This window comes from Anolis sagrei, chromosome 6 (genome assembly GCF_037176765.1).
Source record: "Anolis sagrei isolate rAnoSag1 chromosome 6, rAnoSag1.mat, whole genome shotgun sequence".
Taxonomy (NCBI): Eukaryota; Metazoa; Chordata; class Lepidosauria; order Squamata; family Dactyloidae; genus Anolis; species Anolis sagrei.
In genome coordinates, this window is record NC_090026.1 from 29022606 (window position 1) to 29085692 (window position 63087).

The 63087-nt window shown below is 42.1% G+C and overlaps 1 long non-coding RNA gene across 1 annotated transcript; it reads right to left on the reverse strand.

The window, feature by feature from the left end:
* Positions 1-40738: 40738 nt before the first annotated feature.
* Positions 40739-55002, reverse strand: LOC132779433 (uncharacterized). Its single transcript, XR_010910084.1, has 2 exons — positions 54778-55002; positions 40739-41126 (listed from the first exon to the last, which is right to left on the reverse strand). It is a non-coding gene; the product is annotated as an uncharacterized lncRNA (long non-coding RNA).
* Positions 55003-63087: the final 8085 nt, after the last annotated feature.

A 63087-nucleotide genomic window follows, 5' to 3' on the forward strand; every position in this document is an offset into this window, starting at 1 on the left:
ATACAGGTTCAGTTTTCTTTGACCAAATTAAATGCTATGCTTATTTTTTGCCTGTGGGTGGTGCTGGCTTGTTGGGGTTTTTAATATATATATATATATATATATATATATATATATATATATCCCTTATCCCAGTGTTTCTCAACCTGGGGGTCAGGAAAATGAACAAAATTTGGCCACCAGTAATAAAAGAAACCTATAAAAACAGGACAGTAAATAAAGAGCAACACCTAGAAAACAGGGGAATTCCAGACAGGAACAATCAGGGCCAGCTAACACCTCCCAACAAGGGATTCCCCCCAGGCAGGAAGCATCCAGGCTTTGAAGATGCCATTCAATGCTAATCAAGCCGGCCAATTGCAACATTCACACTTGCCTCAAACAGACAAGAGTTCTTTTCCCACCCTGGACATTCCACAGACATAAATCTCACTTGCCTAGTTCCAACAGACCTCACAACCTCTGAGGATGTCTGCCATAGATGTGGGTGAAATGTCAGGAGAGAATGTTGTGGTTAAATTATTTTTGTTGCTATTTCACAACTGTAATTTTGCTACTGTTGTGAATATTAATGTAAATATCTGATCTGCAGGATGTATTTTCATTCACTGGACCAAATTTGGTATAAATACCCGATACGCCTAAATTTGAATACTGGTGGGGTTGGGAGGGGTGTGTGAGATTTTGTCATTTCGGAGTTGTAGTTGCTGGGCTTTATAGTTCACCTACAATCAAAGAGCATTCTGAACTTCACCAATAATGGAATTGAACCAAACCTGGCACACAGAACTCCCATGACTTACAGAAAATACTGGAAAGGTTTGATGGGCATTGACCCTGAGTTTTGGAGTTGTAGTTCACCTACATCCAGAGAAAACTGTGGACTCAAACAATGATGGATCTGGAACAAACTTGGCACAAATACTTAACATGCCCAAATGTGAACACTGGTGGAGTTTGGGGAAAATAGACCTTGACATTTGGGAGTTGTAGTTGCTGGGATTTATAGTTTAGCTATAATCAAAGAGCATTCTGAACCCCACCAATGATAGAACTGGGCCAGACTTCCCACACAGAACTCCATGATTAACAGAGAATATTGTGTTTTCTGATGATCTCTGGTGACTCCTCTGACACCCCCTCACAACCCCCCCCCCTCCCGGGGTCCTGACTCCCAGGTTGAGAAACGCTGGATTAAATAGAGGCAAAGCAACAAAGAAACCATTCAAGATTCAGGGTTTGAAAAAATATATATATTTACTTTCAGTATTGTCTCAGAACATTGTATGCACAAAAGATCCCACACGACTTTTGATCCAATACCGCTCCCTCACCCTACCCAAATGTCATGAGCGGGTAAAGTCAATTTCTCTTTAGCACGAGTGCTATGCCACAATGCTGAGATGTTCCAGAGTCCTCTTGGAGATTTCTCATCATGTTTTTCCTTGGATAATTGTAGCATCTTTGTTCTGAATTCTGCTCCAGTGCAAGGCAAGTACTTGGTCCAACTGTTGCACACATCACTTTACGGAATAAGAACAGGGAGCAGTACAGAACAAAGGGTGAATATCACACCAATGTCTGGTTACTGATCCATTCTGAAGACCGTATCCCCAGAACATGGAACGCTAAATGTTGGAGGTAAAACCCACTCCCATCTCAAGTCTAACACAATGGATCGACTTGCCAAGTCCTTGTTTCTGGAGCAGAGCTTCCTGAGTGCTGGAAGCCACCAGCCTGTTCATCTCATCCTTGCAGGTGACCAGAGCCTGGTTCTGTTGGTGCCCATCTTTCCCCTGTCATCAAAGGATCTTCTAGGTGGGAGTGGGCACACCATGCCCAGCTGACCGGCGTTTCCTGCGCCCGTAGCCCATCGGATCTGTTGTGCCTTTGTTGTTCTTATGGGATTCATCTTTCTGGCTGTTGCCTCCATAACGATAGAGCAGATTGGCAAGGTTCTGGATCTGACAGGTGCCAAGGTGGCAGCCTCGCACAGAAGGTGAAGCGCGCCGAACTCGGTGACCAGGGACAGAGCTGTGGGTTGAGGAAAATCATGGTGAGGAATTTTGGAAACACGGGTAGAAATGTAAAATCCAGTGCAAAAGGAAACGTCTCCTTAATATTTTTGGGAGAAAGTGGGATCTAAAGCCTGAACAAATACCTAGGCAATAGTTGAGATTTGGACTAAAATTATCATGCATCCAAGAGATAGTTTTTGCATGATTAAGACACTGCTGTGCTTCTCTCTAAATCAGCTTGGAGTGGCTAAGGCCCCTTCTACACTGCCATATAAAATCCAGATTTGTGTGTGTGTCAGGAGCGACTTGAGAAACTGCAAGTCGCTTCTGGTGTGAGAGAATTGGCCCTCTGCAAGGAGGTTGTGCAGGGGAGGCCCAAATGTTTTACCATTCTGTGGGAGGTTTCTCTCACATCCCCACATGAGAAGCTGGAGGTGACAGATGTGGGCTCACCCCACTCCCCGGATTCGAACCACTGACTTTTTGGTCAGCAGTCCTGCCACCACAAGGATTTAACCCATTACACTGCTGGGGGCTCCTGATTGTCTGCTTTAAACTGTATTATATGGTAGTGTAGAGTCATATAATCCAGTTCAAGGTAGATAATGTGGATGATTTGCTTTGATAATCTGGATGATATGGCAGCATAGAAGGGGTCTAAATGTTCTGTAATAATAGCAAGTTATTAGAATAATAACTTGCAATAATAGAAGTGGTTCCCAATCTTTTTTTGACCAGTGACCACTTTGACCAGGGACCACTTTCACCAGTATCAATAGGGGTACAAATCACTTTTTGGTCAACTTTAGATTTGGTTTTGTTATTTGGGATACTGATTCAGAAAATTACATTGGATAGACCACATCAGCTCTAGTTTCTGGTACAGAACATCCAGTAGTCTCCATCTGCTCGCCCACAGAAAACCATATTCAATAATCTAGAACTGGTGTGGTAGGAGTAATCTTTTGTGGGTAGTCAGCCTCTCCCCTCCCAACATCCCAGTTCCCTCAGCACTATAAGAGAGTCTTGTGAGACCAGTCAACCTCACTGCCATGTGGTTTGGAAGCAATGGTATAGTAATGGTGAGGCCATGGACCATATTTTCGTTCTTGCAGACCACTAGTGGTCCACAGAACACAGGTTAGGAATCACTGCTCTAAAAGTAGTGCCAAGCAACCTATGCCCCCCTTAGATGTTGTTGGACAACAACTTCCATCAACCCCAGCCAGCATTGTCAATGAGAAATGAAGATGACAGTTGCAGTCCAATCACAGCTGGAGGGCTTCAAGTGAAACTGTTTGGTCTTGTGGTTTGTAAGGGATGCGGAGTTGTCCATAATGATTGACTAAAAACATTTCTGGACTACAAATAATCCCAGTATCCTCTAATGCAGTGGTTCTCAACCTGTGGGTCCCCAGATGTTTTGGCCTTCAACTCCCAGAAGTCCTAACAGCCGATAAACTGGCTGGGATTTCTGGGAGTTGTAGTCCCAAACACCTGGGGACGCACAGGTTGGGAACTACTGCTCTAATTCCAATCCCCGGGCACCCTCTTCAATGCTATTGATTCCTCACCCATAATGGCACTTACTTCCTAAACAGGTTTGGCTGGTTTCTTGCATCCTCCAGCTGTTCCCAAATGATGGATTTTTCACCTGCCTCTAGTCCAGGCTTCTGGGGGGTTCTTCCATTATTTGCTCCTCCGTGAAGCTTTAGGAGCTTATCCAGAAAGGAGGCAAAAGGAGGGGGTTGCCGTCTGTGAGAGAAAACATGCGAGAGAAGGGTTACAACTTTAGGAATACCATATAATTAAGGAGGCAAGAGAAGGATTCCTCATGATCTCTTTAACCACAGCCCTCCCTAAATCCATGCCTCACCTGTCTGGTATTCCAGATGTCCTCCAGGGCTGACAGGAAGCAGCCATCATCAAACACAGCATCACAAGAACACTTCTTGCATCCATTATCCTGACCTTTTAAGGGGAAAAAGAACCAAGATTAATTGGAGAAACAACTCTGTCTGGTTTAACCGGCGCTCGCTATCAAGAGCCATCAGCAGAGCATCTGAAGTAATAGCAAAAGTGTTTCTGAACATGTGAAAACTAGTTTTCCCTTTTCGACTGACAACCCCAAATAAGTCTATTCACCCACATCTTGGCAGCTGTGAGCATTGTGCATCTCTCTCCCTTCAAAACTATCAAAAGGAACAGTGATCCTTATTGGATATTTACTGCTATTGTGTTAGAAGCGGCCATTTGATGGTCACATCTTCTTGATGACGTTTCCTCCCAAAGACTTGAGGAATACCTGGGTTGTTGTTTGTTTTCCGGGCTGTATGGCCATGTTCCAGAAGCATTCTCTCCTTACATTCTGCCAGCATCCTCAAAGGTTATGAGACCTCACAATCTCTGAGGATGCCTGCCATAGATGCAGGTGAAACATCAAAAGATAATGCTTCTGGGACATGGCCATACAGCCTGGAAAACACACAACAACCCAGTGATTCTGGCCATGAAAGCTTTTGACAATGCTAGCTATTTAAGCTATCCATAGCAATATCAGACTTTGGAAATGACTCATTAGAAAATGCAAACAAATGCTTGGTAAGATAGAAGGCAGTCGGAAAAGAGGAAGACCACATTACAGATGGAGAGGTTCACTCAAGGAAGCCACAGCCTTAAGTCTTCAAGAGCTGATAACAGAGTGACTTGGCAATCCATCATTCATAGGATCGCCATGAGTTGAAGTCAACCTGATGGCACTTAACAACAAAAAGCATTGCCATTGTTTTTATGATGTTCAGGCAGAAAACTGCACAGAAAACTGCCCCAAATGACCAAAATCTTTCATGCAAGTCCTGCACCAATCTCAAAAATCTTCTACATCCCAGAAAACCCGAATCCCAAAGATACTGAGATACTCACTTGAAGGATATCCAAGAATCAAGTCCAGTCTAGTTCAGTGTGATCAAGTCGGATCTCTTTTCCTTCTCAGGAAGCAGGTGGCTCTGTCTGTCCAGCAACAGCCAAGAGTCTGTGTCAAGCTGGGATGGGAGTGGAGTTTATATGCCACTAGTCCGGAGGTGGAGCCACGGAAAGTGGGTAGGAAACCTTCGCAGCCAGACAGGATGCGGGCAGGACTTCCCTGCTTGTTTGGAGCAGAAGCAGGGTCTGTATTCTATCCCTGGTCCTGTTTATGGTTGTTTGACATGCTTTTTGTCATGCACTCGCCAAAGTCACAGTGACTCATCACAATCCCCTAGCATCCTGTTTGGCACTGCCGGGACCCCATTCCCATCATTTCTCCCCATACGTACATGAAAGGCACCCGACTCCCTGTGGACTTCTCGTTCAGACGCACAAACAAACAACATTAGCCGACACACGTACATAGCACTTCATTCACATTTCCACTTCCCTGACCCTACTGCCATTTAATCATTAGATCTCTCTCATAACACACACACCCCTCCATCATAATTTGAAAATGTACAATAGTCCCATACCACAAAAAAAGTCTTATCCCAGAATAAGATCTACCAACCTACATCACGTTTTCCTTTCTATTTTAATTCTATGCCAGTTGCCAGAAAATCAAAGGACAAGGTCGGATTCTGTATATTTTTAAACTCATTTTATGCATCTAGATACAAGGGTTGAATGAAAACTAATGCCTCCATGTTCGGTACTTGGATGGGAATATTTTAATAAATCAAACGCAGAAATTATTCATAGAATGTGCTCTTTAACTACCACTATTCACTTTTCCACATAATCACCAGACAATTGGATACATTTCTGCCAACGATGAACAAGTTTTCTGAAGCCATCACGGAAGAAGTTGACACTCTGTTTCTGAAACCCACCATGCACAGATCTTCGGATAGCCAAGCAAAGCAATAATGTGACCCACATGTTCTTGTGAAAAGCCGATTATGCTTGAAATTTCTCTCTGAGTAATGCAATAATCGTCTTGTATCAATCTGTCAACCTTTTGCTTGTGAAACTCAGTGGTTGCTGTCACAGGATGTCCAACTCTTTGTTTGTCACACAAGTCAGATGTTCCCACCTCAACATCTTTAAACTTTCTCTCCAACAATGCACAGTACTCACATCAACCCAATCACCATAAACAGCTTGCATTCGCTGGTGAATCTCCTTTGGGGTGACACCTTCTGCTGTCAAGAATTCAATGACTGCACATTGCTTAAGTCCCATTGACCGACCATCTATGCAGGGTTCCATACTTCGCACTTTAACAACACAATCATTCAATGCTAAGGCTTCCCGCCAAAATGGAACTGTAGAGAGTCTACTAAAGAAGCCAGTCTGCCGCATACCAGTACTGCCATATGTTGAGGAGTTACGAAGGTGGAGGCATTACTTTTCATTCAACCCTCCTATCTACTTTGTTGTTGTTGTATACCTTCCATTCTTTTCTGATTTATGGCAACTCTATGGCAAGCCTATCACAGGATTTTCTGAGGCCCCTTCTGCACTGCCATATAAAATCCAGATTATCTGCTTTGAACTTAATTATATGGCAGTGTAGACTCATATAATCCAGTTCAAATATAATAATATGGATTATTTGCATTGATAATCTGGATTATATGACAGTGTAGAAGAGGCTTGAGACTTGCCCAAGGTCACTTCCATAGCTGAGTGAGGATTCAAACCCTGTTCTCCAAAGTCATTGTCCAACAAGCAAGCCATTATGCCAACTGGCTCCTATGTGTACGTGTTCATTCCTTTTAATTCTCCAAAAACTCTAATGTTAGATAGATAGATAGATAGATAGATAGATAGATAGATAGATAGATAGATAGATCCCAGAACCCTTTAACATATTAGAGGTAATGCTGCAGAACACCTTTAAGACCACACCTGGTCCTTGTGCATGCCATAAATCTTGGTCCAGTTTGCCACCACGAAACCTGACATTTAGACCTTGCACACTGAGCTCGGGTTACACTGAATGAGTTACTTTTAGACTGCCACTCCCCCAATCTAAAAGAGTAACTTGTCCACATTCTGGATTGCAGGACGTGACATTAGAAAGCCTCCATCAAACCAGTTGTGGTTATTATTATTATTATTGGTCGGATTCCTGACATTCCCAAAGAGAGGATGTAATAGGGCATTGGAAGTCAGGATGTGTTGGTCCATCCTCCCCCCATTCACACACCAAACTATTCTTAGCTGTGGGAACGTGCAGATACACCAGGCTCTTTGGCCAGCTGTTTATGGCCAAGGGTTGACTCACACCTGGGACGATGGGGATTCGTTAAAACGTAAAAGCTAGGAGCAAAGAGAGAATAGGAATCATTGGCTATGCCAATGTTGCATTAAGTTTCATCAGCCAGCGCAATTGCTTTCAGTGCTTGGAGATTGTATAAATACTATCCTTGATCTCACAACCTCTAATTGTCCTTCTGGCATCCCATTTTTTCAGCTGCTTTTAAAATGCTCGATTTTCTTTTTCCTCCTCCCACATTCCCCCTCTGGCTGGATCTACTCTGCCATACAATGCAGTTTGAAACTATTATATAGTCAATGTAGACTTATATAATGTGGTTGAACTGTATTATAGGGATCTACAATTGAAGTTCCAAACTGCATTACAGGCACCCCCCCCCCCCCCCAAGTCACAAACGAGAGGTTCGGTAAGTCTGTTCTTAAGTTGAATTTGTTCATAAGTCAGAACAGATACATTTTTAACTCCAGTCTATCTATCGATAATCTTTATATATAAAATCTGTGTATGTTTGTGCTCGCAAAACTCAAAAAGTAGTTGGTCGGTTGACTTGACATTTCAACACAACATTGCATTCCAATTTACGCGTGTTTTTATAGTAAAATGAAATTTTGACACAACGTTGCATTCAAATTCACCTGTGTATTTAGCGTAAAACTAGCAGTCTGAGAATAGACAAAGTGGAATCTATGATGCCCAAAGCAACCACTCACAGCCTAACTTTCATTTTACCTCAGCAGTATAAGAAATAAAAACTGAGTGCTAGTAACCAATCGCTGCGCAGCTTTCCTTTTACCACAGCAGTAAAAGGAAACATATCACTGAGCAGCTTACATTTTACCTCAGCACTAGAAGAAATAACAATCAATCACAGCACAGCTTTCCTTTTACCTCAGCAGCATAAGAAATACCAACCAATCACAGAGCAGCTGTCATTTCACCTCAGCAGTATAAGAAATGAAAGCCAAGTTGAGATTGGTTGCTACTGGTATACCATACATTTCAACCAACATGGATGGTTGAACGACTTCAATTTCCAATACGTTTTGCATTCGCAGTGACTATCAATAAAGTGCAGGGGAGCTGCCGCCTGTTGTCTCATCCCCATTCTTAACTATGAGTCTGATGTTTGTAACTCGAGGACTGCTTGAACATGGTAGTGTTGATTAAGTCTTTGTTCTCAGTATGCTCAGTATGCTTTGCATGTCAAAGAGCATTCTTATACATGTAAACGAACAAGTGTCAGGCTATTTTTGCAGTATTCCAGTTTGTTATTTTTAAAATAGAAGTAATATTATAATTTTGAGACACTGAGTAAACTGACTCTTTTTCTAATTCAAGCAAATGTTCATAGAAGTATTGTTCGCACAAAAATAAATTGTGTATTCAGTGGGTTGGGCTGGAACTGTGCGTGCTAGAAAGGTTGTTAATATTTCTTAAATGCTTTCTAAAATATATTCTAAATATGGTATATTATAGAAAATTAACACCACTCTCCCTAAAACATATAATTAGATCATCAAACAGTCCAAGGCAGATACATTTAAACATGAGTCAGTCATGTCTGATGAAACAGCTAAAGAAATTGCAGTCATTGGGCACACTATGCTAAATAGCTTAGTGGATGGAAAAATGTAAATGAGAAGGTATATCTTAAAACAGTTTGATGGCTCTCCCTAACTCTTTTTCAACCTCAGATGTCAGAAAAAGAGGGAGGGTTTGAAGAAGAACCAAAAAGATTTAAAATCTGTCAAGAGTTAATGGTAATTTTCTCTGCAATATAGAGACTGTAGAATCAGTGCAGAAATTTTTTAAAGATATATATTGGGTCCTGTGAGTTTTCCAGGCTTTATGGCCATGTTCCAGAATCACTCTCTCCTGACGTTTCACCCACATCTATGGAAGGCATCCTCAGAGGTTGTGAGGTCTGTGTTGCTGTGAATTTCCAGGCTGTATGACCATATTCCAGAAGCATTCTCTCCTGACGTTTTGCCCACATCTATGGAAGACATCCTCAGAGGTTGTGAGGTCTGGGTTGCTGTGAGTTTTCTGGGCTGTATGGCCATATTCCAGAAGCGTTCTCTCCTGATGTTTCGCCCACATCTATGGAAGGCATCCTCAGAGGTTGTGAGGTCTGGGTTGCTGTGAGTTTTCCGGGCTGTATGGCCATATTCCAGAAGCATTCTCTTCTGACGTTTCACCCACATCTATGGCAGGCAACCTCAGAGTTAGTGAGGTCTGGGTTGCTGTGAGGTTTCCGGGCTGTATGGCCATATTCCAGAAGCATTGTCTCCTGACGTTTTGCCCACATCTATGGCAGGCATCCTTGGAGGTTGTGAGGTCTGTTAGAAACTAGGCAAGTGGGATTTATATATCTGTGGAATGTGCAGGGTGGGAGAAAGAACTCTTGACTGTTTGAGGCAGGTGTGAATGTTGCAATTGGCCGCCTTGATTAGCATTTAATGGCCTTATAGTTGCAAGGTCTGGCTGCTTAATGTCTGGGGAATCCTTTGTTGGGAGGTGATTAGCTGGCCCTGATAATTTCTTGTCTGGAATTCCCATATTTTTGAGCATTGTTATTTATTTACTCTTTTGATTTTAGAGTTTTTAAAAAATCATTTAGCCAGATTTTGTTCATTTTCATGGTCTGAGGTCTGTTGGAAACTAGGCAAGTGGGGTTTATATTCCGGCCATGAAAGCCTTCAACAACACAAGGCATAAATTCACTAAGACTTGTGTGGAGAAAAGTCAACTAATTATGGAAAAGTAATGAGTTGCTGGGGAAAGTGGAAGGCTAAAGGAAGAGGGGCCGACCAAAAGCAAGATGGATGGATGGCGTCCTTGAAGTGACTGGACTGACCTTGAAGGAGCTGGGGTGGTGACGGCCGACAGGGAGCTCTGGCGTGGGCTGGTCCATGAGGTCACGAAGAGTCGGAGACGACTGAACGAATGAACAACAACAACGAGTTACCATTATTGTTCTATGTAGTTAGTTACAGGCACAACTGCATTTTTTTTACAAATAGCTAACTATCTGATATCCTGTTTTCCAAAAGCACATACATATAATGTTTACTGTTGGCTTTAAAAAAAAAATCTTAATATTAAATATTACAGGGCTGCACACATGTGTTCTCTGTACTGCCTATAGCTTTTAATATTTAATATTAAGGTTTTGTTACCCTATAGGTACTTCTGAACCAAAACAAAGCCACAATTTCATCATAACTATACATACTCTGGTGTGACATCACCTAAAATGTGGGAAGACCCCTGAAAGATGACTGGGCATAACTGGTTAGAGCTGGAAGCTTCTCAAGGCTTCAAGACCTCCTTCCCAGGGTGGCAATGGGTTGGGGGACAGCCTAAGAGTTTGTTTTTCGTTTTGTCCTTGGCTGTTTATGATTTTTCCTCAGCAGCTGGAAGGAGCCGGAAAAAATACACACATGACGTTTGTGCATCTACAACGAAGGAACAATGGGGGGCCAGAAGTGGGTGGCAAGGAGGAAACAGCTGGGGCTCCCGGTTGGAGGGGAGATCGGGTAGCGACTATGGGTGAAAGACCAAGCAGAGAAACTTTGGTACTCTGGTAGAGAGGATCTGCTAATGTCCATGCATAGAATCATAAAGTTGAAAGAGATCATAAGGGCCATCCAGTCTAATCCCCTTCTTGTCATGCAGCAAAACACAATCAAAGCATCTCCAACAGATGTCATCCCGTCTCAGCTTAAAAACCTCCAGAGAAGCAGACTCCACCACTTTCCAAGGCTGTATATTCCATTATCAAACAGCTTATACTGTCAGGAAATTCATCCTAATGTTTAGGTGGAGATCTGGACAGTCCTGAATTAATTTGCTACAAACCAGGAAAACCTTGGTTTGTAGCGCATTAATTAGTGTATATAGTCGAGTATAAGCCTAGTTTTTCAGCCCCCTTTTTAGGCTGAAAAAGCTCCCCTCGGCTTATACTCAAGTCAAGGTTATTTATTCTTTTACTCTGTTATTAGTATTATTTTATTACATTTAATATTTTACTCTATTATTATTATATTTACATTCTTTTTCTCTATTATTCTATTTATTATTTTGCTCTATTATTATTATTATTATTACATTTACAGTATTTTACCCTATTATTATTATTACATTTATTATTTTACTCTATTATTATATTTACATTATTTTGCTCTATTATTCTATTTATTATTTTGCTCTATTATTATTACATTTACAGTATTTTACCCTATTATTACTACATTTATTATTTTACTCTATTATTACTGTTTTTATTGCATTTTCATTATTTTACTCTTATTTTTATTATATTTATTATTTTAATAATAAGTACATTTACATTGAAGGAGGTTAGAATAATGGTTTAATAAGAGTTGGACAGTCTTATCTTAAATTACAGTTTTATGTAAATATTCAGAAACATTTAGTCTATTGATGCCTCAATTAATGTAATTTTATTGTATCTATTTTTATTTTGAAATTGATCCATAGTGGATGCATTTCCCACCCTCGGCTTATACTCGAGTCAATACGTTTTCCCAGTTTTTTGCGATAAAATTAGTGCCTCGGCTTATATTCGGGTCGGCTTGTACTCAAGTATATACGGTAGATAGTGGATTTATTCCACACCTTCTTAGAAGGCGCAGGATAAACCCACTATTTCCGGTGTCTGAACTACAGTCCAGACATAATTCCCACAGTTTACCAGGCTAAACTGGTAAACCCACCCCTTCCCCCGAAGCCCCCAGAGCCCTTAGAAAAGTAATGAAAACTTACCCGGCCTCTATTACAGGCTTCGGCCAGCTCTCCTGGTGCATAGAAATGACTCCCCCCCCCCCCCCCCGCTTGCTCGCCTGGCGCGTCTTTTTTACTCACAGGGTGAGCTGGCTGAAGCCTGTAATGGAGGCCGGGTAAGTTTTCATTACTTTTCTAAGGGGTCTGGGGGGTTCGGGGGAGGGGGTAGTCCCGAGAGAACGTCTGGACACCCACCCCAGAAAGCGTGGTGTGGGTGTGGACAGGCCCCCAGGAAAATCCGTGTTTTTAAAACATGGATTCTCCTGGAATAAAGGCCTGTCTGGATCCACCCTGGAGTATTAGTTATCCTCCACAATTTGGTGTCATTTCCAAATTTCATAAGCTAATATTCCATTATCCAAGTCATTGTTAAAGATGCTGGTGACTTGGATGATGGAACAGAAGACATGCTTATCAAATCCAAAAGGTAGGAAGACCCCAACTGGGCCTGATTTCCAAAAGGCTAAGCATAAGAAGAATCTGGGGAAGAAGAGGATTAGAGGTAACTGTAACTGTAGATATCTGAGCAAATGGTCACAATGGGCCTTTTGGAGAAATTATCTTTGAAAAGGCATGACCTTGTTAGAAATCATACCCCCCCTCACACACACACACCCCTATTTATTATTATTATTATTATTATTATTATTATTATTTTGCTTTTCCTCTATCTCCTTTTGCCCTCCTTTCCCCCCTTTTTAATGTATGCAAGAAAAAACTTCAATAAAGATATTTAAAGAGCTGGGAATATTACAAGAAAAAAGAAGAAATCATAACCTTTTGAAAAAATGATGCCATAACCTTTTGGAAAATGGAAATCTCCATAACCTTTTGAAAATGGCATTCATTGCCATTTGGGAAAATCAGGAATCTTCCTGGGAAGAGTTAAAAACTTGCTTGAGCCAACCTTCTTCTTAGTGGTAAATATCCATTAGTATTCATGCAAGGCAATTAGGTTTCTCAGCGGTCAAACTCATATACCTAGATATCGCTTTGAACTGTTAGGGATAAAGATATGCCAATGCACAAAAACATAGAAGGGGGGGGGGGGGGAGAGAGAGAGAGCAGAGTTTCAGAAGTGGTCTTTCAGTTGCCCAAAAAAATCTACTCTCTCTTAAAACATCTTGGTTTAAATCATGCTCTCAAGAGACAAAAATAATCAGACTTCTTTAAAAGTAACATTGTTGGTTTACTCACACACTTCGTGTATTCAGCATATAGGTACTTTGAATATCAATCCAGTTACAAATAGGATTTGAAGTAGTGTCTCTATGTAGGTAACACAGGGCACCTTCCTTAGAATCTTAACAGTCCGTGTCTAAAACATCTCTCTGGTCTGAGAGTCTAATATAGTCAGGGCCCTTCCACACAGCCCTATATCCCAGAATATCAGGGCAGAAAATGCTACATTGTCTGAGTGTGAACTCAGATAACCCAGTTCAAAGCAGATAATGTGGGATTTTCTGCCTTGATATTCTGGGATATAGGGCTGTGTGGAAGGGCATACTGTTTTTACTGAAGTCTCTAGATTGAAAGTCGAATGGGTTCTGGCCTTCTAAATTGGAGTCTGAGTCCTGAATAGTCCCAGTTCTGATCACATGGTGCGCAGCCCCTCCCACAACAAAGAGTTAAGGACAACTTCATACCAATACACACATACACAACACAGTAAGCAATCTCAATGATATACATAACAAACAACTAGTGGAGGCTTGAAAAGGGTTGCTGTTTCCAACAGGGCCAGAGGTATCCCTCGGTGGCATCTTATTTACCAACAGGCTAAAAGCAGGAGGTCATGATGAAAACACCCTTCTTGTGGCTCAAGTTCGTCTCACTGAGTCATTGTCTCTTGACTCCTTCATTCCCCAAAGCCAAAAAACAGATAGAAGAAGCAAGTGCAAAAATACCACACTGTAAAGAAGAGAGAAACACACTGACAAATGCATGCATGGGATGAGGAAAGAGGTGACTTATCTGATCTACCTTGGTAAACATCTCAAGAAACTTAGCTTATCAAAGACGTCGGAGGAAACTACTTGCTCTGAGTCAGGAAACCATACCTTCTGTCAATTTACAGATTATAATTGGGAAATGTGTGGCCAAACAACAGCAAAGTATGATCAAGATGGTGAAAGTTATTCATTAGGCAGAACAGACAAGCTCAGATGGGTTGCAGGCATTTGCTTTCACCTGAAGCCTCTTCTACACTGCCATATACTTTTGATGAGGAGATATTGGAAAAATAGATATTTATTTATATATAAATTGTATGTACTTTACAAGCACTGAATGTATAGAAAAATCAAGTTATCTCTGTATAAGAAATCCAAGCTGACAGGACAAGCAAGCTGTGTCCAGGCACAGCAAGAGGGGGGCTGAAGAGGGGGGCATGTTATCTATACATTCCAGAGACAGACTGGTACCGAGCCCAGCATCCAACTTCTAAGTAAGGAGCCTCATGACAGGTCAAGGTAGGCTCCTTGATTGATGAATGTAAGCTATATGCTGTTCTTCAAGAAAGAAATACACAGAGACATGCCTTTTGTATGTTGGAAGAGAGAATTTGATATTCCTATGATGCTAAGGTGACGTAGAGAATGATGTCAATGTATGTAGAAGCATGTTCTTTGTTTGCCTGCGATTGGAGGGTATAAAAGGTCGTCAACACCTTTATCATTTGCTCTGGTGCTTTTGGACACAACTACTCACCAGAGTCCCAGGTGGAAATAAAATCCGTGCTTTTGAGACCTCCGGACCTCCCTTTGTCTCTTTTCCTGAAACCTTCTCCCTGCCATTTCACTTTTTACTTACTTAGGCGATCCCTCGTAGCTCGAAGACGCTTGTCTTCCAGATGAGGTGTCTTGGTGGTGAGTCCGTAGGTGGGTATGGAGCCCTATTCTTGATCCGCCATATAATCCAGATTATCAAAGCAGATACACCACATTATCTGCTTTGCACTGGATTATATGAGTCGACACTGCCATATAATCCAACTCAAAGCAGATAATCTGGATTTTTATGGCAGTGTAGAAGAAGCCCGAGGGTCCTTCCACACAGCCCTATATACCAGAATATCAAGGCAGAAAATATCTGTTTTGAATTGGGATTTTTGAGTCCACACTGCCATATATTCCAGTTCAAAGCAGATAATGTGGAATTTTATTCAGCTATGTGGAAGGGGTCTGAGTCTACTGGGAAGGGCAAGACTTTGCTCCCTTTTCTCTTCTCCTGGTTACTAATGGGGTGCAGTTCCTTTATTTTTGCACTCTGTTTGCCGTAATTGGAGTAAGTTGGAAACAAAAAAGTTTGGTTCCAGGACTCCCTGTGCACATCAAAATCTGAGGATATTCAGGTCTCATTGGATACAATGCCATAATAAAATGGTATGTCATACAAAATAGAAGGTTTACTTTTGAGGAAGGGGGATTTTGTCAAGCCATGAATGGTCGGAGGCACATTATAACAATTGCAGAATCCTTGGACACAGAGGGTCAACTACACAGAAGAAGATAGTATGGAACCAGTGGGGGGGAAATGGAATGACATGACTTCTTTAGCAGGATCTCCCTGTTGAATCAGGGCCATTGGTGGGTATGTGGATTGGGACATAAGCTTGCCTTCTGTTTCATCATCCAAGTCATTCTTAAAAGGACCTTTCTCACTGTGTGTATGTATGTTTTCATTTGGTACCCTGAATTAGTCATCCCAATTTTTCAGCTGTTCTTCAAATATCACATTTACTCTCTCCTCCTCTCACTCGCTTCCTTTGTCCTCAGTTTACCTCAGTTGCTGCTGACTAAATTCAAAATACCAAAAGGAATTTGTGCCCAGTCGTTGAGAAATGATAGGGACAGAATATTGCCTTTCCCTGAAGCAGCGTTTCTCAAACTGGGGGTCGGGACCTCTGGGGGGGGGGGTCGAGAAGGGATCTCAGAGAGGTTGGCAAAGACCATCGGAAACACAGTATTTTCTGTTGGTCATGGGGGTTCTGTGTGGGAAGTTTGGCCCAATTCTATCATTAGTGGTATTCCAAATGCTCTTTGTAGGTGAACTCTAAAACCCAACAACTACAACTCCCAAATGACAAGGTCTATTTTAACCAAACTCCAACAGTGTTCACATTTGGGCATATTGAGTATCTGTGCAAAGTTTGGTCCACATCCATCATTGTTTGAGTCCACAGTGCTCTCTGGATGTAGGTGAACTACAATTTTAAAACACAAGGTCAATGCCCACCAAACCCTTCCAGAATTTTCTGTTGATCGTGGAGGTTCTGTGTGGGAAGTTTGGCCCAATTCTATGAGGGTACAGAAAGCTCTTTGATTGTAGGTGAACTATAAATCCCAGGAACTACAACTCCCAAATGTCAATGCCTATTTTCCTCAAACTTCACCAGTGTTCACATTGGGGCATATTGAGTACCCATGCCAAGTTTGGTCCAGATCCATCATTGTTTGAGTCCACAGTTCTCTCTGGATGTAGGCGAACTACAATTCCAAAACTCAAACTCAATGCCCACCAAACCCTTCCAGTATTTTCTGTTGGTAATTGGAGTTCTGTGTGCCAAGTTTGATTCAATTCCATTGTTGGTGGAGTTCAGAATTCTCTTTGATTGCAGGTGAACTATAAATCCCAGCAACTACAACTCTCAAATAACAAAATCAATCCTCCCCTAACCCCACAAGTATTCAAATTTGGGGGTATCAGGTATTTATGCCAAATTTGGTCCGGTGAATGAAAATACATCCTGCATATCAGATATTTACATTTTGATTCATAATAGTAGCAACATTACAGTTATGAAGTAGCAACGGAAATAATGTATTGTTTAAGGCTTTCATGGCCGGAATCACTGGGTTGTTGTAGGTTTTTCCGGGCTATATGGCCATTTTTCTGGAGGCAATTTTTCTCCTGACGTTTCGCCTGCATCTATGGCAAGCATCCTCAGAGGAAATAATGTTACGGTTGGGGGTCACCACAACATAAGGAACTGTATTAAGGGGTCGCAGCATTAGGAAGGTGGAGAAACACTACTCTGAAGATTCAAGCAAAAGAAAACTGCTGCAGCTTCTCTCTTAGCCCCTTAAAAACTTTTGCCATCCTGATCACATCCCAAGGTTGTTTAGCCATATTGTCCCAGTTTGCTGGAGGTTATAAAAGGACGTTGTGACTCCCTTGGGCAAAAAAAGTATCTCTGTCTCAGCCTGACCTTCTCCTCTGAGACCTGTTCTCCAGTATCCTGGCATCTCAGACCCAGTTCATGGATTGTGATGGTGGTGGTGACACATTACGCTCCAGCATCCAAAGCGGAAGCTGTGTGCCCTTTCCGCATCCTCCATTTAGAAACCACCTGTGTATTTTGTCACCCGCAGCATTGTGGTGGCTATTTCCAGACTCCCGAGACCTTGTCTATATTTATGTTGATTCTGAATATGTCCCTTGAACTTTTAAGAATTGCATCCTTTTTGGATGGACAAAGGAAAGGAAGCGGATGAGGAAACAAAAGGCAACGTGTCAAGGGAGGCCAGATCTTTTCAGAGCAACTTCTTGTAACTCTTCAGAAGAGCAATGTGTGCATTTGTGGAGAGGGGGAATTTCATTTGGGGGTTTCAAAAAAGCTTCATTCCAAAAACTCAGATAAGGTAATGATTTCATAACACTGGCATGTGCTGATAAATTTCCTGATTGAACCTCATGTTTCCCCTAAGCAGGGAAATGTATTTTGTAATCTACTGACATGCATACCCTCTGACTCCATGGTCTTCTTGCCTTTTTAAAAAAATAATAATCTTATATTGAGTATTTGGATTACAATTAAAATAAAGATATAAAACAAAACAAAAAGAAAGAGAGAAACAAAGAAAAGAAAGAAGAAGAAGAAAGGAAAAAGGAAAAAAAGAGAAAAAAATTAAAAATAAGAAGATTGTTTTGGCTTCCTGGTGTCTTCCAGAGGTCTGATTTCTTTCCTTCTTTCCTCTTCCTCCCTTCCAATCTTCCTATCTTCCTCCTCTCCTCTCATACTCTTTTTCTTCCTTTTTCCTTTTCCTTCCTTTCTTCCTTAAATAGATCAAATTCTTTTTATTTCTTTGTTTGAAGTATTCCGTGACCTTTTCCCAATTTGTTTCTTGCATATTTATTCCTTTGCTCCTTGATATAAGAGAGGCGAGTCTATCCATATTCTTAATCTCCAATATTTTTGTTAATATCTCGTTTTCATCTGGTATTTCCTTTTCTTTCCATCTTCTAGAGTAACAAATCCTTGCTGCCGTTGTCATTAAGAACAAAAGTTTGTGTTTTTTCCTATTTCTAGATCATGCATTCCTAACAAAAACAGTTCTGCTTTCCATGGAATCTTTATCTTCAAAATTTCTTGTAGTTTTCTGTACTTCTTTCCAATACTCTTTAGCCTTGTTACAGGTCCACCACATGCAGAAATATGAATCTTCTTTTTCTTTACACTTCCAGCAGCTTGTGCTTGTGTTGTTATAACTTTTCCCTAGCTTCTTTGGGGTCATATACCAGCGATATGCTGTCTTCTCCTTTAAATTGATTGCGTGGCTATATTTTATTTTATTTTCCTCCAGATTTCCTTCCATTCTTCTTGCTTAATATTTCTTCTAATATTTTCATTCCATCTTTTTCTATAATTCTTTCCTTCCTTTGATTCCAGTTCCCAATCTAGTATTTTTTTTGTATGTCTTTGTTATTAAATTCTTTCCTTATTCCATTATATTGTCCCAAAAAAATTCTTTCTTGATTGAAACCTGTCTCCTTATCTTTTTTGTATTTTTCTTTGATTGTCCAATATTCTAACCATGAAACTTTTTGATGTACCGTATTTAATGGCTGTTGTGAATTTAGAATCATTTCTCCTCTTTCTTTTTTTAGTAGATCCTTATATTTTGGCCTTTCATGCCATCCCATGCAACATCTTTGACCAGCTTCCAGAGGTGACACCCTCAAAGGTGTTTTACTGTTTCTTTTTGTACTTCTCCCAGATTTTCAGAATTGATGACCTCTTCTTGCCTTTTTGTTACAGTTCAGCTTCAGCCTCAACCCTGGCAACTTTAAAATCTAAGGGCCCTTTGACACAGCCTTATATCCCAGAATATCAAGGCAGAAAATCCCACAATATCTGCTTTGAACTGGGTTATCTGAATCCACACGCATATAACCCAGTTCAAAGCAGATAATGTGGGATTTTATTCAGCTGTGTGGAAAGGGCCTTAATTTTTACTCCTCAGTTAAGTTTTAGCCCTGAAGGTCCCTTCCACACAGCTGAATAAAATCCTACTGTGTCACCGGGGACTCCCATACTGAACCATCAAATATAAGCAGCATTTAAACATTAAGACATGGAGTTAAAACATCTTAGTATAAACATTTTAAAAATCACATAATCCAGAATCGTGGTTCGAAGCCATTCCAATTGTTGGTTGCACACATTCCATATTTCTTTCTATTGCATTACTTTATTGACCAAAGGCTTGGCCCAATAGCCATGTCTTTGCTTTCTTTCTCAGGGCCAAGAGGGAAAGTGCTGATCTAATTTCACGGGGAGGGAGTTCCAAAACAAGGGGCTACCACTGAGAAGGCCTTATCTCACGTCCCTACCAGTCATGCCTGTGAAGGAGGTGGGAATGATATCGAGCTCTTTTGTGAGGGTCTTCCCAACGGGGGAGATCCCTGAGGACCGCGTCAAAGGGTCCTGGATTCCTTGGTGAGAGCCAGCGGGAGCCAAATCTCAGCAGAAATAGAATTAAAATCAATAAATCTCACCAAAGCGGAAGTTCAGCGACCGAGGCGTTTATTTGCAATGCAGCTGCAAAGGATGCAAATGTAGGGATAGTTCCACTACAAGCATAAGGCTCAGCAAGTTACAGACATTTTTATAGACAAAATTTCAAAGGGAAGGGATTCAAAATTCCCGCCCGCCCCTTGCCGGCTGGCTTTGCCTGATTGGCTGATGCCTGATCAGCTGGAGGGAGGCTTGGCGGTCCGCCCCGCCCCCGGGCCAATCAGCGCTCTTCTCCGCCTCCAGCGGGCCAATCGGCACACTTCTCTCGCTCCTGGGAATGGACGACTCAGGAGCGAGGAGGCGGGACGATCGCAATACAATGGGAAATGATGGGATTACAGATAGCCGACCGGTTGAAATATTAAGTATTGTCTTTGGTTGGCAAAGTGTGATAGTGGCAATTAAAGGTCTTCCTGTACATGATGAGATTTTGGGGGGGAAAGGATAACGAAATCGGCGGCGGACCTCAAGGGATCAACACTGCCTTGTGTAAATTTAATTAATTTCTTTTCTGAAATCCTCAGGAACTTCCTTATCTCACCAGACAGCTCAGAGGGCGAGACAGGGACTATTGATCATTGTGTTGTGTAGTTGGACCACTCAACAAATTCTGAGTTTCGAGGGAGACAGGAATTCCTTGCCTTGCAACAGCTTTTGGTCACTTTTGGGGGGGGGGGCAATGGGAAAGCGGGAAACAATTCATATTCCATACAGCATAGTTTCAAGCAAAGATCATACAGGAAAGAGTCCCACTCCCACCCCACATCTTCATCTTTATTTAATTTTTGAACTTTATTGTGAAAAGAGAAAAAGAAACTACAAGTCCTCAGCTCCGGCTGAAAGTTCGTGGAAACGGGGGCTGCAAATGGTCAAATTCATGCAGCAAAAGAGTTCTTTGTCAGGCAGAGGAAAGCAGATGAGTGCCGGGCCAAAAAGAGTAACAAAATCCATCACTCGGTACTTGGGAACTACAACTCTCTCAAGGGCTGGGAGTTCCTGCCCGGCCGCCTCTCCAGGGTCTCCATTGGGCATCCATGGCGAGCCCCGGGTTGCGGGGCTGGGCAGGGGCGAGCGGCGACAGGAGAACTGGGTTGTTTTGCGCTGAGCCGGCGGAGTTTGACAATCAGCTGTTTTCTGTCAAAATATATTACTCAAAACAAAACAATTATTTCCCGGGCGGAGGGGTCCAAAGTGAGGAAAGCGAGATAGCAGTTAAGTTTAGAATTGGTTCCTGAAAAATACAAAATTAAAACGGAGCCAATCCACCATTTTGTTATTTTAGTGGATACGGGGGTTTGTTAGGTTGGTTTCCGTATCCGCGGTTTTGGCGGACATGGATTCGGCGGCCCGGGAACGCCACGGGGGCATCCCCGGCAGGCTCACGGCACACCGGAGCCTGGAAAAGGGTTTATTGCATGCTTATGGAGGTTTCAGGCAAGGAATAGGATACAAAGTATCAAGCGGAAAGTTTTCAAAGTTGCAAATCTCAAGTACCTTTATTAGGGCTAAGTTACAAAGTAAAGGGAAGGGAGGGAAAGAGAGGTTTGAACGTAATATTAGCTTTGGGCTGGCTGCTGGAGCACATTCCATCTGTTGGTCCCAAATTTTGCTTTCAGGAACTGCGGAACTCTCTGCTGCGGTTCAAATTAGCTTGAAGGCGGGGGCCTCTGCCGCGGCTGGTGTCAGGATCAAGAGCAGCGCCTCCCCAGACAATCTGTATAAAATCGACATTGAACAGGATTATATAGCAATGTGGACTCAGATAAATCAGGGCCCTTCCACGCAACCCTATATCCCAGAATATCAAGGCAGAAAATCCCACAATATCTGCTTGAATTGGGTTATCTGAGTCCACACTCAGATAATGTGGAATTTTTTGCCTTGCTATTCTAGGATATAGGGCTGTGTGGAAGGGACCTCCGTTCAAAGCAGATATTGTGGATTATATGTCTTGATATTCTGGGCTAAATGGCTGTGTAGAAGTGTCTGAAATTAGTCTGAGATGGCACTAATCTTGCAATCCTAGACCACTTATGCATTGTGGCTGTTTGTGTGTGTGTGTGTGTGTGTGTCAGGAGCGACTTAAGAAACTGCAAGTCGCTTCAAAGATAATTGGCCATCTGCAAGCACGTTGCCTGGGGGATGCCCAGATGTTTTTGATGCTTTACCATCCTTGTGGGAGGTTTCTCTCATGTCCCCGCATGGGGAGGTGGAGCTGACAGAGGGAGCTCATCCGCACTTCCCTGGATTCGAACCTCTGACTTGTCGGTTTCCAGTCCTGCAGAGGGCTCTATTGTGGCTGTCAAAATAGTTTAGTCAGACTTTGCTAAATACTTTGTTTTCTTGGGAAAGAGGCATCATTCACTGTGCCACATCAGATAGCAAAATGACATGGACTTTAGTCATAAGTCAGCTGCCAGCCCCTTCTGAAGTGCCATTTGAGTTCATTTTTCCAGGTTTTGAGTGTCATGCTCCCTGTCCCACTTTGGCACAATGCACGTTTGCATGTCCCTGTTTGTAACACTTCCCAGAACAAAGAGGAAACCGCTCACAATGTCTCAAATCAGACATATCCAGTGGATAAATATTTATGCTAGGTGCAGAATTCAAGGCCTGACTCACAGGATGCTCATAGGTACACGTATATTGTGCATAACACTCTCCATTCGGGACAATAGACAATAACAAAGCTTTTTTCTCATGGAGGAAGCTGTCACAAACAAACAAGAATACATGAAAAACTCACATGCTTCAAGCACCGTAATCAGTGAAATTGTTATATTTGCATAAGATTACTGTGAATCAGTCTGAAATCTGTGAATAGTAAACATTGGATAATGAAGATATGTCAGGTGCTGCCTTTTACATGGTGGCATGTCAATTGTTAATGTTCTCCCAAGAAAGGTTTGCTTGACACAGCCATGCATGTTTTCTTATGGATTTCTAGGTTGGATTTTGGCCTCAATCATGCTTTGAGTGAATACACTGAGCAGGTCGATTATTTAAACTGGATACTTCGTAATAGTCTTTTAATCCTGTTAGTGTTTGTCTTTCTTTTAGTGATACATTTTTGTTTGAGTTTTTAACCCATTTAAGGACTTGATCACACCTCTTATCACAATTGTGTCATTTAAGCAATTTGAACCCTCAGTGGTACAATGGGTTAAACCCTTGCACCAGCAGGAGTGAAGACCGACAGGTCAGAGGTTCAAATCTGGGGAGAGCACAGATGAGCTCCCTCTGTCAGCTCCAGCTCCCCATGAGGGGACATGAGAGAAGCTTCTCACAAGGATGGCAAAGCATCCAGGTGTGCCCTGGGCAACATCCTTGCAGGCGGCCAACTCTCTCACACCAGAAGCAACTTGCAGTTTCTCAAGTAGCTCTTGACATTTTTTAAAAAGCAATTTGAAACTTGTCATTATTGGAACAATCATGTTTACAGTTTCACGCCTCGCTGCTGTTGTGCCATACTGACACTTTGTTGATGTGCACTCCTCTGGTTCGTGTTATGCACAGCCTCATGTCTTCCCTGTGTTTGCTCTGTTTAGTTGCATGCATATTGGGAGGAGGGAGAATTTTATTTATTTATTTACTAGCCGTCCCCTGCCACGCCTTGCTGTGGCCCACATGGCTGTTCTGTGTGGGAGTTTTGGCCCAATTCTATCGTTGGTGGGGTTCAGAATGCTCTGTGATTGTATGTGAACTACAAATCCCAGCAACTACAACTCCCAAATGTCAAGATTCTATTTTCCCCAAACTCCACCAGTGTTCACATTTGGGCATATTGAGTATTTGTGTAGAGTTTGGTCCAGATCCATCATGGTTTGAGTCCACAGTGCTTTCTGGATGTAGGTGAACTACAACTCCAAAACCAAAGCATACTGCCCACCAAACCCTTCCAGTATTTTCTGTTGGTCATAGGAGAACTGTGTGCCAAGTTTGGTTCAATTCCATCGTTGGTGGGGTTCAGAATGCTCTTTGATTGTACATAAATGACAAATCCCAGAAACTATAATTCCTAAATGACAAAATCAATTTTTTTGAGTGAAGAACATACATTGGACTGTTAGGACATACATTATTTCACAAGGTACAACAGAAATATTGGATTCATAGAGTGATTTTTCCCTACCAATGAAAAGAGACTATCAAAGCAGTAAGCCTCATTCTGCCATAATTGTGCTTTATCTTCCTCATGTAATAGATTTCTGAAAGCTGTGTTTCTGTGAAAAAGCTACATGTTTCTGTGAAAAGGAACAAAATAAATATTTTTAAGGAATATGGGGCATCCACTTTTGGGGGATCCACTCATGTATTCACTTTAGAGGGATTACCAGTGGATACAAGGGTTTTGGTATTTAACGTGGCCAAAATTGTCTTTGCTATCAATAATTCACCTGATTGCAATGTTATTATATATTTCCATTTGCTGTGGGAAGCCCTGGCCCTTGAGCACTCTAGCTGGAGGTCAGCTGTGACCAGCAGTACTGTGGGATTTGAAGAGGCACAAATGGAGCGAGAAAGGAAGAACCGTGCCAAGAGGAAGGCGCATCAAGTCAACCCACTTGTAATCCCTCCAAAGTGGATACATGAGTGATCCCTTCTAGGAACCCCCCACATTCGTTTTTGGCCTGAGATTTCAGGAAAAGTAGCCAATCGCTCACCACAATTTTGTGTCTGGAACCTGAGTTAGTTAACTGCAATTTGCTTAAAGATGGTTTGGCAGAATCTGGAGATTAACCTCACTGTAAGAGCCGCCGTAAACTAGCCTCCTGCGGGAGCAAACTGTGCCAGCACGTCCATGACGTCATGAGACTCCGGCTCTCTCTCCGCCCCTTTCTCCGCCTCTTTTTCCGTGCCAGAGTGGTTTTTCCTTTGCTAGGGCAGCATTGCCAGCGTACTCTCGTTGTTGAATTCTGCCAACAACGAGGGTACGCTGGCAATGCTGCCCTAGCAAAGGAAAAACCACTCTGGCACAGAGAAAGAGGCGGAGAAAGGGGCGGGGAGAGAGGCGGAGTCTCATGACATCATGGACGTGTTGGCACAGTTTGCTCCTGCAGGAGGCTAGTTTGTGACGGGTCTTAGAGAAGTTAACACAGCACAACAGGATGATCAGTCGGAGGTGTAAAAATAAAATCAGGAATTATATGATAATCCTATTTTTAAAGTGTCATATCTAAAGTAGATGTGTATGATCCCTTGGTTTTTTGATGTGATGATGTGATTCAGCATCATTAGAACCAAGAGATTGCTCACTAGAATGAAACCCCAATTAAATATATATTAGAGATTCAATCTAAAGTAACATTAGGAAGAACTTTGTGACAGTTTGCTGATTTGGAGTGTTGTATAGGTTTTGGACAGAAGTTGGATGATCATCTGTCAGGAGTGCTTTGATTGTGTGTTCTTCCATGATAGGAGGTTGGACTGGATGGCCTTTGTGCTCTTTTCCAACTCTAGGATTCGATGAGTCAATGAAAAAAAGAAGAACAAGAGAATTGCAAAGAAAGCAAAGTTGTCAACTTAGCACATCTGAGGTTCCTCTATAAATCTTTGAAGTCAGCAGAGGTCAATGGAGGTAAGGTGATATATTTTGGGAGTACTTCAGTAGTGCATTCCTGTGTGGCAGAAGGCTGGACTAGATAGTTATTGCAATCTATTCCAGCTCTGCTGTTGCATGACATCTCAAGACTGACTGTAGATTTATTGTAGAAATGCTAACAAGCTGCCTGTCTCCAACTACACTTAACCATAGGTAAAGGTAAAGGTTTTCCCCTGGCATTAAGTCCAGTCATGTCCAACTCTGGGGGTTGGTGCTCATCTCCATTTCTAAGCCGAAGAGCTGGCATTGTCCATAGACACCTCCAAGATCATGTGGCCAGCATGACTGCATGGAGCGCCGTTACCTTCCCACTGGAGCGGTACCTATTGACCTACTCACATTTGCATGTTTTTGAACTGCTAGTTTGGCAGAAGCTGGGGCTGACAACGGGAACTCACAACTCTACCCACATTTGAACCTGCGACCTTTTGATCAGCAAGTTCAGCAGTTCAGCGATTTAACCCACTGCACTACCGGGGGCTCCACACTTAACCATAATGTTTGACAATCAGTTCAAATAACTAAGAACTTCATCCTACAAGTGGGAAAAGAGAAAGGACCCATTCCCTTTTGTTCTATACCATCTTTCTCCATCTTCTGGGGTCGCCAGAAATCCCATGTCCTTTCCCCATCTTCTGTTCATCTTTCCCCGATTTAAGCAGTTTGGAGTCAGATAACACCTGACTCCTGAAGATGGAGTTTTGGCTCCATTTCCATGTGCTGTGAAAACAGAGCTCCACGGAGTTCCACTGGGAGTGACCTTATGTGACCTTATGTCATGTCATGGCCTCCATGGGACTTCCGTGGGGCTCCGCTTCTGCAGTGCATGGAAACAGAGCCAAAACTCTGTCTGATGATGTTCAAAGACAGGCATTTCAATCCACAGAGCCCAGTCCTGGCACTACTCTTGTATTGCACCATCTGTAGAGACAGAAGCTCTTGCAGTTGTAATGCACTGTGTTACTTATGCAACAAGTGACAGAGTTGGCAAGTTCATTGTACTAACTCCCTTCCCCTGCTAGCGCCAATCGACCACTCTTGTTGTATTGCTTCTTCTCTCTCTCCTTGTTCGTAACTTACCAACCTGCAAATGTGATTTCCCTGCTTCTTGGCAGGGGTCGGATTGAATGGCCCACGAGATCTCTTCCTAATCTAGGATTCTATGATTCTATGGAGGCCTTATTTGTATTTCTTGCCCTAAATAAATCCCTGACTCAAAGATTATGTCACAATCAGCGGTCTCTGGTGACCTTTTTTTCCAAATGAAATCAAACCTGAATCAAGTTCTGCCCTTCTTAGACTGTCTTGTGGCTCAAAGGAATGCAGAGTCAATAACAATACACTGAATGCTGACCACAAAGGCCACCATGATAAACATTGGTTGAAATATATTCAGTATTTTGAACTTAATGGTGTTTAATGGATTGAAGTAACAGGCTTGAATGGCTGGGTGTAGGTTTTATCTGATAGCTTTGTCAATAGTATTGGCTATGGGATGTGATCTACAGAGATCACTTTCGTTATTTATTAAATGGAACAACAAGCCTGACCAAGGCTATAAGTCAGGTCTCTTTATTGTGAGTGCCTGAAAAATCGGTTGTGGAAACAATATAGAACAATGTTTTGAATGGAACCTTCCACTGTGGATTCCTGTAGAACAGTATTTCTCACCCTTCCTAATGCCGCGACCCCTTAATACAGTTCTTCATGTTGTGATGACCCCCAACCATAGAATTATTTTCGTTGCTACTTCATAGCTGTAATTTTGCTACTGTTATGAATCGTGATATAAATATCTGATATGCAGGATGTATTTTCATTCACTGGACCAAATTTGGCACAAATATCCAATACGTCCACATTTGAATACTTGTGGGATTGGGGGGATTGATATCGTCATTTGGGAGTTGTAGTTGCTGGGATTTATAGTTAACCCACAAGCAAAGAGCATTCTGAACTCCACCAACGATGGAATTGAACCAAACTTGGCACACAGAACTCCCATGACCAACAGAAAATACTGGAAGGGTTTGGTGGACATTGACCTTGAGTTTTGGAGTTTTAGTTCACCTACATCCGGAGAGCACTGTGAACACAAACAATGATGGAGCTGGACCAAACCTGTCACGAATACTCAATACGACCAAATGTGAACACTGGTGGAGTTTGGGGAAAACAGACCTTGACATTTGGGAGTTGTAGTTGCTGGGATTTATAATTCACTTACAATCAAAGAGCATTTTAAATCCCGCCGACGATAGAATTGGGCCAAACTTCCCACACAGAACCACCATGACCAACAGAAAAGATTGTGTTTTCTGATGATCTTTGGCAATTCCTCTGACACCCCCTTGCAACCCGGCCCCCAGGTTGAGAAACACTGCTATAAGTCATGTCTCTTTATTGTGAATCTGTTGTGGAAACAATATAGAACCACGTTGGAGTCCTGTATGGATTCCTGTAGAAAAAACTATTCAAGCTTTTTCCTGATGTATGCCTCACTTGTGCTTCCTACAAACTCCGAACTTTAAATAGTTATATAGAAGAGAGAATTTCAGCAAATGTTGCTTATCATGAAACCAAATAACAAACAACACCTGCTGAAATTTCCTCATCTAAGCAACAATTGAAAATACGGGTGCTCTCCCCAGTTTTCAATCTGGCAAGCCCCACTTCTGGTTATTTTAGCTTTCAACTTCCCCAAGTCAATTGTCAGTGATTCTGAGAAATGAAATCCAAAACAGCTGGAGAGGCAAAAGTTGAGAACCACTGCCCTGTGAATATTTATTCTCATCTCCCACTGAGTTCAATAGATCTTGATTGTATGTTTTGGAACTTAGCCTTAACAGATAAGCACCTATGATTACACAAAAAGATGAAATCTCTATTGTTTCAGAACCAAAAATGGAGCCACAAATGAGGGCCATTTGGGGGAACTAAACATACTTGGATTGTACCAGGAAATTAATACTTTGCCCCTTGGTGCTTTATTACTGTAAAGGAAGAAGATACAATACGATCTGCCTCCCTCCTGCTTCGCTGTCCCATTTTGCTAGATCTGGAAAGTACCTTCATAATTGGAATGAACTTTCATGGAATTGTTTTGACTTCCAAGAAAACTCGCTAGCAATTTGGAAATGATACTTTCATAAACACTACGTAAGCTATAGACACATACATACATCCTTAGCCTGTTGCCCCTCAAAAATTAAATATTAGGGTGAACTGTGTTAAGAAAAGCTACCTAAAAGGATAAGGAAGAAAAATAACTAATCTTGCGGCAGCTAAAGAACAGCTATGAGTTCAGGTGGGCAAGAGCCATGCATACAATTGTGGTGTCTCTATTTACCAAGGTCTCGATAGCAGACACCATCGCACTAAGCAACCAGAATTTCCCAGAAGACATCACAGCCCTGTTTCACCATTGGCTCACCACAAGCTACTTCCAGTGGGACAATGAATTCTACGTACAAACAGAAAGATGGAGTAGCCCCGGGGAGCCCTCTCAGCCCAGTCATAGCAAATTTCTACATGGAACACTTTGAAAAACAAGCCCTGTAAATGACAACAAAAACATCCACTATATCAATGGTTCTCAACCTTTCTAATGCCGTGACCCCTAAATAAAATTCCTCATGTTGTGGTGACCCCCTACTATATTTTCGTTGCTACTTCATAAATAATTTTGCTACTCTTATGAATTCTAATGCAAATATCTAATATGTATTTTCATTGTTACAAATTGAACATAATTAAAGCATAGTGATTAATCACAAAAAATATTTTTGGGGGAACATGGACAATAGATTATGGGATTTGCAGTACCTTCAACCAATTCAGCTCTGACTTCCACAAACCACTGAGATCCCCCACAAATTACAGGCCTGGACCAAACTTGGCACACAAAACTCCCATGACCAACAGAAAATACAGGAGGATGTTGGGAGGAATTGACAGTGATTTACAGGAGATGTAGTTCACCTACATCCAGAAAGCACCGTGAACCCAAATGACTATGGATCTGGACCAAACTTGGCATGAAAATACACCCAAATTTGAACAATGGTGGAGTTTGGGGGAAATTGATCTTGATATTTGGAGGTTGCAGTTGCTGGGATTTATAGTTCCTCTGCCATCAAAGAGCATTCTGAACTCCAACAAAATGGAATTGAACGAGCTTGGCATACAGAACTCACATAAGCAACAGAAATTACTGGGGAGTTTTGGGGTTATTTTCCTGACATTTGGGAGTTGTTGGGAGGAATAATTCCTCTGCCATCAAAGAGCATTCTGAAGTACAACAATAGAATCGAACCAAACTTGGAATACAGAACTCACATGATCAACAGAAAAACTGGATAAGTTTGGGGAATATAAACCTTGGCATTTTGGAGCTGATGGGATATATAGTTCCTCTGCCATGAAAGAGCATTCTGAACTCATGCAACCATTGAATTGACTCAAACTTAGCACAGAGAACTCCCATGATCAACAGAAAATACTGGAGAGGCTTGGGGAATATAGACCTTGGCATTTTGGAGCTGATGGGATATATAGTTCCTCTGCCATCAAAGAGCACTCTGAACTCATGCAACCATGGAATTGACTCAAACTTGGCACAGAGAACTCCCATAATCAACAGAAAATAGAGGCTTGGGGGGAAGTCTCCAAGGATGGCATTGAGGACGGCAGGAAGAAGTTAACTCACCTTGCAGGCCTGACCAGAGGGAAGTCTTCTTCCCCCTGCCTTTGCCTCCAAAGCTCCTCCTCCTGACTACCCACAAGTCTGTGGGAAGAGCAGCAGGAAGAGCCTGCCAGGAATGCCATGTGGCTGGCTCAGGGGGTAGATAGCCATTTTGGAGGGGGTGGGCCTAGCCAAGGCAGCTTCGCGACCCCCCAAAAATGGCCAAACAACCCTCCTTTGGGTCGCAACCCCCAGGTTGAGAACCGCTCCACTATATGGTTCAGATTTGTGGATGACACCTTCACCCTTTGGAGGCATGGAGGAGGAGAACTAAACAAGTTCTTGGACCACCTTAACAGCATCCACCCAAGCATCCAATTCACCATGGAAAAAGAAAATGAGGGAAAACTACAATTTCTAGATGTCCTGATCATCCACAAACCAAATCAGCAATTGGTACACACAGTTTACAGAAAACCTACACGCATAGATAGATACTTACATAAAAACTCCAACCATCACCTAGGTCAAAAAAGAAGCACACCTAAAGCCCAGGCAGACCGTGCAAAAAGAATCTGCGAACCCCACCTCCTCCAAGGTGAACTGAACCACCTAAACTGAGCTCTACAGGCCAATTGATAATTCACTACGGACATCAGAGGAGCTGCAAGAACAAGCCACAAGAGTAAAGACAAAGATCTACTCGGGGGAAAGTGTTCCTACCATATATCAAGGGAACCACTGACCGCATTGGGAGACTGATGAAAAAACACAGCCTACTATCTACAAGCCCACTAAGAAAATCAACAAATGCTTCATTCAGCAAAGGGCAAGAAGGATCTATACCACACTGGCTCCCACATGAGAAGTTTACAGTTGTTAATTTATCAGTTCCCTGCCATCCAGCTTCCAATCTAAAAAGAAGTGGCACACAAGGAAGAGGAAATTGCAGACAGAGAAGGGTTTATGTCTAGCAGATTCTGGCTGGTGTTGTTTCTCTCCATTGGGAAGGAAGAAGAGCCTAGGTATGATGGACCTGGCCTTTTCTGCTTCTGAAGCTACAGCAATGGGAGTGGGGATGGAGAAGAGTTTTTCATCCATTGCTGGGACAAGGCACAATGGACATGGTTGTTCCCATTCAGGGTTTCAGCTTAACCAATGATGTTCCCCTTCATCCTCATCTCTTTGCCACCATGTTTATTTATTTTATTTGTCTACTGGCATACAACGTTGCATAATTATTAAGAGTGCACCAAAAAAATCAGTGCGTAACAAAACCCCACATCCTTCAAATCAGTGGTTCCCAACCTTTTTTTGACCAGGGACCGCTTTGACCAACATTAGTACCAAAAGGGTTATAAATCAGTTTTTGGTCAAATTAGATTCGGTTTGGTTATTTGGGGTACAGATTCAGAAAATTGCATTGGCTAGACCACATTGGCCCTAGTTTCTGATATAGAACATATGCCATCCATTAGTCGGCATCTGCTCGCCCACATAAAACCATATTTAATAAGCCTCGGCACTATAAGAGGGTTTTGTGAGACCAGTCACTCTTGTTGCAACTGTGTAGTAATTATGAGGCTGAGGAACATATTTTAGTTCTTGCGGGTCACTGGTGGTCCACAGACCATAGGTTGGGAACCACTGCTTCAAATGGAGAAGGGAGAATGACCTTTTGGTATATGCACTTTAAAGAATTCCTCCTAGTAGTAGTAGTAATAATAATAATCTTCATTTATACCCCACCACCATCTCCCCAGCGGGCACTTGAGGTGACTTACATGAGGCCACGCCCAACAACATATTACAATAAAATAAAATAAAATAAAAACCAAAGTACAAGCAACAACACAGTAAAATACATAAAATATATGAGTACAGTAAGCAATATAACAATACAATACAAAATCATTCACAATCACAACGACAACAAGCGGGCCGCATGTGCAAGATAAAATACTAAAACCTCAGGGTGAGATAGGAATGTAATGGGAGCAGATTATTTGTGAGGGAGAAGCTCATAAAGAAATGGGGTCATACAAAACAGGCCTTCATACAAGTGGGGAGAAGTGTACTATAGAAACAAAAACTTTGAGGGGGAGCTACAGTGTATGGTTGTATGGCTACTCTCCAAAAGCGCAACAGAAAAGCCAGGTTTTGAGATTCTTCATGAAGGTTTCTAAGGTGGGGGCTTGCCTAGTCTCACCAGGCAATGAGTTCCAGAGTCAGGGGCCACAGAGGAGAAGGCTCTCTCCCTTGTACCCACAAGATGGGCCTGTGATAATGGCAGGGGCGAAAGGAGAGCCTCCCCCGAAGATCGAAGATCGAAGATCGAAGAGCTCAGGCTGATTCATGGAGAGAGATACGGTCACGAAGGTATGTGGGTCCCAAACCGTTTAGTATCATGCTGATGCCTCCCTCTTTTGTTGTAGCCTATTGATGCTCACTACCTCCAGACAGAAGGATGTGTGCAGTATGCAAGGAAACTTTTTTTTTTTTGTTAATCTGCTGAATTCATTTTATTTTTACTTATCTACTTGCTTTATTTATATCCTGCCATTCTCTCCATAGGGACCCAAGGCAGCTAACAATGACATGACACAATCCAATGACAATAACTTCAATCAGCCCATCACCTTCACTGGGGTAACAGCACAGGACACCCACAAAAGTTGGAAACTGCATATACTGGAGAAAACACCTCTTTATGAATCTATGAATCTGCCAGAAGTTGGTCATAGAATTGCACTGGAAGACCTACAAGGTAAAGGTAAAGATTTCCCCTGACATTAAGTCTATTTGTGTCTGACTCTGGGGGGAGATGCTCATGTCCATTTCTAAGCCAAAGAGCCGGCGTTGTCCATAGACACCTCCAAAGTCATGTGGCCAGCATGACTGCATAGAGCATAGTTACCTTCCCGCCAGATCTACTCACATTTGCATGTTTTCGAACTGCTGGGTTGGCAGAAGTTGGCAGAACAACAGGAGCTCACTCCGCTCCCCAGATCCAAACCGCCAACCTTTTGGTCAGCAAGTTCTGCTGCACCACCTGGGAGGGGGGGCTAGGATGAGACATATAAATGTCTAGAAAATAATATCTCTAGTTCCTCCAGTACAACTTGGCAGAACCCACGCTGAAGAACCCAGAGATTCCTAGAGAAAACATGTTAAAAATATCCATGAATAATCAAATCCGGAAAAGTAAACATGCAAATATGGAGGGCGAACTGTATTCTATATAAAAGGCTGCCCTCCAGTGGCCTTCTGAATATTGACTGTCTTTATATTTATTTATTTATTTATTTACAGTTCTTATATTCCGCCCTTCTCACCCCGCAGGGGACTCAGGGCGGATTACAGTAAACACATATATGGCAAACATTCAATGCCAGTTTGACAAACAACATTTAACAGACAAAGGCTATTTAACTTTTTTTTCTGGCCGCCAGGGGAGCTGCTGCTTTTCATCGTCCATCAACGACACCGATGAAGTTCTTCCGCATTCCACATTCCCCGGAGTCTTCTTTCTTTATGGCCTCATAAATTAGTTAAATTTATCCTCCCACACAAGGTGGTACCTTATTTTCCTACTTGACAGATGCAACTGTCTTTCGGGTTGCAAACGTCGACAATGGGCTACACAATGGCTGGACACCCACTCCAGCCCGGGCTGGCTTCGAACTCATGACCTTTTGGTCAGAGTGATCTTAATGCAGCTGATACTCAGCCAGCTGCGCCACAATCCCGGTGCTTTTGAGAGGAATATCTGAAACAAACGTAGAAGCATGAAAGTATGTAGCGATTCCCACATTATTATTATTATTATTATTATTATTATTATTATTAATGTTTATATATACCCAACTTTTTCTCTCCATAAGGAGACTCAAAACAGCCAACCCACAGGTACAAAATGCATCATGCTGGCTTCTGAGCATCAGAAGTTGTATTTTGGGACTTTTGGTTGCTCTAATAGAGGCATCACTATAAGATCACGCTTGGATTTGTATGGTCTTTTATTAAAGATGAGTCAATCTTTGTTGCCAGCTTTTGTGATGCCTAACATTTTTCTCCTCAGGTCAATCAGTCATGTCACAGTTATAATACAATAAATAAGCCATTTTTGTTTATATCCCTTTTTTTCTGGAAAAACACAGTGAATCCCACTTTTGCAGAGAAGGTGGCATTTAATTAGAGTGATTGATGCTGAAATGTATCAATAGTATTTTAAAAAATAGGGAATGTTACATTTATACCAAATGTGTTTCATTATTTATTTCATTTCAATTCATTTCTACTTTTCTCTCAAAAATGATATCTGAAAATGCTCATACCACGATTTAAAGAGTTAAAAAGGTATACAGATGAAATTGCAAAATGTTTAATGTTAAAACAATTACAATATTAAAATGGAATTGAATTATAAATTATTTAAAAGCACATCAATAAAGTACAGTATTCTTTGCCTTTTCTCAGAGCTGATACGTTGCTGAAAGCTTATCTGCATTGGAAGCAAATTGATTTGAAAATCTGAATTATTATAATACAAGGCAGTCAAACTGGCATTGCAGTAGAACCGTCACCTTTGGTAACCATTCGTAAAACATTTCATCTTTGGAGATGTTCCCTATCGCATGGCGCCAATAGCTCCCAGTCCCACAATATTCCCATCACCTACCTTGGTCTAATGGGGGCCTTCCACCTCTGTTCTGGCAAACTGGCAATAAAGTCACATCAGAGGTTGGGATTCTTCTCCTCTCTCCACACCATTTCCAAAGCTCACTATTTCTCATTTATTTCATACTAGCTTAGATACCTGATGAAGGTACCAGGTTAGTTATTTTCTAATGACAAATATTAGGAGCCCCTGGTGGCGTAGTGGGTTAAACCACTGAGCTGCTGAACCTGCTGATTGAAATGTTGCAGGTTTGAATCTTTGGAGCGGTGTGAGCCCAGCTTCTGCCAACCTTACAGTTCGAAAAATGCAGATGTGAGTAGATCAATAAGTATTACTCCAGTGGGAAGGTAACAACACTCCATGCAGTCATGCTGGCCACATGACCTTGGAGGTGTCTATGGACAACACCGGCTCTTCAGCTTAGAAATTGAGATGAGCACCAACCCCCAGAGTCAGACACAACTGGACTTCATGTCAGGGGAAAACCTTTGCCTTTTTGTTGTTGTTCATTCGTTCAGTCGTCTCCGACTCTTCGTGACCTCATGGACCAGCCCACGCCAGAGCTCCCTGTCGGCCGTCACCACCCCCAGCTCTTTCAAGGTCAGTCCAGTCACTTCAAGGATGCCATCCATCCATCTTGCCCTTGGTCGGCCCCTCTTCCTTTTGCCTTCCACTTTCCCCAGCATAATTGTCTTCTCTAGGCTTTCCTGTCTCCTCATGATGTGGCCAAAGTACTTCAACTTTGTCTCTAGTATCTTTCCCTCCAGTGAGCAGTCGGGCTTTATTTCCTGGAGGATGGACTGGTTGGATCTTCTCGCAGTCCAAGGCACTCTCAGCACTTTCCTCCAGCACCACAGCTCAAAAGCATCGATCTTCCTTCGCTCAGCCTTCCCGAAGGTCCAGCTCTCACATCCGTAGGTGACTACAGGGAATACCATGGCTTTGACTAGGCGGATCTTTGTTGCCAGTCTGATGTCTCTACTCTTTACTATTTTATCGAGACTGGACATTGCTCTCCTCCCAAGAAGTAAGCGTCTTCTGATTTCCTGGCCACAGTCTGCATCTGCAGTAATCTTTGCACCTAGAAATACAAAGTCTGTCACGGCCTCCACGGTTTCTCCCTCTATTTTCCAGTTGTCAATCATTCTTGTTGCCATAATCTTGGTTTTTTTGACGTTTAGCTGCAACCCAGCTTTTGCGCTTTCTTCTTTCACCTTGATTAGAAGGCTCCTCAGCTCCTCCTCGCTTTCGGCCATCAGAGTGGTGTCATCTGCATATCTGAGGTTGTTAATGTTTCTTCCAGCAATTTTCACCCCAGCTTTGCATTCATCAAGCCCCGCACATCGCATGATGTGTTCTGCATACAAGTTAAAAAGGTTGGGTGAGAGGATGCAGCCTTGCCGTACGCCTTTCCCAATCTTGAACCAGTCTGTTGTTCCTTGGTCAGTTCTTACAGTTGCTTCTTGGTCCTTGTACAGATTCCTCAGGAGAGAGACAAGGTGGCTTGGTATGCCCATCCCACTAAGAACTTGCCACAATTTATTATGATCCACACAGTCAAAGGCTTTAGAATAGTCAATGAAGCAGAAGTAGATGTTTTTCTGAAACTCCCTGCTTTTCTCCATTATCCAGCGGATATTGGCAATTTGGTCTCTCGTTCCTCTACCTTTTCTAAACCCAGCTTGAACATCTGGCAACTCTCGCTCCATGTATTGCTGGAGTCTTCCTTGCAGGATCTTGAGCATTACCTTACCTTTGCCTTTACTAATGACAAATATTAAAAGTACTGTAATCATAGTTTGTTTTGGAATTTTATGAATTGGCCCATTCAAAAATACAAAAGGGATATGGATAAATTACAACTCCCATCACCATCTATCATTGCCCCCAAAGTGCATCAGTATTTAAAGTTGGTCATGTTGAGTATGTGTGCCATTTGTGGTCCAGACCCATAGTGAGTTGGGTTCATAGTGCTTTTTGATTGTGGATGAATTGCAACTCCCATCATTCAGGGTCAATCCCTCCAAACCCCTCCAGTATGTTATGCTGAACATGTTTGGTATATGTGCCAGGTTGGTCCAGTTCCATTTCCAGTAGAGTTCACAGTACTCTCTGGGTGTGGGTGAACTACAACTCCCATCATCCAGGATCAGACACCACCTGTATGTAAAGTTGGTCATGGTGGGTATGTGTTCCAAGTTAGTTCCATCTTCTGTGGGACTCACAGTGCTCTCTGCATTGCCATATGTCATTGCCCCCAAAAACTACAAAGTGGGTATGTGAGCCAAGTTTGGTCCAGCTCCATTGCTGGCGGAGTTCACAGTGCTCTCTGGATGTGGGTGAACTATAACTTCTATCGTCCAGAGTCAATTATCTCAAAACTCCTCCAATGTTTTCTGTATATCTGTGTACCAAGTTTGGACCAGATCCATCATTGGTGGGAGCCACAGGACTCTCTGGATATGTTTTACACATGCAAACATAGCCCCATACATACAAACAAACATATTTTCACTTTTATTTTACATATAGATTTATGGTTTGCCTTTTTTATTGTTTATAAATGCTGTTTTAATGCTAAAATAGTTTAAAAATAAGGAACCAGACTCGTTTAGAAAGGCGGGATTATGAACATGTACAGAAATATGATTGCAGGACCAAAAAAATTGAATCCTTGCATTAATGAAAAGGTGCAAAATTGAAGATGTTCAACCTGGTATGCATCCACAATCTACATGATTGTAACAGAATAACACGTTGGTACGATAAAGTCCTAAATCCTTAACAATACAAATGTATCAAGTTCAAACATTATTGTTATTGTGTTCCTTCAACTCCAAATTTACATTTAAAAGATATGGAGACTTTGATATATGAGTAATCCTTGTGGGTCTTAAAATTATGCTATATAAATCTATTAACGACCACAAGCACCAAATTATAAGCTCTGAAGTTGCAATTATATCCACATTTGCATGAAAGTTAGGTCCTATTCAGCTCGATCAGATCTGCATCTCAAGCACAGTCAGCCTTCCACATTCACTGAGATTAGGGACCTCCGGGAAAGTGAAAAAACACAAATAAATATATTGCTTTTTTTACTTGAGACAACACATCTCTAGGAATTTCTATAATCTCTATGGATCATGGAATTGCAATGGAGGATTTATAGTTTCCTATCAAGGAAATCTCCAGAAATTTCCAGCTCCTTCAGCAGTGAACTGGAGGACCTAGAGTCCTAAAGCGAATATTTAAATCAAACCTTTAAAAGTCAAATCTACAAATATGAAGGGATAACCACATATAGTTTTGTACTGTGTATCTAAAAGCTAATAATAAAAGGGCCGCTGGATGGCAGCACATTACAAGGGAACGAAATAATGACTACATAAAAGGAAGAGCAGCAAGGAAGAGCTGTAATCCTTGAAAGTTTAACAAGTTATTTTTGGCATAAGGTTTATTGGATGGCAGCCCATGAAAGCTTGTGCCAAATCAAACTTGTTAGCCTTCAAGGTGCTGTAAGACTCTTTGTGAGTTTTGCTTGCAGTGGGCTAACACAGCTACCGCCCTTTGGACATGTTTGAAGAAGGATATAATAGTTTGCTGGTGTGAGAGAGCAGCTTAAGCTGCCAAGCCTGCCGTTGGCATCCACTCAACTTTGGTACCTGTGAGCTCAGCCCTTTTCGGTGCCAACTTTCAAAATATGTGTTAATGTGTTTGAATGGTTTAAGTGATTGTGAAACACCTCTTTAGCAGTTAAGATGCAATTAGCGGAGCGGTTCACAACGGCTGCAGCAGTTCAATTCCCATTAGATGAGCCTGAATTCCAGTACTATTATTGAGACGGGACCAACCCAAGATTTTGCTGCCCAAGGTTGAAAAGAAAACAGATGTACCTCTTTTCATGCGTCTTGGAACAGTTTCTCCCCGCAGAGATGTATTGTCAAAGGCTTTCATGGCCAGAATCACTGGGTTGCTGAAAGTTTTTTGGGCTGTATGGCCATGTTCCTCGCAACCTCTGAGGATGCCTGTCATAGATGCAGGCAAAGTGTCAGGAGAGAATGCTTCTGGAAGATGGCCATACAGCTCAAAAAACTTACAGCAATCCAGATGTCCCTCTTCTGACAAAGATACCTAGTAGCTTGAGTGGACATTTTAAAGCAACTCTTTCGCCTATGGCAGTACAAATAGAGTACTAAATTAAATAACAAACACTTACTTAGTTTCCAACAAACCCCTCAATTTCTGAGGATGCCTGCCATAGATGTTAGCAAAATGTCAGGAGATAGTTTCTGGAACATGTCCATACAGACCGGAAAACTCACAGCAACCCAGTAAATAACGAAAATGTTTTTGTGATGCATACATTTTGCTGCTGGTTGGCAGGTCTCTTGCTGCAGTAGTAGAAAAACATCTCTCTCTACATAATTTTGCCCTTTTGCCTTTACGTGCTCCCTCACTTTAGGGTCCATCTATACAACCATATAATGCAGTTTGGAACTCATATATATGGGACTCCTATCATGTAGATTAATTTCCTTGAACTGCATTCTTTTAGCCTACACTGACCATATAATGCTGTTTCAAACTGTGATATATTTGGGTGCTTCTAGACTGAAGAATTTCGTTATGCAACTGACTTGCCTCAAGCACAGAATTCTGCATGGTGTCCACCCTATATCTTCTATTTGCAACCATAACAGTCACTGCGTTGTGGTTTGAGCATTGAACTATGACCCTAGGGACTATGGTTTGATTCTACAATAGAAAAGGAAACCACTGGGTGGCCTTGAGTAAGTCATTCACTCTCAGCACTAGAAAACTCTTTGACAGGTTTATCTTAGTGATACAGTAAGTTGGAATCAATTTGAAGGCACACAACATGTTTTCCCCTTCTGTACTTTTTCTTACCAGAAACAAAAAAAATCGAAGATCGAAAGATTGAGTTTTTTATTTCAGCTGATAGCAGAAAAACCATCCAAGAAGCTGCGGTGGTATGACAGGTTAAATCCTTGTGCGGCTGAACTGCTGACCTGAAGGTTGGCAGTTCGATCGGCAAGACGGGGTGACCTCCCGTCTGTTAACGCCAGTTCCTGCCAGCCTAGCAGTTCGAAAACATATAATGTGAGTAGACAAATAGGACCACTTCAGTGGGAAAAGGCAAAGAGATGCTCCAAGCAATCTTGCCGGCCACACTATCAGGAGATGACAACGCAGGCTCCTCAGCTTGACCTGAAGGTTCGGCCACTCTTCAGGTCACTTCCCAGAAGCCGGAAATGAAAGGAGAAGCCTCTGCCTTTGCTTGTGTCTGTGTATCCCATTGTATATGTGTGTAAAGCCATTGAATATTTGCCTATGTATGTAAATGCTGTAATCTGCTCTGAGTCCCCCAGGAGAGAAGGGCGGAATATAAATAAAGTGCATTATTATTATGATCCATTGGGATGTTCCCCCAGAGAGCTTGGATGCATTGGGTCTTTTAGATGTAAGCTGGAGAAGGCATGTTGACTGTGGGATATTGGAAGTTGTAGTCCAAAAAATAAGCCTTCTCAAACTCTTGACACATTCCCCTGGTTTTATGCTCATCCTACATACAGTAAAATCACACATCCTCTCTATATGCTGTTAACTTCCTAGTCCTAGCCAGAATAGCCAATGGTTAGGCATATTGGAAGTTGTTTTTTAATATCTGGAGGGATACATGATTCCCAACCTGGTTTTAATACATAGCCTTCACACACATGTACTATCTAGCTGTCCTTTCATACTCTGCTTTAATTGTTAATACATGCCATGTCTGAATAAAGTCCCCAACGCAACCTATCCATTGGGACCCACAATCAAATACTGATTCTTTCTTTGTGGAACTGAAAATAATGAAAACACATCAGATTGTGTTGGATCAGAAGATTTTATTTAGCACATAGCTTTAGAAGATTTTAAATGAAGGCAAGCTGGCTCTCTTTTAGTCAGACAATAAAAATCCAAGGCTGGATCAAGAGCAGAGGCTGTGGTTATGATAGAGAAGGATGTGTTATCTGCTTGCGTTGAAGGGAAGGAGGGTTCTTTAAATCACTTCTGCCTTGGTTGAGAAAGGACATCCACACTGGGAGATAGCGTAGCACTAGGTGGGTCTCATCTCTGCAGGCCCACCCTTCCATCCTCTGTACCAGTGAGGACTACAGTTGACACTGGTACAAGGGTTGGGAGAGAGGGAAGGAGAGTTTTGGAGGCTCATTTCCTGAAGCAGCAGGTGAAATATTCATTCACGTTCCATTATCTGCAAAAAAAGAAACAGATAGAAAAAGGGGAGAACAGAGTTAGAAGAAGAAACTAAAACATCAAGGTTTCAAAGACAGAAAATTGCAGGCATGAACAGAGTGTGTTGTAGGAATTGGAACCAGGCAAGAGACAATGCAGAATCAGTCTTAGAATCCTAGAGTTGGAAGAGACCTCGTGGGCCATCCAGTCCAACCCCCTGCCAAGAAGAAGCAAAATTCCATTCAAAGCACCCCGACAGATGGCCATCCAGCCTCTGCTTAAAAGCCTCAAAGAAGGAGCTTCCACCACACTCAGAGGTAAGGAGTTCCATTACTAAACAGCTCTCATAGTTAGGAAGTTCTTCCTATTGTTCGGGTGGAATCTTCTTTCCTGTCGTTTGAAGCCATTGTTCCACATCCTAGTCTCCAAGGCAGCAGAAAACATGCTTGCTCCCTCCTCCCTATGATTTCCCTTCACATATTTACACATGGCCATCATATCTCCTCTCAGCCTTCTCTTCTGCAGGCTAAACATGCCCAGCTCTTTAAGCCGCTCCTCATAGGGCTTGTTCTCCAGACCCTTGATAATTTTGTTGCTCTCCTTTGGACGCATTCCAGCTTGTCGACATCTCCCTTCAATCTCACTATCAGGAAACTCTTCTAATGGTGAAATCTCTTTCACTGCCATTTGAATCCATTGCTTTTTTTCTGTGTGTCAAGAGCAACTTTAGAAACTGCAAGTCGCTTCTGGTGTGAGAGAATTGGCCGCCTGCAAGGACATTGCTCAGGGGACACCCAGATGTTTTTGATGTTTTACTATCCTTGTGGAAGGCTTCTCTCATGTCCCCGCATGGGGAGCTGGAGATAACAGAGGGAGCTCATCCACACTCTCCCCGGATTCGAATCTCCGACCTAATGATCTTCAGTCCTGCCGGCATTGCTTATGGATCATAACAGGGTATTTTAGCTATAACTGTACATCCCACCCCTCAAAATATCTTGATTTTGCAAGATGAGGATTCTACCCTTGTTGGGATTGTGCCAAGTGCTACAGAACCAGGATACAAAACACCAAACATCCTTTAAAATATTCCACAGGATCTTTTTACAAAACGGCCTTCCTGAAACTTGAAGGATTTCCTGTAAACATATGCTCTGGTCCAAGAAAATCAACTTGGAATATTCCATGCTAATGAAAAGTATAATGTCTAATTTTACACAAACAATTCATGGCTTTATGTAGTAACCAACAAAGTTTACCAAATACCACCCAATTAAAGGAAATCAACAAATTATAAGAGTTTGGCCCCTTTGAACTGGATTATATGGCAGTGTGGACATATAATCCAGATTATCAAAGCAGAAAATCAACATAATCTGCCTTGAACTGGATTATATGAGTCTACACTGCCATATAATCCAGTTCAAAGCATATAATGTGGATTATATATGGCAGTGTAGAAGGGGCCTTTGAGGCTGCAATCCTATAAATATTTAGAAATAAGTCCTCTTGAACTCAGTGGGATTGAGTTGACTTGTACAGAATTGGGTTGTTCATTAATTAATATTTATTAATGTTTAATCTCCATATAGCTCCCTTTCATACAGACACAGGTGGCTTCTTTTAAAGGCTCCTTCCACACAGACGTGGATTATCTGCCTTGATATTCTGGTTTATATGGCTGTGTGGAAGGGCTCAAAAAGTGCTTGTCGTGTGTAAATTTTAATTTGTTATATATCTCAAATAAAGTTTTAATTAAAAGTCTGATCAGGGCAGCCTTTGAATCAAGAACTTTCCATTAACTTGCTCTATCTGACCAATTACATATCATAGCTGTACTTAAAGAACAGGTTTATGTTCCAAGAAATATTACACAAATAACAGCAACCTTACAAAGGCTGTTATCTCCGGAAGATCATGTTTTTCATCCAAAATCATATCCAAAAGCAAGAGACACATGACATCCTATTGCCTCTAGCCCTGTGTTTCCCAACCTGGGGGTCGGGACCCTGGGGGGGGGTCACAAGGGGGTATCAGAGGGATCGCCAAAGACCATCAGAAAATATAGCATTTTCTGTTGGTCATGGGGGTTCTGTGTGGGAAGTTTGGCCCAATTCTATCATTGGTGGGCTTTGGAATGCTCTTTGATTGTAGGTGAACTATAAATCCCAGCAACTACAACTCCCAAATGTCAAGATCTATTTTCCCCAAACTCCAGCAGTGTTCACATTTGAGCATATTAAATATCCATGCCAAGTTTGGTCCAGATCCATCATTGTTTGAGTCTACAGTGCTCTCTGGATCATAGAATCATAGAACCATAGAATCAGAGAGTTGGAAGAGACCTTATGGGCCATCCAGTCCAAGATGTCTGTGAACTACAACTCTCATACTCAAGGTCAATGCCCACCAAACCCTTCCAGTATTTTCTGTTGGGCATGGGAGTTCTATGTACCAAGTTGGTTTAATTCAATCATTGGTGGAGTTCAGAATGCTCTTTGATTGTAGGTGAGCTATAAATCCCAACAACTACAACTCCCAAATGACAAAATCAATCCCCCACAAACCCACCATTATTCGAATTTGGGCGTATTGGGTATTTATGCCAAATTTGGTCCAGTGAATGAAAATACATCCTGCATATCATATAAATACATTAGGATTCATAACAGTAGCAAAATTACAGTTATGAAGCAGCAACAAAAATACTGTTATGGTTGGGGGTCACCACAACATGAGGAACTGTATTAATGGGTCGCGGCATTAGGAAGGTTCAAAACCACTGCTCTAGCCTATACAGTGTTGCCAAAATGAAGATCACATTGCCAACTGGCTTGGAAAGCTTGCATGGTTGGAAATTCCTTCTAAATGCCCAGAATAGCGGACATTTTCCCATTAATGAGACTGAAACCAATTATTCAATTTCACCCACCTGTCGCCCAACAGGAAAGTCAACAGTGACCAGAATGTACTTTCCATTAAAAAGCCCATGCACACAGAAGCTTTTATCGTCTTTTTGTCTCACATCAGTACTGGTCACGCATGAATGCAAAGCATGTTGGAGAGAGATGCAAAGGTTTGCCTCCACTGAGCTTGTGGCTAAGGTGTGATGTGAAAAGAGGACTTAAAGAGTTCCAGCTGCCTTGCTATGCTGCACCACCCCACACACCACACCTCACGTGTGAAAACACTTTTTGCAAATGCCGTACTTCTAGGTGCACAGATTCCTGGTGTGCCTTCGACCAAGAGCTCGTTCACACTACAGTATTATAGTGCTATGATTCAACTTTAATTGCCATGGCAACAGTACATGAAATCAAGGGATTTGCACCTGAGCAAGGAGTATTGGGACTTCCCAGCTTGCAAGCTCTAGTGCAGGCATGGGCAAACTTGGGCCCTCCAGGTGTTTTGGACTACAACTCCCACAATTCCTAACAGCCTACCGGCTGTTAGGAATTGTGGGAGTTGTAGTCCAAAACACCTGGAGGGCCCAAGTTTGCCCATGTCTGCTCTAGTGCCTCACTAAACTACAAATCCCAAATTTCACAGGATGCAGCCAAGGCAATTGAGAGTGGAGTCATACGGTTATAACTGTCTACTGAAGTTATGGAAATTTGCTAATCCATCCTAGTATTGTCTATTCTGAGTAGCAGAAGCTCTCCAAGATTAGAAACAGATATAAGTCATCAAAGAGTCATCTTTATCATCAGGAAAAGGTAGCACAACTGGTATCATGAAAGGAGAGATATTGTTTTCCATTTTGTACAATTATATTTTTACTGCTAAGTAAAAGGAAGATGGAGATTTTCTGCTTCAGTTTCCAAAAATACAGTGTTGCCTCACTTATCGCGGGTGTTATGTTCCGGGACCACTCGCAAAGTAGGGACTCTATCTATCTATCTATCTTAGCCGTCCTCTGCCACACGTTGCTGTGGCCCAGTCTGTGTATATGTATTTTGTGTGTATATATATTTGTATATGTGTGGTTGCGCGTGTATATATATATGTGTGCGTGTGTGTGTATGTGTGTGTATATATATATATATATACACACACACACACACACACATATACATATACATACACACACACATAATTTTTGGTTTTTGGCTTTTTAAGTCCCTTCTGCTGTGTTTTTCTGTGTTTTTATGAGTGTTGGTCACTTGTTGGCCTGATAGGTGTTATTGTGTCCAAATGTTAATCCCACAAACGAACATTACATATATCTATATAAATAAAAATGTAATGTTTGTTTGTGGGATTAACATAACTCAAAAACCCCTGTATGAATTGCCCTCAAATTTGGTCACAAGGCACCTACTAACCCAAGGAGTGACCATCACTCAAAAAATTAATTTTGTCATTTGGGAGTTGTAGTTGCTGGAATTTATAGTTTACTTACAATCAAAGAGCATTCTGAACTCCACCAATGATGGAATTGAACCAAACATGGCACACAGGACTTCCGTGACCAACAGAAAACTCTAGAACGGTTTGGTGGGCATTGACCTTGAGTTTGGGAGTTCTAGTTCACCTACATCCAGAGAGCACTGTGGACTCAAACAATGATGAGTCTGGACCAAACTTAGCACGAATACTCCATATGCCCAAATATGAACACAGATGGAGTTTGGAGGAAATAGACCTTGACATTTAAGAGTTGTAGTTACTGGGATTTATAGTTCAACTACAGTCAAAGAGCATTCTGAACCCCACCAACGACAGAATTGGGGCAAACTTCCCACACAGAACCCCCATGAACAACAGAAAATACTTAAGGCCATCCAGTCCAACACCCTTCACCAGGGCAAGAAAATGTAATTAAAGCCCTCCTGACAAAGAGCCATCCAGCCATAGATATAGATAGATATATATAATTCATACACAGAGAGATATAGTATCATAGATTTAAAAGTGAACCCTAAAGAAGGACAATTAAATGTCGCATGCTCCAGAGTAGGCAAACCAGACAATCTCCACATCAACACTGACAAAGAAACAGCAAGAAATACTGTTTACCCACAAGCATAAAATAATTACATATACAGGGTTAGTCAAAATGCATAGGCCAATAAGCCATTCAATTGAATGGCTTATTGGCCTATGCATTTTGACTAACCCTGTATTAGAAACCAAGACCTTCTCATTACTGTATTTTCCAGATCACCAAACTGGGCCACAGCAAAGCGTGGCAGGGGATGGCTAGTGCGTGTGTGTGTGTGTATCTCGATCGCATTCCGAAGGTGAGGCAGAAGTGAGGAAAGATTTAAAGGCACCGTACACTTTTTTTTTTTTTTGCTAACTATAAGGAAGGGGCTATAAGGCCATGATTTACATACTGCTTTGTATCTCCTCTCTCTCTATTTTATGATTGGCTGCCTCTCTCCCAAGGGGGAGGTGAAACCCCCTTCCAAACTCCATTGTTGTCAGGAGGCAAAAACCCGCGAAAAGCGAACCGTGAAGTTGACCTGTTCGGAATTGTGGGAATTGAAGTCCAAAACACCTGGAGGGGTGAAATTTGACCATGCCTGGGCTAGCCTCTTTCGCACAAGAGACTGTAATAAAACTAGTTATTGCATGACCGCTTTACTCAAGGAGACAGGATGTAGTATGCTGCCCTTCTTCTCTTCTTTGTGGCTCCTCACAGCTTATTTTTAGCAATGCATGCAAAGGGTGAGCAAAATCCACACGAGATGCAAAAGTCTTGCAGAACCAGGGGCAAATAGGGTACCCCAATCAATTACCCCCCAAAACAGAGCAGCCTTCGCCTATTCATCCTTTTCTTGAACTTTCCAGACGAATACAGACGTGATGTGGCAGATTTGTGGCTTTACTTTCTTAAACTTTAAGGCAGCCACTGGAGACTGTTGTTAAAATATGAACAAGCAGCACTAAAGAGAAAAGGGTTGCTGGGTCAGTCGGGTCAACCAACTTCTCCCATTTCCTCCACATTAAAAAAAAGATCAATGTCTGGGAACATTCCTGAAAAACAAAGAAAAACTATGGCTCTCCAAATCCACAGCCGCCACGACCTCAAAAGCAGCCATAAACTCTGTGGGAGAACATTTACAGTCACCAACGCTCATGCCTGTGCTCTTCTTGTTTAAAGTTTAATAGAAGTTTTAAGACTGAAGCCAAGTCAGTGGCGTGGATTAAGATTAGAAAATGCCCTATGAAGAAGGAGGGGGAAAGCGGTCAAACACTGTCTCCCCTGGACAGTATTGATTCTTTGAGTTTCCCACTGCCACTCCAGATTTTGACACTGAACATGAATTTCAGTCACAGGACTTCCAAACCACATTTTTGGACATTGAACCTAAAAGCATCTTCAATCCCAGGCCTTCCAAATTGCATCAGAAACTAATGAGCCAATATGTCCCAACCTGTTCCAGTTGGGTACAAACTGGTATGGCTTTCTATGAAGGATATAATTTTCAGGGAAAACTTATAGATTTTAGGATACAAAGAAGCTACTTAAGTTGAAACTACTTCCAGATTGAAATTGCTAGAAGGCCTCCATTCTATGCCACTCTACCTATTCATCTCTATCTATCTATCTATCTATCTATCAATCAATCTATCTATCCAACCAAAAGTCGCAGGTTCGAATCCAGGGAGCGGCGTGAGCTTCCGCTGTCAGCCCTAGCTTCTGCCAACCTAGCAGTTCAAAAACATGCAAATGTGATTAGATCAATAGGTACCGCTTCAGCAGGAAGGTAACGGTACTCCACGTAGTCATGCCAGCCACATGACCTTGGAGGTGTCTATGGACAATGACGGCTCTTCGACTTAGAAATGGAGATGAGCACCACCCCTCAGAGTCAGACACAACTGGACTTAATGTCAGGGGAAAACCTTTACCCCTATCTATCTATCTATCTATCTATCTATCACGGTAATTAAAATATTTATATCTCACCCTCTTGCTAAAGATTTCAGGATAAACAATAAAACCAACCTGGCTAATTGAGACTGTGTGTGTGTGTGTGTGTGTGTGTGTGTATGTATGTGTGTGTGTGTGTAATATAACAATCGGATTAGTTTAAAAGAGAGTTAACATTTACACCTATGGAATTACATGATAGTAATTACTTTCATGGAATTACATGGGGCCGCAGTGGCACAATGGGTTTAAACCATTGAGTTGCTGAACTTGCTGACCAGAAGGTTGGCGGTTCTAATCCACGGGACAGGGTGAGCTCCTGCTGTTAGCCCCAGCTACGACCAACCTAGCAGTTCGAAAACATGCAAATGTGAGTAGATCAATAGGACCACCTTGGCAGGAAGGTAAACAGCACTCCATGCAGTCATGCCAGCCACATGACCTAGGAGGTGTCTATGGACAATGCAGGCTCTTCAGCTTAGAAATGCAGATGAGCAAAGCACCACCCCAAGAGATGGAGATGAGCACAACCCCGCAAAGCCAGAGATGAAGGGAAACACTTTACCTTTAACTGTGTATCTGTGTTTCATTGTTGAATGTTTATCTTGTGTCTGTATATGCTGGAATCCTCCCTGAGTCCCCTCAGGGAGATAAGGTGGAAAACAAAGTGCTGCTATTATTATTATTATGCTAGTTGCACTAGAGAATGCGTATTCTGAATTGTTAGTGTTATGCAACCAGTTGTGAATATGCCAGTGTGGCTGCTTCTTTTCCCACTGAGTAGATTGCCCAATGGCAAACATGTGATAAATCGTCAAATCAGAAAAATTGGAAAGGCCCAGTTTACCTGTCCAAACGTATCTCCCCCTACAAATCACCTAGGACCTTAAGATCATCTGGGAGGCCCTGCTCTTGTTCCCACCGCCATCGCAGTCACATTTGGTGGGGACAAGAGACAGGGCCTTCTCCATGGTGGCCCCTCGGCTGTGGAATTCCCTCCCTAATGAGGTTAGATCTGCCCCCTCCCTCCTGACTTTCCGGAATAATCTTAAATCCTGGTTATGGGTTCAGGCGTTCAGAATAGTTTGTTTACTGGGAAATACAATATTTATTGAACCGGACTTGGAGTGCTTTGGATGACGATTTTAATTCTGGTGATTTTAATCTGGCAAGCGGGTTCTTAATGTATATTTAGAATTATTTTAATTTTGTGGATGTATTTATTATGTGTTTTATATTATGTTTGGCACTGAATTGTTGCCTATTTGGAAGCCATTCTGAATCCCCCCAAGGAGGTCGAGAAGGACGGGTTATAAATGTTTTAAATAAATAAATAAGGGACCATCTAATCCAGGAATCCTCAAACTTTTTAAACAGAGGGCCAGGTCCCTGTACCTCAAACTGTTGGAGGCCGGATTATAATTTGAAAAAAGCATGAACGAATTCCTATGCACACTGTACATATCTTATTTGTAGTGCAAAAAAAAAACACCCCTATTTAAAAACAATACAATAATTAAAATGAAGAACAATTTAAACAAATATAAAGTTATTAGCATTTCAATGGAAAGTGTGGGCCTACTTTTGGCTGATGAGATAAAATTGTTGTTGTGTGTTTTCAAGTTGTTTCAGACTTAGGTTGACCCTGAGCAAGGGCCGGGTAAATGACCTTGGAGGGCCGTATCCGGCCCTCAGGCCTTAGTTTGAGGACCCCTGATCTAATCCAACCCACTGTCAGACAGGTTCAATAATAAAGCTGAACTTCAGACTTTCCCACAAATACCAGTGAAGCAAGTTTTGAATAGAAACCTATTTAAAGAAACCTCAAAGTTTACAGAAGTGTATACCTTTAAGATGGCAATGTGACCTGAGCATGATCTGTGTGCATGGAATGCAGAGGGGTAAATGGAAAGGAATCTAAGCGAGTGAAGAAATGTGAGATACAAGACAGAAAGGGAGCAAAAAAGGAATTGAAGGAGAGAGAAGACAGTCCCGTCCCCCCAAAACCTTGGCATCTTGTTTTTTAGGCCTGTTCCTGGGGTTATTTGGGGGCACTGATTCGGAAAATTGCATTGGATAGACCACATCAGCACTAGTTTCTCAGATATGGTTATGACTTCTTTTTAAGGGCAAGCAGATGGCAACTGGTAGATGGCATATGTTCTGTATCTCAAAAACTAGAACTCATAAGGGGGGAAATGGTGCCTTTCTTTGAATCAGCCCATCAAATATATCCAGAAATAGGGCTAACATTTGGGGCACCAAAATGTGTGTTGGCCAGTATAATGGATAGATAAGTCGCATAGCTGGGAAAAGCTATCTTTCTAGCAATGCTCACAGAATCCACTAGTCAACGTGTCCACAAGGAGTTTTAATCTAAATAAGTAACTTTTCCAAAATCAATGTAAGTGAGCCAAACACAGATTTAGCTGAAGCTTTCCCAACCTTGTAACTTCCACGTGTGTTGGGCTACAACATGCTGGATCGGGATAAGAATGAAATGATTTCATACACAGAGTTAGAAAACATGTGACTGATGAGAGAGATTTCACTCTCTTTCCCCTGCTAAAAATTAAGCCTTACAGTTACATTAAGTTACATGGCAGTGAGTCTAACTGGCCTCAAATGCATTTACTTCCAAATTATGGTACTGATCCGACTTACTTCCAAATCTTAGGAGCTTCCATTTTGATTGGAGCAGCCCTCCTGGAAAATTGAGGTTTTCTACACTGCTATCTAATCCAGATAATCAAAGTAGATAATCCACATTGTCTGCTTCGAACTGGATTATGAGTCTACACTGCCATATAATCCAGTTCAAAGCAGATAATTTGAATTTTATATGGCAGTGTACAAGGGGCCTCAGTTGTTGTAACCTTTTATATCAATGCCATACTCTAATTTTCCTATACTAAATCACCCCATGAAACTGATATGAGCCCCACTTCAATAATTTTTGAGAAACTGCAAGTCACTTCTGGTGTGAGAGAATTGGCCATCTGCAAGGATGCTTCCAAAGGTAATGCCTGGATGTTTTAATTATTTGACCATCCTTGTGGGAGGCTTCTCTCATGTCCCCACATGGGGAGCTGGAGCTAACAGATGGAGCTCAGCTCGCTCTCCCCAGATTCAAACCACTCACCTGTCAATCTGCAGTCCTGCTGGCACAAGGGTTTAATCCATTGCACAACCAAATGTGCACATCATATGTAGTTATATATGTGAATACTTGCACTGTATTAGAAAAAAAAAACCCCACAAGACTGCCTCCTGTCAGGAAACAGATTTTTAAGATTTCCCATTCCATGCAGAAGTCAAATGTGTTTTATTTGTCTGTGCACATGCATGCATACACACATTATTTGTTACATTTATATCTCAGTTCCCGTCTAAGGAGATGAAGGTTGCATGTGTGGTCCTCCTACCCATCTTCATCTTCAGAGCAACCCTGCAAAGGATCTTAGGGTGAGATAGACCAAGGCCCATTCTACATAGGGATAGGAAAAGGTGGGGTATAAATAGGGTAAATAAATATAATCCAGATTATCAAACCAGATAATAGGGTAAATAAATATAATCCAGATTATCAAACCAGATTATCCAGAGTATCTGCTTTGAACTAGATTATATGAGTCTACAATGCTATATAATCCGGTTCAAAGCAGATAATCTAGATTGTATACGGCAATGTAGATAGGACCTCGGAGGGAGTCCTAAAGGGATCTACTGTTTCCATCTCACTGGACATGCTCAACATCTGAATATTGCAAAAAAAACAAACCAAAAAAACCCCCACCACAAATGTTCCCCATTTCCTCCTTATCAGGAAATTGATTTTTGGGTTTCCCACCACATAGGGGAAGTAAGTGAGGCACGCAACAATACATTTTGCTTTGTGTTGTCTTTTGCTATTTATTCAAAACGCGGTGTGGAAATTTACCAAGCTCAAGCAAAGCTTTCCAAATGAGACCCCTTCTACACTGCTATATAACCCAAATTATCAAAGCAGATAATCCACATTATCTGCTTTGAACTGAATTATATGAGGCCCCTTTTACACTGCATATAAAATCCAGATTATTTTATTTCAGTGGTTCTCAACCTGTGGGTCTCCAGATGTTTTGGCCCTCAACTCCCAGAAATCCTAACAGCTGGTAAACTGGCTGGGATTTCTGGGAGTTGTAGGCCAAAACACCAGGTTGAGAACCACTGTTTTATTTGAACTGGATTATATAGTAGTATAGACGCATATAATCCAGATCCAAGCAGATAATGTAGATGATCTGATTTGATAATCTGAATTATAAGGCACTGTAAAGGGGGCATGAGTCTACACTGCCATATAATCCAGTTCAAAGCAGATAATATAGATTATCCACTATGATAATCATAGTAAAACCCTTGGATATATGGTAAGTTTTTGTTCTGTGGTTCATCATAACTTTGGCTCTCAACTCTGTATCTCTGAAAGCTCATAAGGTCTATGTGACGTTGCACGATTTACTAATGATTGCATTTTGACACCGCTTGAACTGCCCTGGCTCAGGCTAGATCTTGACTGCCCTTGTATCCCAGGATCCTTATCCCAGATTATCTGGCAGTGTAGGTTAGTAAAGGTAAAGGTTTTCCTCTGACACTAAGTCCAGTCATGTCTGACTCTGGGGGTTGGTGCTCATCTCCATTTCTAAGCCAAAGAGCCGGCGTTGTCTGTAGACACCACCAAGCTCATGTGGCCAGCATGACTGAATGGAGCACCGTTACCTTCCAGCCAGAGTGGTACCTATTATATTATATTATAACTTATAATATTATAATGTAATGCAATATAATACTAATAATACTAATATGATATTATAATTATATACTTTTATTACATGTAATATTACTAATAATATTACAATATAATGGTATAGTACAATATAGTAATATTTAATACTGATATTGTACTATGCTAATAATATAATATATATTGTGTGTGTGTGTGTATATATATATATCTTGGAAGCCTCTCTGAGTCCACTTCAGGGTGAGAAGGGCGGCATATAAATAGCATAAATAAATCTATATAAATAAAAATGTAATGTTCATTTGTGGGATTAACATAACTCAAAAAAACCGCTGGACAAATTGACCCCAAATTTGGACACAATACACCTATCAGGCCAACGAGTGACCATCACTCATAAAAACACTGAAAAACACAGCAGAAGAAACGTAAAAAGCAAAAAAAAAAAACCACATTACAACACATGCGCAAAACCACACATATACACACACATACATATACACACACAAAATACATATACACAGACTGGGCCATAGCAATGTATGGCAGGGGATGGCTAGTCTTCTATATAAATAAAAATGTAATGTTCGTTTGTGGGATTAACAGAACTCAAAAACCACTGCACAAATTGACAGCAAATTTGGACACAAGACACCTAATACCCCAATCTATGTCCTTCAATTAAAAAAATGATTTTGTCATTTGGGAGTTGCTGGGATTTATAGTTTACCTACAATCGAAGAGCATTCTGAACTCCAGCAATGGTGGAATTGAACCAAACTTGGCATACAGGACTCCCCTGATCAACAGAAAACACTAGAAGGGTTTGGTGGGCACTGACCTTGAGTTTAGGAGTTGTAGTTCACCTACATCCAGAGATCACTGTGGACTCAAACAATGATGGATCTGGACCAAACTCTACACAAATACTCAATATGCCCAAATGTGAACACTGGTGGAGTTTGCGGAAAATAGAATCTTGACATTTGGGTGTTGTAGTTGCTGGGATTTATAGTTCACCTACAATCACAGAGCATTCTGAACCCCACCAACAATAGAATTGGGCCAAACCTCCCACACAGAACTCCCATATGTGCCACAGCAACGTGTGGCAGGGGACAGCTAGTATCTAAATAAAAATGTAAAGACCTCTGAGGATGCTTGCCATAGATGCAGGCGAAACGTCAGGAGAAATGCCTCTAGAACATGGCCCTATAGCCCGAAAAAACCTACAAGAACCTAATGTAATGTTTGTTTGTGGGATTAATGTAACTCAAAAACTACTTGACGAATTGACACCAAATTTGGACACAATACACCTATCAGGCCAACAAGTGACCATCACTCATAAAAACACTGAAAAATATAGCAGAAGAAACTTAAAAAGCAAAAAAAAAACCCACATTACAACACATGCCACAGCAATGTGTGGCAGGGGACGGCTAGTCTTAGATAAATAAAAATGTAATGTTCGTTTGTGGGATTAACATAACTCAAAAACTACTTGACGAATTGACACCAAATTTGGACACAATACACATATCAGGCCAATGAGTGACCATCGCTCATAAAAACACTGAAAAACACAGCAGAAGAGACTTAAAAGCCAAAAACAAAAATTTCATTACAACACATGCACTAAACTACATATACACATATTCACAAATATATATACACACATACACACACATATACACAGACTGGGGCACAGCAACACGTGGCAGGGGATGGCTAGTAAATAAATAAATATCAAGGCAGGAAATCCCACAGTATCTGCTTTGAAGTGGACTATATAGCAATGTAGACTCAGATATCTCAGTTCAAAGCAGATATTGTGAGATTTCCTGCCTTGATATTCTGGGTTATAGGGCTGTGTGGAAGGGCCCTTAGTGCTGTGCAATTACTAGAAGCACCACCCCAAAAACACAGTGCTCAGAACCCCCTGCTCATCATTCTCATCATCAACAACAACACAGAGCACCCCTCTTTGGCTCTTCTTACCCTGTCTGCCTGTGTGCCTGGCTTCTTCCTGCCTTGGGGCTGAGTCTCCTCGCAGGCTTTGCAGCTCAGCCCTTTAAAGCCCAGCCTCCTGCCTTTTGCCTCTGGCTTCTGGACCCACTCGAGACCAGGGGTGTGGCGGGAAGCCGGGTCCTGCCAGGGCTTCCTGTCGGCGGGGAAGTGAGCTCAGAAGCCCACGGATGAAAGCTCCCGCTCCAGCTGTAAACAGGAAACAGCAGCAGAAGCTAAAGAAGGGGAGGGGAGTGGAGGGGGGGGGGTCTCTATGGGGAGGGAGGGGGTCAAGGGCAGGGCAAGAGAAACAGGATGTTTGTTTAAAGGGGGCAATTTAAAGCACCCAGGAACTTGATGGGATGCCTCCAAGCCCCCCTATGGGTTTTCTTAAGGTGCATAACGTTAAAGCGTTCTCAAACTGCATTAAAGTTTAATGTAGATGCACCCTCTTATACCCCACTGTGGCCCACTCTGGTGGTGATAGGGGTTCTGTGTGGGAGGTTTGGCCCAATTCTATCGTTGGTGGGGTTCTGAATGCTCTTTGATTGTTGTTGTTCATTCGTTCAGTCGTCTCCGACTCTTCGTGACCTCATGGACCAGCCCACGCCAGAGCTCCCTGTCGGCCGTTACCACCCCCAGCTCCCTCAAGGTCAGTCCAGTCACTTCAAGGATGCCATCCATCCATCTTGCCCTTGGTCGGCCCCTCTTCCTTTTGCCTTCCACTTTCCCCAGCATAATTGTCTTCTCTAGGCTTTCCTGTCTCCTCATGATGTGGCCAAAGTACTTCAGCTTTGTCTCTAGTATCTTTCCCTCCAGTGAACAGTCGGGCTTTATTTCCTGGAGGATGGACTGGTTGGATCTTCTCGCAGTCCAAGGCACTCTCAGCACTTTCCTCCAACACCACAGCTCAAAAGCATCAATCTTCCTTCGCTCAGCCTTCCCTAAGGTCCAGCTCTCACATCCGTAAGTTACTACAGGGAATACCATGGCTTTGACTAGGCGGATCTTTGTTGCCAGTCTGATGTCTCTACTCTTCACTATTTTATCGAGACTGGACATTGCTCTCCTCCCAAGAAGTAAGCGTCTTCTGATTTCCTGGCCACAGTCTGCATCTGCAGTAATCTTTGCACCTAGAAATACAAAGTCTGTCACGGCCTCCATGGTTTCTCCCTCTATTTTCCAGTTGTCAATCATTCTTGTTGCCATAATCTTGGTTTTTTTGACGTTTAGCTGCAACCCGGCTTTTGCGCTTTCTTCTTTCACCTTGATGAGAAGGCTCCTCAGCTCCTCCTCGCTTTCGGCCATCAGAGTGGTGTCATCTGCATATCTGAGGTTGTTAATGTTTCTTCCAGCAATTTTCACCCCAGCTTTGCATTCATCCAGCCCCGCACATCGCATGATGTGTTCTGCGTACAAGTTAAAAAGGTTGGGTGAGAGTATGCAGCCTTGCCGTACGCCTTTCCCAATCTTGAACCAGTCTGTTGTTCCGTGGTCAGTTCTGACTGTTGCTACTTGGTCCTTGTACAGATTCCTCAGGAGAGAGACAAGGTGGCTTGGGATGCCCATCCCCCTAAGAACTTGCCACAATTTATTATGATCCACACAGTCAAAGGCTTTAGAATAGTCAATGAAGCAGAAGTAGATGTTTTTCTGAAACTCCCTGCCTTTCTCCATTATCCAGCGGATATTGGCAATCTGGTCTCTCGTTCCTCTGCCTTTTCTAAACCCAGCTTGAACATCTGGCAACTCTCGCTCCATGTATTGCTGGAGTCTTCCTTGCAGGATCTTGAGCATTACCTTACTGGCATGAGAAATAAGGGCCACTGTACGGAAGTTTGAGCAGTCTTTCGCATTTCCCTTTTTTGGTATGGGGATATAAGTTGATTTTTTCCAGTCTGATGGCCATTCTTGTGTTTTCCATATTTGCTGGCATATGGCATGCATCACCTTGACAGCATCATCTTTTAAGATTTTAAACAGTTCAGCTGGGATCCCGTCGTCTCCTGCTGCCTTGTTGTTAGCAATGCTTCTTAAGGCCCATTCAACCTCACTCCTCAGGATGTCTGGTTCTAATTCATTCACCACACCGTCATAACTATCCTCAATATTATTATCCTTCCTATACAGATCTTCTGTATAGTCTCGCCACCTTCTCTTGATCTCTTCAGCTTCTGTTAGGTCCCTGCCATCTTTGTTTCTTATCATACCAATTTTTGCCTGAAATTTACCTCCAATGTTTCTAATTTTCTGGAAGAGGTCTCTTGTCCTTCCTATTCTGTTGTCTTCTTCCACTTCCATGCATTGCTTATTTAAAAATAGTTCCTTATCTCTTCTGGCTAACCTCTGGAATTGCGCATTTAACTGGGCATATCTCCCCTTATCCCTGTTTCCTTTTGCTTTCCTCCTTTCTTGGGCTACTTCCAGTGTCTCAGCAGACAACCATTTTGCCTTCTTGGTTTTCTTTTTCTTTGGGACGTACTTTGTTGCCGTCTCCTGAACAATGTCGCGGACTTCTGTCCATAGTTCTTCTGGGACTCTGTTTACTAAATCTAGTTCTTCAAATCTGTTCTTCACTTCCACTGTATATTCGCTAGGAATGTTAGTGAGATCATATCTAACTGGTCTGTGTATTTTCCCTGATCTCTTTAGTTTTATTCTAAATTGGGCAATAAGAAGTTCGTGATCTGAGCTACAGTCAGCCCCAGGTCTTGTTTTCACCGACTGGATGGATGTCCGCCACCTTTGGCTGCAAAGGATGTAGTCAATCTGATTTCGGTGTTGACCATCTGGTGAGGTCCATGTATAGCCGTCTTTTAGGTTGTTGGAAGAGAGTATTCGTTATACACAGCGAGTTTTCCTGGCAAAATTCTATCAGCCTGCGTCCCGCTTCATTTTGTTCTCCCAGACCATGCTTGCCTGTGATCCCTGTTGTCATTTGACTTCCCACCTTGGCATTCCAGTCTCCTGTAATGAAAATAATGTCTCTTTTTGGTGTATTATCCAGTAGGTCCTGCAGATCCTCATAGAACTGATCTACTTCTGCTTCTTCAGCAGCTGTGGTTGGGGCGTATATTTGGATCACTGTAATGTTGAAAGGCTTTCCTTGCACTCGAATTGAGATCATTCTGTCATTTTTTGGGTTGTATCCAAGCACCGCTTTAGCGAATTTCTTATTAATTATGAAGGCTACTCCATTTCTTCGATGTTCCTCTTGTCCGCAGTAGTAGATCTGGTGGTCATCTGATGTGAAGTGGCCCATTCCAGTCCATTTCAGTTCGCTGACCCCCAGAATGTCTATCTTTAGTCTTGACATCTCACCAATAACAACATCCAATTTGCCCTGGCTCATAGATCTTACATTCCAGGTTCCTATGGTGTGTTGATCTTTAGAGCATCGGATTCGTCGTTCGCCTCCAGTACCGTCGGCCGCTAGCCTTCCTTTCGGCTTTGAGCTAGCTGCGTCATCACATCTGGGGCTAGTTGAACTTATCCTCTGCTCCTCCCCAGTAGCATTTTGGCCATCTTCCGACCTGGGAGTCCCATCTTCCAATGGCATACCGACATATCTCTGGTTGTACTGGTCCATTTAGTTTTCTTGGCAAGGATACTGGAGTGGTTTGCCATTGCCTTCCCCAGGGATCACGCTTGGTCTGACCTCTCTGCCACGACCGTCCCGTCTTGGGTGGCCCTTCACGGTTTCGCTCATGACATCATTGAGGTGCTCAAGCTCCAGCGCCCCGACAAGGCGGTGATCCTTTGCTGGAGTCTTTGATTGTAGGTGAACTATAGTTCACCTACAATCTTTGATTGTAGGTGAACTATAAACTCCAGCAACTACAACTCCCAAATGTCAAGATTCTATTTTCCCCAAACTCCACCAGCGTTCACATCTGGGCATATTGAGTATTCGTGTAGAGTTTGGTCCAGATCCATCATTGTTTGAGTCCACAGTGCTCTCTGGAAGTAGGTAAACTACAACTCCAAAACCAAAGGACACTGCCCACCAAATCCTTCCAGTATTTTCTGTTGATCATGGGAGAACTGTGTGCTAAGTTTGGTTCAATTCCATCGTTGGAGGGGTTCAGAATGCTCTTTGATTGTAGGTGAACTATAAATCCCAGCAACTACAACTCCCAAATGTCAAGATTCTATTTTCCCCAAACTCCACCAGTGTTCACATCTGGACATATTGAATATTTGTGTAGAGTTTGGTCCATATCCATCATTGTTTGAGTCCACGGTGATCTCTGGATGTAGGTGAGCTACAACTCCCAAACTCAAGGTCAGTGCCCACCAAACCCTTCTAGTGTTTTCTGTTGGTCATGGGAGTCCTGTGCTCTCTGGAAGTAGGTGAACTACAACTCCAAAACTCAATTTTTTGAGTGAAGGACATACGTTGGGTTGTTAGGTGTCTTGTGTCCAAATTTGATGTCCATTCGTCCAGTGGTTTTTGAGTTCTGTTAATCCCACAAACGAACATTGCATTTTTATTTATATAGATAGATACATTATATGGCAGTATAGACCAGTCTTGGGCAAACTTCAGCCCTCCAGGTGTGTTGGACTTCAACTCCCATAATTCCTAACAGCCTACAGCCACACAATGTAGTTCAAACTGCATTGTACAGTAGTGTAGAAAAGCAGGTGTTGTTATTGTTGTTGTTGTCGTTGTTATTCAGGGTTTTTTCCAGTTTCCTGGTGGACCACGGCTATGTAAAGCTGGAAAATTAATGGAAAAATCTCCAAGTTGCTGGACTATTTACACAATCAATGATGGTCATGGAAATCTTTGGGTCCTGCTTGATTCACAGAACCAGTATGTGTAACACACAAATGTTAAATTGTTGGATTTATGTATTGTCAGTGCCTGGTAGTTGAATGAGTGATTTTTATTTTATTTTTTGTCATCAGAAGCGACTTGAGATACTGCAATTCGCTTCTGGTGTGAGATAATTGGGCGTCTGCAGAAACGTTGCCCAGGGGATGCCCGGATGTGTTACCATCCTGTGGGAGAATTCTCTCATGTCCCCGCATGGGAAACTGGAGCTGACAGATGGCAGCTCATCCCATCTCGTGGATTTGAACTGCCAACCTTCAGATCAGCAGTTCAGCCAGCCCAAGGGTTTAACCCATTGTCCCAGCGTGACTCCTTAAGGGTGAATTGATTCCATCAATTTTAAGATGCCATTCCATAGCTGTAATGAGAATTCTGGAAGAAACGTGGTTGATGCTGTCAGGCAAACTTTAACCATAAAACATTTCAAAAAAGAAAAGAATAACCTTCCAGTTGCATTGGTTCTCTTAGATGTATTTAAAGCCTTTGATTGCCTAGACTGGCAATATATGTTCAAACTGCTTAGATCAGTGGTTCTCATACTTTTAAAGCCAAGGGCCAGTTTACGGTCCTTCATACTGTTGGGGGGCCAGACTATAGTTTGAAAAAACACAAACGAATTCCTATACACGCTGCACATACCTTAGTGCAAAAAACATGAAAGAACAATAAAAAGTAAAGGTTTTCCCCTTGACATTAAGTCTAGTTGTGTCCGACTCTGGGGGCTGGTGCTCATCTCCATTTCTAAGCCAAAGAGCCAGTGTTGTCTGTAGACAACTCCAAGATCATGTGGCCAGCATGACTGCATGGAGTGCCATTACCTTCTCACCAAAGCAGTACCTTTTGATCTACTCACATTTGCATGTTTTCAAACTGCTAGGTTGGCAGTCGCTGGGGCTAACAGCAGAAGCTCATCCCGTTCCCTGGATTCGAATTGCCAACCTTTCAGTCAGCAAGTTCAGCAGCTTAGTGGTTTAACCTGCTGCACCATCAGGGCAGAATAATGCAATAATTAAAATTAAGAACAATTTAACCAACGTAAACTTACCCATATTTCAGTGGTAAGTGTGAGCCTGCTCTTGACTTGATGAAATAGTCAAGCTAATTAGGATTGTTGTTGTTGTTGTTGTTGTGTGCCTTTAAGTTGTTTCAGACATACAGAGACCCTAAGTCTAACGTTTAGAATGGAGGCCGGATAAATGACCTTGGAGGGCTGCATTGGCCCATGGGCCTTACTTTGGGTATCTCTGCCTTAGATGCATGAATTGGGAGCAATTATTTGTGAATATGTGCCAGAAACTCTATAGACGTTTACTTGCTGTTGTGAACATCAAGGTTGTTGATTTTTAAAGATGCTCTCTGCCCCAGGTACCACATAGCAATGGTTCTCAACTTGTGGGTCCCCAGATGTTTTGGCCTTCAACTCCCAGAAATCCTAACAGCTGGTAACCTGGCTAGGATTTCTGGGAGTTGTAGGCCAAAACACCTGGGGACCCACATACAGGGATGTCCTATTTCATGTCTGTTAATTGTTCAAACATTGGAAGCTTTTATCTTAATTAATTCACATAGACCCAGATATTAAGGTTGTGATTTGTGTGTGTGCGTGCGTGTCAGGAACTACTTGAGAAACTGCAAGTAGCTTCTGCTGTGAGAGAATTGGCCGTCTGCAAGGACATTGCCCAGGGGACTCCCAGATGTTTTGATGTTTTACCATCCTTGTGGGAGACTTCTCCCATGTCCCTGCATGGGGAGCTGAAGCTGACAGAGGGAGCTCATCAGTGCTCTCCCCAGATTCAAACCTCTGACCTGTTGGTCTTCAGTCCTGTTGGCACAAGCATCAATGGCTCATTTACTGTCACAAAATTTCATTGTATTGAATTTGGTTACGCACAAAACCTAAGCACGTACCTGGTAGTGTGTTGAATTGAAAGGATTTGGGGACAAAACTAAACTTGGTCCTTTGCTCTAGTTGGCAAAGTGTTAGGTGACACATTTCTTCAATTATCTCTCATTGAAACCACCTTGAATCCAGAGGGATATTTTCCGAGAAAGAGAAAAGTATGAAGAGAAAACTATTCCAGAATGTAGTATGGTGCACGTAAAGCATCTAGTGCAGGCATAGGCAAACTTTGGCCCTCCAACTCCCACAATTCTTAACAGCTAGTAGGAGTTGAAGTCCAAAACACCTGGAGAGCTGAAGTTTGCCCATCTCTGATCTAGTGAGCGCTTCTCCCCAGATCCCCTGTTCTAGTTGTTGAGAGTGCACACAGAGGGCATGTTTGTCCCACAATCTTTTGTCATAGCTCCGAATCAAGCAGGTACCCCCTGAACTGTTATCCAGCTCTGGCTTCACACCCACCCTTCTTGGCAGGCGTTCAAAACACATACACAAAGTGGTCCCACGCCCTTTGGCCAACTGCTTCCAACCACTTCCTCCTCGCAGGTGCTCCAATCTCAGGAGGGTGTGGTATTTTGTGGTTCTCTCAACTTGCTCTTGGGTGTGTGTGTATCTATGAATAAACAGGAACTAAGAATAGACCCAACGATGACATGAAAAGCTTAGCAGAAACAAATTACCCTGGGCAGAAAATTGACTCAACACTAATGAAGGACATATATGTTGAGTCAACATGGGCATGGACTGAAGTGCTAGGATTTGGAAGAGCGATTGCCATAATCAACACTGGTTTTCCAGTTTGAAGAAATTATTGTCATGCCTGATAGATACCCTTCCATCCCGAACAGGCTGAAATTCAACTGACATACTTTGACCTCTGGTGTAAAAATGGAATGACGGCACCCGCTTCACCTATTGTTTTTCTGCTTGTTGAGACATTGTGGACACTTTGCAGAATGCATCAATGGGGATGGAAAGAAAACACTGCAATTGGGTCAGCTGAAGAAGTAGTGGGGTACACTGCTTCTTCGTCATTGTATAATTCTTGTGTGATTATGATTGGTTTAACTTTTTGATGTTAGGTTTTAATGTTGTTTTAATATGTGGGGTTTTTCTGGGATTATAATGTTAGTTCGCTTCATGGAGGCATTGAAAGTTTGCCATTATATGTTGGAATCTGCCCTGATTTCACCTGGGGAGATGGGGCAGAATACAAATAAAGTTTTGTTGTTGTTGTTGTTGTTAATCCAACTGAATTATAGTCTTTCATTTTTCAAGTACTTTTTTTTTTAAAAAAAACCTCAATCTCAATGTCATCATGATGCATTTTCCCCACTGAAGGTGGAGACGACAAAGACACAATTTTCATCTCCCAAGCTATATTTTCTGATAATTCTAGAGGGAAATTACTATAGATATAAGATGTCTTTTGATCCATCATTTGGATTAATCGATTATGAATTTTAAATGGTTAGAAGCTTGCTTCCAAATCAATTCTGTAGCTTTAAAAGAAAAATCCAGAGGCATTTACAGTTGTCTTAAAAACTTAGGAAAAACCACACCATTG